The 63,236-nt window shown below is 49.1% G+C and overlaps 1 protein-coding gene across 1 annotated transcript; it reads left to right on the top strand.

Annotated features, from left to right (window-relative positions):
* Positions 1–2,517: 2,517 nt before the first annotated feature.
* NTN4 (netrin 4) lies at positions 2,518–46,427 on the top strand. Its single transcript, XM_010561982.1, has 10 exons — positions 2,518–2,579; positions 2,799–3,423; positions 20,694–20,981; positions 31,383–31,509; positions 32,437–32,625; positions 38,822–39,038; positions 39,731–39,843; positions 41,035–41,103; positions 42,479–42,649; positions 46,291–46,427. The coding sequence occupies exons 1-10, from the start codon at positions 2,518–2,520 to the stop codon at positions 46,425–46,427; spliced, it is 1,998 nt and encodes a 665-aa protein (XP_010560284.1).
* Positions 46,428–63,236: the final 16,809 nt, after the last annotated feature.

Raw genomic sequence — 63,236 nt, 5'->3', positions numbered from 1 at the left:
GTAAGCCGAGTGCCGGTTTTCTTCTTTAAAAAGACGAAAAAAAACCCCAAACCAACCCCAAACCCCAACCCACCCAGATGGGGGGACAAACATTTAATCGGGCACCAGATGTAAACGAAACATCACGAGGCAAGGGTCGCTAAAATGCTGGAGCGGGAAGCATATGATTTTCCGTGGATGTTTTACAGGTGAGTCATGGTATTCGCTGCATGCTCTTACTCATTGCTGAAGATCCCAGTCCGGTGGCATGTACAGTATAGAGCATGGGAGCATTTACTCGGGCAGATTCGTGAAGTGCAAGTAAGGAAAAGCGCCTTTTGCGGGGCTGCGGCACAGCAGTCGCGAGCTTGTGGCTGACGGCATGGAAATCTTTACGCTCTCATTTGTCCTTTTTCTGAATTCCTGTGACAGCCAGCGGTACGCTAGAAAGCTGTCACTTTTCATAACGTTGCGGTGCTCTGCATCCGTCATGCAACTCTTTCCAACCCAAGTGAAAACAAACACCCTTTCAAAGGGGGTTTCCTCTCCCCCCCCTTCCCACTGGGACGGGAAGTGGGGTCTGCGTGCCAGCAGCGTTTCTCAAATCCCACTGAAGCCAAGGTCCCTGGCCCCAAATCTGGCCCCAGGTGAGGAAGGGACAGACCCTCCATGCCTGGCCCGAAGACAGCTCCACTCAGTGACTGGGACTGGAGCACACCAGGAGCTGGGAGCAGTCGAAAACTCTCAGCTCCGGGGGTCTCATGTGGGAATTTGGTAGCCAACCCCTCGTGGCCAGGCTCAGGCAGAACCTTGCCCCTGCCGAGCCCTGCCACCACCACCACCACGGTCGTCACCAGTCACCGGGAAGCCTCCCACCGACCGGGTCCTCCTCCGCTGCCTCCCCAGGGACAGGAATCGGTGGTGCGCAAAAAAACCAAAAAGACTTGATGAACACAAACAATCATCTCGACCTGTCCCAGGGTGCTGGCTGAGCCCTGCTCCTCTTACCTCTTCCCAAATCTGCTTTGTGATCCCGCAGCTGAGGGAACCGCGGTAAACGTTCATCTGTTTGTTTAGCGGCGAGCTGCGTTGTGTTACACGTAGCCAAAGAATCCAGGAAAGCAGCCAAAGACATAAATTAGGCCAACTTGTGGCAAGCCTAACTGATAATATGATAATAGCACTTACTTACCTGCCCCTCAGGAGAGCTGCGTAGGTTAGTTAATGTTTATACAGGGCTTTGAAAAGGATGTTCAGGAGATGTAAGTGATATTACATTAATCTTACAGTTATATTTGTTTACTTTTCTAGAGTAAACGTATTCTGCACAGTTAATAATAGATCATCTCAGACACAGTTTTACCAGATCCCTGTAGGAAGCTAACTTGGCTGAGCCTTTCTTGTTCACTAAAAATTTCCCAAGAGTGCTTAGCCAGTGAAATCCAGAGACTGGATTCAGAAGTGGTTTGTAATGGGTGCATAACAAGCGGCGGTCCACATCTGTTCTGAATCACCGGTATAGAAAACCTGTATAGACCTTTGGTGGTAGAAATGTTTTCTTTCCAGGATGTTTCTTGAGGAGCAGAAGGAGTGGGGAATGCTGTCAAGCTCTGAAGGCTTAGCCTCTGCTAGTGCGTAATATAGCTTAATTGCAACTATGACACTGTAGACAAAAGCTGAATAAACCCCAAATAAAGGATTTATTGGATGCTAAACTGAAACGACCTTTGGACATAACAAAAATGTCAGGAAGAAGCCATAGTAATTGGTGCACAAAGCTGACTATGTATGAGTGGCCCGGTGATAAAGAAGACATTATGCACCTCAGATGGTTTGGGCTGCCCACATCCAAGTCATCAGAGCTTACTTTTTTTTTTTTTTTTAATTATGTTAAACAGTTATGGTTCATCAAATAACAGCCTTGACCCACTGTTACATTTATTAATAAAGAGGTGGAGAGAGACCCTAATCAAACATTCCTGCAGCAGGAGGATTACATTGCAGATGGTTTCACACCAAACCCCATGGTGATTTTATTTTTCTTTGACACTTTAACTGTGGATTACTAAATCAACAAGGCTTCCAGAGAAACTTGGAACACAAACCACAAAGCCTCAGCTGTGAAGCAGCTTGCCAGTATCATTTCAACCAAGTATTATTTTTTTTTTTTTTCCCCCTTTACACACAGCAGTGACAGCCTTCCCAAACTTCAGAGGTGCTTCAATTCAGCCCTGACCTTGGCAGCAGTTTCGGACTGTGGGGAGACTTGGGATAGGGATGGAGGGGTGGGAAAAGGGTTAAAGATTTGAGGTCGTTGGTGGCAGGAGATATTCCTGCCAGCTCTCGCACCCCCGACACCCGGTCTGCCACACGGTGAGCCGGGGCGCAGCGATGCTGTCCCCCGCGGCTGTCTCCTGGCCGCCCACCGGCATGCCACCTTGGCTGCCCTGGTGTTGCCAGCAGCCTGACTTTCTTGTGTTTTTCTCCTCTTCCCCAGGACCAGCTGGATCCCCTCGGAGGCCTCAGGGCAGGGGCAGCATGGCCACGGTCACTGCCCCCGAAGCTTCAGCCCTGCTCCGGGTTCCTTTTGGGGTGGGAGGGTGAGGTGGTGGCATCTCTCCTCCCCTGCTGCCTGCTCTTCTCTGCAACTCTTGGTCGGGATTTTCCCAAAGTGCGGGGAAGCCCTGGGGCTTTTTTTGGTTTGTTTTGCTCTTATAGACGTGCTGAGCTCCACGGAGTGGAGAGCTGAGCAGCAGTGCCGCGCTCTCCCTCGACCCCTCTGGGGCTCAGCGGGTTCCGCTGGCACACGGTCTCGGCAGGGGCAGCATCCCCGAAAAGCGTGTCGACAGGGTGGAGTGTGCCCACCTCGGGAGCCGGCTTCAGCCCCCCCCCACCCCTGCTTTCTACCTTGCAGGTCTGGGCAGCGCGGTGGGAGCGGGCAGCCCCTGCGAAAAAGCCTGCAACCCTCGGATGGGCAACCTGGCCCACGGGCGGGCGCTGCGGACGGAGACGGCCTGCGGGCGCCATGCCGCCGAACTCTTCTGCGCCTACACCGAGGACGCCCAACGCCGCTGCAAGCTCCCCACCTGCAGCCGGTGCAGCGGGGCCCACGCAGGGCTGGCTCACCCCCCGGCAGCCATGGCCGATTCCCCTTTCCGCCTGCCCCGCACCTGGTGGCAGTCGGCGCGGGATGCTTCTCGCGAAACCATCCGGCTGGACCTGGAAGCCGCCTTCTACTTCACTCACTTGATTTTGGTCTTCAAGTCGCCCAGGCCGGCCGCCATGGTGCTGGAGCGCTCCCAGGACTTCGGCGAGACGTGGATGCCTTACAAATACTTTGCTGCTAACTGCTCGGCCACCTTCGGGCTGGAGGATGACGTGAGTCAGAGAGGAGCCATTTGCACTTCCAGATATTCCAGTCCCTTCCCCTGCACCGGAGGAGAGGTAGGTCTGCCGGGGTCAGGAAGAGAAAGCCCTCGCTCCGGCCCCTCTTTCCTCCTGCAATCTCCGCTCCGGCCTTTACGCTTCCTACTTTACTTTGTCATCCTTTGTCATCAAATTTGTTTCACAGGGTTAATTAATGCAGTTCATTCCTAGGTGATGTAGGCACTGCTCTGCCCCTCACTTTGCTGAGCTCGTAATCCCCCTCTTTTCCAAAAAGCCCTCTCCCCTCACCCCGTGAAACCCCACACACACCTGCAAACAAGGCAGATGCTGCTCGTTCCTCAGGAACGTCGCTCTTTGACAGTCTTCTCCAGTCCTTGCGGTCGTGTGATTTAGGGTTGATGCAAATTGGTTCAACTTTGACCAAAATGCAACTGTGTTAAAATTAGTGGTCACCAGATTCACTTTAAATAGCGACTGCCTTCACTGAGAAGTAAGTGTGTAACCGTTCAAAAGAGCCACTGACCACACTAAGTACTGTCCCCATAAGCCACGTTAGCCAGGTAATTAAGAAACTTATACCTCATCTTTTTTTTCTCTGTGCACACTCATTCTGATGTGAAATGAGTGTGAAAAAAAAAAAAAAGAAGAAAAACATCGTGTTTGCTAAGAGGAAAAATACAAGTGGGAAAGATAGTTTTCAATATCAGAAAGCAGATAATAAAGCATGCATTTGGGGGTGCTACCAATAATACTCTTCCCTTTGGTGCCTTAAGCCTGTCCCACGGCCCTGGAGACCCTGTCCTGGGAGCATCGGCTGCAGGGCTGCCCTCTGGGGTCCCCACTCCTGGCAAGGTGTCCCCAGTGACCACCTCTGGACTTTAAAGGCTGCTCCCTCTAGTGGCATCATTTAATGAGTTTATCTGAAAATTTAATCAAAATTCCCCTCCGACCTAACGTAGAGAAAGGAGCAAATCAGATTCGTGAATTGGGGGGGGGTCAGTTATATCATTTTAGTTTCTGCTGAGAATGGGTTTTGAGGTGACAGCCTGGTCCTTGGAGACCAGCAGTCATGGCTGAGAAAAATCCTCTGTTCGGACCCCTTTGCTCCTCTAGCCATGCTCCGGCTAGGAAGCCACTCTCTGCAGAAATACCAAGAGCTGTTTTTTCACCAAAGTGCATCTCTTAGCTGCGCCTCAGGAGGCAGCCCATGTCCTGCTCTAGGAGAAACTGCTCCGTGCTCTCGTCAGCTCAGAAACAAGGATCTCCAGACCTGCCAGACAGACCAAGGATGGTTATTGCATTAGCCCAGCAAAGGGTTTAAATCAGATGGCTGGCAAAAGAAAGTGCTATCTTCCTCTCATCTCCTGGCTCCCTTTGCTTGTGCTGCCAAAAAGCTGCCTGAACTTCCTTTCACAGTGAAATATATAAAAGGGCTTGCAGGAAAGATGGAGAAAGACTTTTCACCAGGGCCTATTCTGACAGGACAAGGGGTAACAGCTTTAAACTGAAATTGAGTTAGACTGGATATAAGGAAGACGTTCTTCACTATGAGGGTGGCGAGGCACTGGAACAGGTTGCCTAGAGAAACGGTGGATGCCCTGTGTTTGGAAGTGTTCAAGGCCAGGTTGGCTGGGGCTCTGAGCCACCTGGTCTAGTGGGAGATGTCCCTGCCCATGGCAGGGGGGTTGGACTAGGTGATCTTTGAAGGACTCTTCCAACCCAAACCATTCTGTGGTTCTGAATCGGGGCTAAATGCAAAGTGAGACCTACAAAAGAAAGGATGGACATACTCCACCGGGAATTTCCCAGGCCCTCAGCACTTTGGCCAGCCCCTGTGTCCCACCACCTGAAGCATAAGGCTATGCCAGCCTGTGATACAGGGCAGGGACCAAAATCTATAGCTCTCGGGCCAGCCAGCAGGACACATCTGAGGTACTCGGACTTGCACTCTCCTTTTCCAGCTTTCCCAGGGATTGTTCACAGGGATGAGAAACCCAGGGCATCATTCGGGGCAGTATTTGCCTCGTTTATGCTGGGTCCCGCGTAGCGAGCACGAGTTTTCACTGCGGTCATCCCAGTGATGTACCTGCGCACCAGGATGGGGGCTGTGCCTGGCGAGGACCTGTGCGAATCCCGACCGCGGGCTGGCTCCTTTATAGGTTGGTGCAATGCATAGGGACAGTAGGATCGAGGTCTCGTGTGTAGAAACCAATGCCCATCTCAAGAAGAAAAGGAATTTGGTGGTGTTTGATGCATCTGCAGTAGCATGCTGCAAAAACAGGCTGCTTACCGAGCTTGCTCCTGCGGGATCTCTTAGCCTCTGTTATTGCAGAGAAGCTATAAAAGTCAAGATCATCTAATTATTCCAGGTTTTAAACAAATGGTGAGTCCAAGGGGCTGGAGCTTATAAGATGTTATTTATATGGCACACTTCAGTTCCCTGCACTTAACCGCTTTTTTACCTGCAAAGCAATAACAGCAGCTCTCTGGTGACCAGATGGCAAGCCTGCATGCTTAGCAAATATCACATTTAATTTATTACAGTGTGCTACATTCCAGCAATTACTTGTAACTGCCAATAGCAACATGTATCTCACCTAAAGAAACATCACAGTTTTGTGTTCTGTTTGGAGTTATGTCCTGCTTTACTCCCACTTCTGGTGGCACCTAATTTCAGACATATGGAAACAGTAATTTCACTTGAAACTGCTTTCAAATCCAGAGTCATCTGAAATGTCCGAGTCTGAAGGGTATTATTTTAATGGCAGCTCAGCTGCTGCAGCTTTCTTTAAAGCACAAACATAAATTCCACGAGCGCTACTGGATTTCTTTTTTAAGAGAAAACTTTTTGAAGAGTTTTTTTAACTGCGATGTAACAACTGTAACCTGTGATCCAAACCGTGTATCGCTCCCTCTGTATACCACTTACTCCCACTTCAAACATTTCCACGCCACACGCGCGTTTCCAGGCACAGAGTCAGGGCTTGCGGGATTTTGCGGGACGGCGGGGTCTCTGCACGCTGCCGGCAGCTCGGTCACTGCCGCCCGTCCCCTCGGATGACCAGTTTGCCTCTGGGGAGGCTTCAGGAGATGCCGGCTCACCCCAAACGGCACCGGAGCTTGGCACAGACCTGTGGCTGGTTGGGCTGGTGGTTTCTGGCTTTAGCCCTCTGCAAAGAGCCGGCGGTGCTGATCCGCCTGCATTTCGGCCGATCGTTACGGTGCCTGCGAGCCCCGTTTCAAGGCAGCAGCATGCAGAAGCTCGTAGTACTCAGGGGCTTAGGGCCTCTTTTTAATAAATTGCCTGTGTTAATTTGGAGCAAAGGTGTATCTGCTTCAGCTTTTATTGAAAAGAAAGATCAGGCTTTTTGCATTTCTTCTGCCCTCGTCCCCATGAGTCATTCCTTAGATGCCTAGCTCAACTCTTACGACAAAAATCCTCCCTCAGCACAACTTGGCATGGTGTTGATCTTGAGGAGATTTACGATAGCGCAGAAAGCAAGCTGCCAAGCCTCTGGGTTCATTTCAAAGATCCAGAGCTCAGAGCTGGTAGAGAAATGAGAGATGCTGAAATGGCTCTGGGAGACGCCTTTCATCTTTCTTCTGTAGTAGAGCAGCTCTGGGCTTCCCTTTGCCGTGGTGGGACTGGAGTGGTGGAGAGAATTGGGAGAGCGATCTGTACTTGGAGGGTGTCACCGTTCTGTGGTCACCTATGCTGGGTGCCACCATGGTGGTGGGAGCCAGAAGAGGTAACATCATACGCCACATGTGGCACTTGGCAGGTCTACTGATGGGTAAAGTCACCTCAGCAGGGATTTGGCAGGTCTCTGCTCTTCTTTGCTACCTGTCCTTGATACTGCAAAACCACCGGGCATGGTTATTCTCTGCTTTGAATGCGTCTGAGTCCTCCACCCTGAAGCAGGCATGAGCTGGAGGATCGACAGCCCAACGGTGGGATTAGGAAGGAAAGGGCAGATCTGGACAGAACTGGAGAGGAAAGAGGTCGAAGGCTGCATGGCACAGTACTGTTCTCAGGAACGCTGCACTGATGCCCCGGGTTTGGTCTTAAAAGCTTTCTCGGTGGAAGTAATCATGAGTTCACAGGTCAGCACACGCTCACAGACTTGGCCGAGCTGAGCCCCATGCCAGAGCAGCCCGGCTGTGGTCTGGCCTCACGCAAAGAAGAATCACCCTTTCAGCAGGCAGGAAAGCAATGACTTCTCTGCAAGGATCCAGGAGCCAAACAAAAAAACTGAGCTCCTCCTCGGTAGGGAACAGAAGAAAAGATGCAGATGGTGGGTGCCAACCTCCTGCCCCAGCATCCCCAGGCACTCGCTCCATCCTATTCAGAAATCCACCCGCAGGCTGGAACTGCTCTCAGGAGCTCTCACCGTTCAAGACCCAGGGCCAGGCTGTCCCCCACCATCCAGTATGGGCGAAGGAGAAGCGGGAAGGAGGAGGAAACCCCAGTACAACCAACCCAGGTTTCCAGCAAGCTTCAAGCATCTGCCGCTTGGAGGGGTCGGATTTGCAACACCGTGAAGGGGACAAGAAACTCCTTCCCTGTCAGGGAATAGTTTCAGATCAGCTGCACGCAGGGGGGTCACTAAAGACTTTCCCCATGCTTCATTTAGTGAATTAATTGTTTCACAGCAGCAGTTTGTTTAGCAGAGGCAGAAACCTCTAAATGGTGGCCTTATATCATCAGTGTTTTAAGAGAAAGGCTAAGGCCAAGTTTTAGCCTGGATCATCCAAATGTGCTACAAATCCAGAATATTTCCACTGTTTTCCAGGGTGTAACCCTTCAGCCACATTATTGCAAGGGAAATCAGAACTGGATTCACCAGCCAAACATAATCTGATCTCAGTAAACAAGATGCAGAAATAAACTCTTTCAGCTTCATGCTCGGACAGGAATGCTGATTTTATTAGTATGCATAAAAGGCTATCTTCCCTCCCATAGTTCAAATCATATTAATATTTCTCTTTTACACTCTAATCTTAAAATTGTCCTCGTCTAGAGATCACTGTTAAGGGCTCATCGACAAGGGGCCCTTAGCAGATGTTAATACTTAAACTGTGAGCGAGAGTGACTGTCCACTCTGCAATGCAATTATCTCATTCACTTTACATTCCCATCTGTGGTCAATTCAGATTAGCTCGCCTGAGTGTCCCCATTTAGACAAGCTCCAGGATAAAAGGACTTACTGAAGCAGAGTCTCCTTGACAAGATTTTAGTAAATTAGTAACTTATTTGAGTGTTCATCTATTCAGAATACTGCTAATAAATCACTTGGAGACCTCGGCTATTGTTGCTGTTTGCTATTAATAGGAGAGGCATATCTGCAGCTTGACTATATTCCAGCAACAAATTCTAACGTGCTTTTAACTTTCGAAACATCACATACCACTGTTTTACTGTGGGGTGTGTGTGGCTTACTGAGCATTTCATTGATCTCATGGGCCTTCTGTAGCTGAAAGACCTTCAAATGTTTTGCCTTGCACTGTTACTGCATGCAGCCTGCCTCTGGTCCTTAAGGATTTGGACACCAGTCCTACTGGTTCTACCTGAAATTAGCTCTGTAGAGGAGAAGGAAATTGTGTCCTGCTACTCACAAGTTTGGCCCTGATAGACAGTGAGGAATTGTAACACTCGCTGACACAAACAGGAGTTAAAGATGCTCCGTGATTTTTATTTTGGAGCCCTAATTTTGGGTTGTGGAAACACTCTGTTGCAGCCTGGAAGCTTTTGCCCATTTTTTTGCCTTTTAGGCCTGAGTAAGGTTGGGGTTTAAGCTTATTATTGCTATCCTTAACTGAAGCTACATCTTCATTGCTTTGAGATCCTCCAAGGAACTCGTGGGTCACGGGAGTTCAGTCACTTGCAAGACTTGGCACTCCACGAAGAACCTGGGCAAATATGCGAGAATAACCTCAGAACAGCCTGGGATGTCAGCCCATTAGAGGGCTGCAAATGCCTTTTTTAATCGTCCTGTTCCACTGATGTCTGCACAGAGAGAAAGCAAAGGTCAAACCAACGAGAAGGAAAGAGGGATCCTGGCTGGTGTTCAGCAGCGCTCAGGACACGTGGGGACGTGGCTAGGGAAGTATGTTTTCAAGTCCCATCTCTACACTTTGTAAAAGTGCATTTTGTAGGAAAAAAAAACTCTTTAGCGGCACCTTCCTGATCATTCTGTCTCTGGCAAAATGCGAATTGTCGGGCTTTGTACAGAAATGCCACGTGTAAAGGAGAATCTGTTCAGCTAGGGGCCAGGGATGATGGGGGTGATGGCCAGACCCAGCCCAGCTCTTTGCACTGTATCAGTGAATTTAGCAAGACATGGGGACCGTTATTTCATAAGCACGAGAATAGTGATTTCTAGGGGAATAGCTAATGAGACGAAGTAAACGAAGACAGGCCAGAGTCAATGAAATGACGTAGAAATCCCAGGCTGTGGCAGCTGGCCGTTCAGCGCGGGGTGCCTGAGGAGGGCTGGTGAGAGCCGAGCGGGATGCGTGCCCTTCTCGAGGTAGCGACGACAGCAGCGGCACACCAGCGAGATGCCGACTCCTCACCAGCTACCTTGCTGATGGCTGTGGCGAGGTGCATCTCTTGGCTTGGCCCTCGAGCTTTCCCTCCTGGCAGGGAAGCCCGTCTTCCCAAGCCCTGTGCGGGGCTTCCACTGGCTTTAACATAGTGGGGTCGGGGGAAGCTTCTCCCTTTAAATAATGGGGCAGCAAAAAGAGGATTCAGGGAAAAAGGGGAAACCTGAGCTTAGTTTTTACCTGTGCCTGGGAGGACAGGAGAGGAAGGCAGTTCTGGGAACATGTCAAGATGAACCTTTGGTCTCCAGGGAATTTTACCATGAAAGACACTTCCGTCTAGAGTTTGGTCACCATTGGGGCTGAGCAACACAACCGCTGTTTTCTGAGCACCAGCACCTGCTTTTGAATTTTTCCATACGTGGAGCACCAGGGATGATACCGCCAGATCTCTGGGTCAGGTTGTGCCAAATCCATCCTGCTCTCTTGCGGGTAGTCGCGGAGGAGCGACGTGTCCCTTTGCCGGACCTCCCGGGTGCTCAGCATCTCTGGAGGAGCAGGGCATGCGAGGAGCAAGATGCTTCTCCAACTTGCCCAATGATCCTCCACATGGTTCCCCCTGTCACAGTTAGCCCACAGGAAGGTCTCGTCTCCTTCTTTTCCTGGCTTTCCCAGTGCTTTTGGCACTTGGAGGTTGGTCCTCGGCTTGGCCAGCTCTTGAAATGCAGCCGCCTCTGGGATGGAGCATAGCCAGTGTTTAACAGCGCGTATCGGCAGTCCCCCGTTTAGAACAGCAAGTTTCTAACGACTGCGGATCAGGGCTTCTGGATCGGCCTCCAATTACGGCTAAAACAAATTATTCCTCAGCGGGAGCTTGACCAGTCTGTGAAAGGGGGTATATTGTAGGCTGCCAACAGCAGGAGGGAATGGGTCCCAGGGCTCCAGGAGATCCTTTCCAAACCTCTTATGTAGGAAGTGAAGAGCACTGTACCCCTATGAAACAAGGAATTCGGGTAGGCAGAATTTAATTCTCTAAATTGGCATCCAGCCTTGTTAGTGGGACTATTGCTTCCCTTGAGAAAAGTGCCACAGGATTTTAGCGGTGCAGCCAGAGCCTCTCTTCAGGCACTGCACCCCACTGCTTCATTTCACAGTTCATTTTTGGCATGAAGGGAGGACTGGCTCACTTATTCAGCTTCCACTCTGCTGGCTGAAAAGTAGGGCTGCCATGTTTCTCTTTGGGATTCCTGGAAACAACCGGTTACACGGGAAGTGCGTAACCTAAAGCAGTGAATTGACACATCTCAGAAGTTTTGGATCAAAAGCTCATGGGGACTTAATCTGAGATTAATCGCCAGGCACAATGGGTGTCGGCATGAGGTATCCGGTATACCAACATTCAAAATCCTACACAAACGGTGAAGTCCTCAAACTCTCCCTGGGCAACATTTCCAGGAAGAAAAGAAGTTAATGTCCAAAAACAAACTTACTGGACACATATGCCCTGACTCTCTATCATCAGTCTCTCTGCAGCATCCCTCATCGCTGTGGTTAAAAACTATAACCATGGGTTAAAAGGAGGTGCTGTTTCTCATGACCTTTTTGACAGTGCATATTTGCATATAATTGACAGGTGTTCTTTTTCCTAAAATGAAGTGTAGCTCATGGTAACTGGATGGTTTAAGCAGCCAGTTCTATAGACACAAAGCCTTTTCATTATAGACAAGGCCACTTGAGAAATATTCATGAAATCGGGTTACTCTTAGGCTGAAAGAAATCCTCTTGATCCTTAGTACTGTTGCAGTTACTGAAATGCTAACCTGCTGCCTTGCAGGCTTTTGCAGTGGTACGTCGTGCTCAGAAGCTTTTAAAGGGGTTATTCTGCAGCCCTGGGGAGAGAGCCAGCTCTTTTTGCAGCCCTGCCTACGAACAAGCAAGTCCAGTTCTGTCTGGCTCTTTGGAGGTAGCTCCGGGTTTTCTTGGTCTTCCATACGCGCAACAGGTACTGCCGGCAGGCCAAGGCTGAGAACATAAATCTTTGTGGGGATAGGGAAAGGAGGGGAACTGCTGGAGGGAAGAGCATTTAAATACCATCTTTCTTGCTGATGGGTCAAAGGACTTCTTCATAACACCAGCTGAAATACACTGGTTCATTTTCCTATGTGGGATAGTGCAGCCTTGGAAGCGGTGATTCTGAAGATGAGAAAAAAGCAATAATTATTTTCCTTGATAGTGCATAGCTGATGATATCATGCATCTGGAGGGGTTTGTGAGCCAAAAAAATGAGCATTTCTAGCTGTTTGATGAGTGAAAGTAGTGACTAGGCAAAATAAAGCTATTGTGGAATAAACTATCAATTCTTGGAGAAGTGCTGTTAACTGGAGGTGAAGAAATGCAAATGTTTTGAGCTGTTGTGAGCTGGAGAGAGATTTTTCTGGTAAGCATATTACTTCTGCGATCATTGTCTGCATGAAGGCAGGCATGACCTAACAGTTTTTCATTTTCATCTAATGAAATTGTGTGGCAGGATGTTGAAGGGAAGCTGAGAAGATGGCTTTTGTCTGATTGATTATTGCCAGAGATGTCAAGGATCCCGGAGAAATCCCGAGGCTCCTGCCTAGCTCTCCTTGTGCCTTTTCCAACCCCCCACCGTCCTGCTGCTGCGTGTGGGTAGGAGCTCTTCCCGTACAGCTTCTCGCTTTTGAGAATGGCAGAAGAATGCCTTGAGTTTCCCAAAAGATAAAAGTTGCCCTGGTATAAATTAATTTGCTAAGGCCCCTGCAAGGGCTGGTTATTTGAAATACCTGCGTTTTCCTCCTGAAGTCTTTGCAAGATTGCCTAACTTTTGGATGGTGAGACAAGGGGTTATTTGTCTTGTTTTATGTGCTGCAAAAGATTGCAGAAGGGCTGTAGGCATGGGCCAAATGTCATCCTTTGTCAAAATATATGAAGCAGCCTTAGCAGCTGCAGGAGTGCCATTTCTCCAGCGTCTCAAGGAACTCAGGGGCTGCTGTTGGTGGTACACAGTGGGTTTCTGTCACCATTGCTTGGGGATGTGGACAGAGTGCTTCACACTGTGGCCCAAAAGACAGGCTCCACTGCTCACTGTGATCTTGGTGTCTCTGATGGTCACCTCTCTGCAGTGGCAAGGCAGGTTTCCCAATTTCTGTTGCTGTTTCATCTCACCCCAGGTGATGCTGAAGTGTGCACCGTGAATGTGCACATGCAGGGAGTGATCAGAGCTCTCCGTGAGAAAAAGAGAGGCTCTTCTTCCCTGCAGTCCACTTGGCTGGACAGGCAGAAAACCAAAGAAGCCTATTAGAGGAGCTGGTGGGTGATACCTGCCCGGTTTAGGCTGATGAACTCCCCACACCATGTGAATTATTTACAGCATCTGCCAAAAAGTCTTTTTTTTAGCTTAGGATCATTGCAATGAACATAGCACAGAGATGCGCATGGGTTCCTCTCTTAAAACCTCTTTTGCTTGGTGGTGTAATACATCAAATAAGTCTGTTTTGTCAATAGAAGGTACCAGCATTGGGGCTCTGGCAGCCTTCTTCACAGGGCGAGGAGTCCACCGGGTTTGAATTTGTGAAGGAACAAGATTGTTTTCATAAAACTTTTAGGAGCTTAACACCTTTAACTTATATCTCCCAAATGCGGTTGAAGTTAGCCAGTGGTTTCAAAAGTTTTTGGGGTGGACTGGTAGACAGACGCATAGATACACATGCAGTGCAATGGCACAAGGGCTGTTTCAGTAGGGAACTCACCTAAAATAATATGGGAAGGCTTCACAAGTGAAACACTCCCCTGCAGGCACAGTTCTCCCCTCCTTGAAGAGAAGCAGGAGAGAGCCTAGCAGAAGACCACACTGATGCAGAAAATGCCTGGAAACTAAAATACTGACCGGGAAGGTAAATGCTAGCATGGGATTGAGCTCTCAATACTGAAACTAGGAGACAAGAAAAACCCATCTGCAGCGTATGTGTCTCACCTCCATCTTTCTTTCACATGTTGTTGCATGATAAGCTTAATTATTCTTTTCTGGGAAGGCACAGGGGGATGAGCACAGAGCAGTCTCAGCCCCAAGGTTCCTCTGCACCCCATAAGGGTGACCGAGGTGGGGTGGGCGAAGGAGGTGGGAGGACACCTCCTTGAACTGGGAGCACCTGGCTGGCTCTGGATTTCTGCAGCTAAATTAACATCCAACTCCATCTGCAAGTGAAAACCAGAAAAGTCTAATCAGGCTTTGGTGGTGATGATGAGTTTATTGCTCCTAATGCAGTTTCTTGGGTGGAAGTTGAAAGCAGGCACCATGGCAGGTTGACATTATAGACGGCCCCAGTGGGCACACACATGTTGCATCATTATTATTATTTTTTCAATTACTTATTTCTACAAATCAGCCTTATTGCCTGCTGTGAGCTTTCCGTAATGTTTACTGAGAGAAACTATTACTTTTAACTTTTACATCTATTAAGAAGGAAACCTTAATTGGCCCAGTAAAATTTCCCAGCTAAGCTTCTCTGAACAAGACCAGCCAAGGCTGAAAGCAGTTGCCATTTTTGGGTAGTCCTTGTGGGAGAGGGCCTGGACCGTTGGATGGGCTGGGCTGTCTGTCGAGGGGGGGACGGGGGGACAGGGCCCAGAACGCAGTGACTGGGGGTGACACGGCCGTACTGGGCAGCACGGAGCATCTCAGCTCGCGCTGCGGCTGCGAGCAACAGCTGGCTCCTGCGGGCACAAGCAGATGTGAGGCGATGTTGGGCACACAGCTGGAAATCCCGGAGCTGGGAGGTGGGAGACGAGGGCTCCCCTTCGCCTTAGCCCCAGCGCCAGGCAGGCAGTGCCTAAGCTCGGCTGCTTGCCAGGCTCCGGGGAAATTTTTCAGGAGGTAAAGGGATGAGATCCTGGACTCGCTGGCAGAGCTCCACCACCGCCTTTACTGCCTACATTTTCCGAGCGTTGTCCAGGCACTAAATAAACCAGAGAGCTTCCAGTGACGTGGAGATTCAACAGGGCCCCATAATGCAGGCTGATTAGCCACATTTATTTAGTGCCTGCATACCAAGAGACACTGCAGACTCCTAATGCAAACCTTAACTTTTCTGTTAAACACTTACCTAGACATCACACGCCCTTTTGTAAGGTGGTGCATGTTCCCCATTGCTTTTGCTGCCTTTCTATTTGGAGAAGACAGCAAACCTTACATTCTTTCTATTTTTATTATTTTTTTCTTGTGTTCCTGTAAAATACACTGAAAGGAATAAAACCACCAGAAAAATTAAATGAAGCAGTACTGAATTTATCAAATGCCCACAAGCCGAATAGGTGAATCACTAATACGGATAGGTCATTATTATAGAGTGCTTATAGATGCATTTTCAGCAATCCAGGTCAGATGATACAGAGCAGAGTCGATCAATCTCTTTTGGAAAGAAACCACAGACCACTTCACGCAGCGTTACCACCTTCGTTTTCATTTACAACCAAATAAAACTCTGGTGAGGTTTTTAATATTTGTTTATTGCTTTTATTTCTGCCATATTCCCGTTTGTTGGCTTGTTCCCATGTGTGCACGCTTCTTGAGTCACCCATCCATTTATTCCATCTGTTTGTAATTTACTGGTGGTGTCATTTTGTGAACCATCTCCTGATGCCTTCCAGGCCTGGGGGGAGAAACTCTGGCCACAGCCAGGCTCCCGGTTGAAGCGTTGAACCTCCAGCCAGGCAGAGGGACCCGGGGAAGGGGCACACACGTGGGTGCTGGGGGTCCCTGTCCACGGCCCCTGCGGCTGTGCCTATTTCTGAAGGTCTGTGGGGAAGAAGCTTTTTGTGGATCACACGTATCTCTTCAATATCCTGGGCATTTGTGTCCTAAAGGGCCCCATTTTATCACTGTGGACACTTGTATTTTGACAAAGGTCCAGGCCATTGCATCTGCAGGGGTCCAAGATGCACCCGTGACTCATTGAGAAGGCTTTGCTGGTGGCAAATCTTTCATTGGTTTTGTTGACTTCCTCAGGCAACTTTGACTTCAGAGACTATTTTGTTGCTCTCAGCATCATTCATTAGCATTTTCCTTCCCACTGCGGAGATATATATAAAGATGTCCTTTCATTGCCTCTTGTGTGTAAACATACTCGGGTACTTCTTGCAAAGGGACTTTTATGTATTTATAAATCGAGGTCATTGTGGTGCAGGCGGTTACTTGAGTGCACCATGTTCATGTCTGCTGCTTTATTTATATACAGGGCTACATTATCGCATCTGTGGAATGGCAAGTAGCTGAAGCCTCTTGTGCCACTAAGACAAAAAAACACGTGAAGTAATCTACAGAGGAAGAATTGCTCATGACAGGCCATAAGGCAATTCAAATGCTGTGGAAATTTGTTAGAGGGTGTCTATGTAATGATGTGCCCAAACTGCAGACAACCAGAGCAGTCTGGCTGAAGAGCAGGATATTTTTACTCCATGGCATGCACAAGGCGATGGAAGCTGAGATAAAGGTTCAGTTCCTGGGATTGTGTTTAAGAAGAATCCCAAATATCATAAGATTTATGGTGAGCTAGCAACACTGGGAATGAAGATATCTTTCCAGTAGGATATATTATGGCATGTCTAGCAAAGAAGTGCTGTGGGTTTTCAATTTATTACTTCCTACTTGTTCTACAAAATAGAAAATTTGGATTAGCGCATGCACTAAAGAGCTGCTGATGTAAAGATCCAAGCCTCCCATCCTTTGCTGTCATACGTGGTGCTGACTACTGGGAGAAGTCGTGTTGTCCACCCAACATTGTAATGCTGGGGTTCGACATATTGTCAGTAAGACACCTGCTTGCAAACAAACTTGAGTGGGAAAGCTGGAGGTCTGGTCACCATGGTGTGCTTTCTGGTGAGGCTTGCTGCAGGCGAATGGCCAGATTTTGGGGCCGTTGCTCCTTTACCAAAGGGGTGGATGCGTTCCCCTTCATGTGGTGGAGTTTTCTACTGGCAGAGGCCTTGCTCTGTGAAAACAAACAGGAATGGCATCATCTATCAAAAAGGATGTTCTCCCATACCTCATCTAGCTATTTATCTCCCTTGTGTAATCGCAACACGGCTCTCTTTGGCAGGACCCTCGGGCACGATTTCTTTGGGATAGGAAAAGTAATGGACTTGATGGCTCTGCAGGCAGCGACTTCTCCGGCGGGTGGGAGGGATCTGCCATCCCCCTGTCACGTCTGGCAGAGGGGCTGCCCCAACAGCTAAAAAAGTTGACATGACGTGCCCGTGTCAGCCGAGACCACGGCCTTGGTGGTGGAGATGCTGGGGAGAGTTCCCATCCCTGCGATTTGAGCCGGGCGTGTGTGTTTTTTATGCTGCTTTAGCAGGATAAACCTGGCGGGCTTCGGGGAGCTGTTGGGAAGAGAAAATGATGGCTGTGGGTTGGGCACGTCACCATGAGCGTCCCAGGGTGGCTGGGGAGCGCTGGCCCAACAGAGTCCATCAGAGGAGCTGGGGGTCCCCGGCTGGGCAGCAGGACTGAAGTCCTGCCCGGTGGCACCAGGGAGATGATGGGCTTGCAAAACCCCATCGTCAGATACACATGCGTGTTGGCAGGGCTTTCTTCTCAAATCCTGCCTACGTGCTTCCCCTGCGCCATTAAAACTAAACACTATTTTGGCTGAGGAAGCCTCTGACTGCAGTGGCCGGGGGCTACCAGCTGAACTGCAGGTGTGAAAACGCGGTCAGGTTTGCTGTGCAAAGCATGGCTCGTTCATAGACGGGATGCTGCAGACCAGGGCCAGTCCTATCAGTGGGTCAGTTGCGCCGAAAAGTCCAAGGAAAGGTAAAAACAGGAAAGCTGGCCCCCACACGCGTGTGTGTACGTGGGGCTGGGGTGCTAGGCAGCACAGGGGTGCAGACCCATAAGAGCTGTATGAGGGCAGTGATGTGCTGACTCCTGATGAGATGGGCTGGGATAAATCAGCGAGGTTAACGACTGAACAGGGAAATCCTGCTGGGAAACACATCCTTGACCTTATTACGCAGCCGCTGGGGGCTCCAGCTCAATCTGCTTGGGCAGAGCGGAGAATTTCTATTTGTATGGCGTCCTACATGTTATAATGACGGGTTTGTATTTTATTAAAGCAGAGCTACTAGCGTCTGGGACAGAGGGACGAGGGTGTTTACTGTCTTGGTGGTGCTGAGACCAGGCTCAGCGCAGATCTGGAGCCGGGGCCAGGGTGCTGGGCACAGCCGGAGCAATACGGGACAGGCGGGGGCTGAGAGCCCGCAGCCCCTGGGAATTACAGAGAGGGCTCATGTTTAGCATCACTGTTTTCAAGTAGCCATAAAAAGAAATGTTTGTAACATTTCAGGGCCTGAGCGGGAATACTGGCTCCATTGAAATCAGCAGCATAACTCCCCCTGAATTCCACACGGGCAAGGTTTAGTTCTCTTGGCATGAAGGCTCTCAGGGTTTTTGATTTCCTTGCTGCGACTGTCTTTACTAGAGCTACAAGCATCAGTCATGTGCATTAAATGGGGATAGATAAACAAGAAAAACTAAAAATTATAAGAAGAAAGTCTGCAGCTGCATCTAGCATAGATTGTTCTCATTTATGTATTTCCTTTGCTGCTCTCATCCAAATCAGGATGAACAAAGAATTCTCTGAGATGCGATTTATGTAATCACAAGGAACCCAAAATGCTGGTTTTTACTGAAAATTCTCAGCCTGGCATTTTCCATCATCTCTGCTAAAAGGAAATCAATGTCTCCAGTTTGGATGTTTCCCAGGGAATTTTGTTTCCATATCTGAAAGCATCTCGTGTTCACAAAGCCACTAACGAGTAAATGTGATCAGAATGGCATTGATTTAAATTTGGGTAAATAGCAAGCCTTGGGGAGGGGTGCAGGGCCTGATAGTTGGGTTCACTTGGGTTTCTGTTCATATCTGCTTGATATTTTTACTTTAGGAAAGCAGAAAAAGACTGTATGTTCCTGAAAGAGAGGTGAAAAAAAAAACCCAAACCTTTTGAAATGTGTTACTATTTATTAATATCCCTCAGCAGACTCAGCACTTCCGCACAAGGGGCGTACTGCTCACCAGCCTTGCCCTCTGACCACCTCTCCCAGTTAACCTTCTCCCTTATCAATGTCTTTCCAGCAGAAGATGCTGGAATACCTTTGGATGGGAGCATCTGCAGGATGACGGCACGGTGGCACGGGGCCGCAGCCGCGACGAGCTCACCGGTCCGCGGCACCCGGCACCGGCACGCCCGAGCCCGGCTGTCACCGGCACGCTGGTCACGACCGTGCTTGGCAGGAACACGGGCCACGTCAAAGCACGCTGCTGCCATTCAGCTCCAAAACGAGCTCTAAATCTCCTTCTAGGCTGGGACAAAGCTTTCTCCGGCTGGATGCTGGCAGCTCTGGAGAAAAGCCAGGTCCTGGCCAGGAACGGAGGCGGCAGCCGGCAGGCAAAGCCCGCAGGCAGGGAGCTGGCAGCAGCAGGGTCGTTATTTCCAGGATGCGTGAATCCTGGCGAAATCAAAGGGAAGCCTTCATCAGCTGAAGCGTGTCAGCCGCATCCTTCAGGAGGAGCGGATTGAGGCAGAAGGAGGCTGTGATCACCGTAAGCGGCGCTGGCAGGCTCGCACACTGTCGCCAGGCACCCCGCAGCACGTCCTGGCAAGAAACGATGGTCGCCTTTTGCAAGAAACGATGGTCGCCTTTTGCAAGAAACGATGGTCACCCTTCGCTGCCGCACACCTCCTTGCTGTCTGTAGGAGTCTGGCCAGCGTTTCGGGTGGTGTGGGTGGTCATCAGTGGGGCAGCAGGGTGGTTTGAGGAGGTTTTAAGCCGCTGCTGGGAGCAGCGCATCGAGCCATTAGGCTGCATGACGCCCTCAAACACTCGGCGAGTGACTGATTAAATACGGCTTAGAAATACCGTAGTTCATCAAGCCTTCAGTGGCTACGCAGTGAAGAGCTATTTAACTATTTAGAAAGCGTCACTGTAAGTTGAATGTACTGGTAACTAATACGTGTGTCATAAATGTGTCATTTTATGCCGGTGGGAGTTACATGAAGTATATGCTGTTTCTGATGTCTCACTGTAGGCAGCTAGACCAACAACTTTAAAATAAACCTCTTCAAGAAAATTGGTTATTTGTATCGAGTGCCCTCAATTTTCAGCTTGAGCCAATATTTACCTATTCAATCAGACCGGAGTTAAAATAAAGACTGACTGATAAGTATTTGTTTAAAATCCAGAAGCCCTCCACTTTTCTTTCTTTCTTATCTCAGTTTTCTCGACTATCAGCTTGCTGTCACTAATTGCCACACCTCATCACTTTTCCACTAGAAAGCAGCCTGGGACTGATAAGAACCAAATATTTGGAAATCTGAGCTTTATTTGTTAAAAAATACACCTATTCTGGGGGAGACGTGAAGAGTCCCCCCCCCGAGCATCCCCTGCAGGACTGCCGGTCCCTGTGCCGGGCCACGCCACGTACCAGCGGCACCGACCTCTGCTTTAAGTTAATGGTGAAATGTCACTTGACACCCGTAGGGTCCAGACTTCGCGTGGAAAGGGATGTAGGGGATCACGGGGGGGGGGTCACTTTGTGCACACCGGGGTGGAGGTGGATTTACTGCTCCTGCCGCTTGCGGAGGGGGAAGAGCATCACGAGAACCTGGTGCGTGCTCCCAGGGGATGCTCCCATCGCCATCCCACCCCCCCCAACCCGCCACGGGGCTGGCTGACATCCTTCTTTCTGCTACGTTTCTCTGCCCAGGTGATATACCGAGCCCTGTCACCGCCTTTCGCCGCAGAAGACCCGTACAGCGCGGAAGCCCAGGCGCAGCTGAAGATCACCAACCTGCGGGTACGGTTGCTGGAGCGGCAGGGTTGCCCATGCCTCCCGGCCATCCCGACCCCCCGGTCCCCACAGCCCCCGCCGCCCCTGCACTACGCTATCTACGACTTCATCGTGAAGGGCAGCTGCTTCTGCAACGGCCACGCTGACCACTGCGTCCCCGTCGCCGGATTCAAGCCCGTCAAGGCGGCTGGTGTTTTCCATGTGGTATGTACACACGCGCTCAAAAACGGCTGCACTGCAGGGAAGCGGAGTTTTTAAAAACAGTAGGGGTGGTATCGAGTATGGTATACGTCCAAGTATGCGGTATTTGACGTGTGATGCCCTGAATTCCAAGCACAGTGAGCAAAAGCGGTCTTTACAAAGGAGGTGGTCTCCATGTTGGGCTGAAGTGCTGGGCTTCCCTTGTGCCTTGGTGTGCCTTGGTCCACCAGGACTCTCATCCTTCAGGGGTGCTCCACAGTCGTTTATTTATTTATTTCAGTTGGATCCTTAAAAAAAAATTAAAATTGCTGAGTCCCTTCTTCCCCCAAATGCTAACTTGCAATAACACAATATCTAAAAGATAATAAATGCAGTGCATCTTGATGACAAAGACGGAGGAGAGCTTCTCCGGAGGTACTAGGCATCTTGTGATTGCCATTGCTTCTGGATATTGGGTTGGGTCCTGAACTGAGGGCCCAGAGAGCTGGGTCTTGGCTCTCACTTCCAGGCTTTCTATTGCACTTTGCAATACCTTCCTTCTCCAGATGAAAACCCTGTGCTCCAGTTTTGAGCAGCTGATACATTGGGTGCCTGTGGCATGGCATGCCTGCACCTTGCTGCTTTGGGGACACTCGCCGCCCCTAACACATCTTGTCCTTTCTACCCATCTTGGCTGGCTCTGAAAATCCTGGCTTTGCTGGCAGAGGAGCAGTAGGGAAAGCCAGGGCAGTCAAACATATTGTGCTGAATAATGTTAGAAAGGGAAAGATCATAAAAAACCCATAAGGCAGTTACTCGAGGTAAGGAGGTCTGGCATCTGTCCAGCTCTTCGGGGAACTCTCATTTCACTTAAATTATGGTCTCAGACATGAAGCAGACAGCACGTTTCCCTTCTAATACAGCTAGTCTTGCAACATCTTGAAAATATACCAATTTGAAAGCGTGCAGCGCTATGATTGATAAGGCTTTTTCAAGTAGCACTGCTCTGCTTTCCACAGATGTTCCCTGAGCGAAAGTCTTTGCAATGAGCTGTTTGCTCAGGATTGTTTCGGTGGGATACAATTGCACAGGAGCGTGCCCTGAGAGTTGTAACAGGGCCTGCAGCCAAATATGCCTCCAGTATAGCCTATGGAAACCATGGTGCGCAGGTAACAGGTGGTGCTGTGGGAAGGAATCAAGTGCCAAAATCGCACTGAAAACCAAAGCAAGAAATAGCAACAAGCCCCCACGCCAGCCCCGAGGGGATGGGAAATTCAACTCCGGTTCTAAAAGTGTATGTGGCAGGAGTCCCAAAGGTGACTTTTCTGCAGTCAGGCTGACTCATTTTACTGTGCCTTACAGCTTTTTCTGCATGTCCCATAAGGGACGTGCCCGTGTAGGGGTGACATAGCCCCATGGTTTGCAGGGAGGGTCAGGGAATGGTAAGATGTTTCCTCTCCCAATACCACTTTTTCCATCATAGGACCAGGGCAGCTGGGGCTGAGCCCAGTCCATGCCAGGCTCCTGCCTGGCACGAGGCTGCTGCAATTTGGGGACTGCGGTGGCACCCCACTTGTGCATACCAGGCTGGGGTTTGCCGGTGCGTTGCTTCAAGGTGGGAAAAGAGGATTATTTGCAAGATGATAGCAAGACGTGTGTGTGTGAATGAACAGAAAAGGGATGAAGGATTGCGGGGTCTGTGGCTGCTTAGCTGGGAGAAGGCAGAGAAACTTCCAAAAAGGGAGTGGGATTTCAGAGAGGGAGGATTTTTGTACATTAATCTGAAAAAATCACATTAAAGCTAATTCTGAAGAATTATGGTCAGTCATTCAAGTGTGAGATGGGGACTTCAGTCTTGTCTTTATGTAACTGTACCTACATTGGGTTTTAGCAGAACCTTCAGTGTAAAACCAAGGACAGCAAAAGCTGGGAAACACATTACCATTTCACAATATGATTATAAAGTCTGGCTCTGTTTTTATGCTTGTTTAGACCCGACCACTCCTGAAGAATATCCCCTAAGTTAGAGAGTTAACATCAAAATTTAAACAAGTTTAAGATCCTTAGAAAAAAACAAACAAAACTTTTCCCAAAAAAGTATGTGCAAGTTTTTTTAACTTGGTCTTAGCCCACAGGCAAAATCCTAACTGCAGGCTTAGTTTCAGTCCCTGCTTGGCCAGCGGAATACCCGGACATGATATATTTGTTTTTCTCTTGGGCTGCTCTGGGCAGTAAGCCAGGGTGTCCTGGCAGCACTGGGCATAGCTACCAGGTCTCGGGCAGATCTCTCAAAGCGTCCAGAAGCATTTCAGCCACCTCACCCAGAGATCTGACAAAGCCTCGTAGGGATGTGGGGATGCTGGTGGCTGCTGCTCGGGGAGGTTTGGTGCAGGGACCTGACCCGAGGGGGCCAGGATGCTCCACTCAGCCTGGGACATCGTCCCAGCTCACTGCCGCAGGATTCCTCCCATCGGATGCAATTTTCTTCTCGAGGGCTGGGCCATCATGTGCTGAGAAGGCTAGGGTTTTGAAGGTAAATATTCTGAGTGGCTGAAGGGAGGCTAAGTCCAGCTTGGCCATGAGATAATACTGACCTGGGACATCCTCGGGGTGTCGGGGTGGGATGCCAACAGGGTGGCTCCGTGGACAAACTGGAGCTCCTTCTACCCCAGCAGAAGCAGCTCGAGCTCCGTTCACTGGGGTGGGATAACCTCCTTTGTGATCCCTCTAAGTTGAGTCAAAGCAAAGGTGGACTTCACAGAGTCCAAACATTCACTGTGAGAAAAAAATACTTCACATTAGCCCCAACAGCAAAAAGCAATAGCCAGGGCCTGATAAGAGAGGAGGTTCGTTTCTGTGTGCTCACCACCATCCAGCTGCAAAACTCTCCGTGATGCTCCGCTCTGTGGTGGTCGCTGTGTGGGTACCACAGAGCAAAGCTTGCCAGCAATTCCTAATGGAGAAATGAATTGATGTAGGAATGCTCTGGGTTCGTTTGAGCATCAGAAATGCCGTGTCAGCCTTTAGGTGAATTCTGAATATACAGGTAGGCTCCTGATCTAGGGGAGGGTATCTCTCCATGAGCTGCAGGGGAAGACTGCAGGGAAGACCTGGCTGCCTTCCAGTGATGGCAAGGGCTGCTCCTCATGGGTAGTGTGATCCTGACGGTCCCTTGTTATACACTTGTGTGCAACAGACAGCTGTCAGGGTGACACAGATACACTTCCTTCTCTTCCCTGCTCCTCCCAAATTTATTCAAAGGGTTCCTACCCAAAGCTCATCAACAACAGCCCAGGAAAAAATGTGCGTGGACAAACGCACCTCACACCACACCATGCAAAGCAGTTGGGTCGGTTTGTGAGCTGCATTACATAGTGAACCACCAATGCGAGTAGAGAAATGGATTTATATACACAGGAGATCCCTCCTCATCTTCAGTGGCCGTGAGAAGACTGTTTCTTCCACTGATCTGTAGCTTAGGAGCTTCTCACCCCTTGCCAGTACCTCTGCACATGGAGCCATTGCCAAGCTTGCTCGGCCCCTTACCAGCTAAAGCATCCCCATGGCCTGCTTGCAACTATGGCAAGGTCGTGGAAGAGGAGATCAGCCTGGAGATAAGTAGGATCTTGCAATTTAGGACTCCGAAATGGGGAAAGCAAACCCAGAGGTACCTCACCTGGCCTGTGCAGTTCTGTCTCAAGGTGAGGGCAGGAGTTCATCCATCTTAGAGACTCCTTGGCCCTCCCTGACTGCAGAACCCTGCAACAGCTAAGTGGTCTTCATGGTTGGCCTGCCTTACCAGTCTCTTACAGGGCCGTGTCCTTGCTGGGGCTTCCTGCTCTTACCCCTGTCAGATGAGATCCCACTATCAACTGATGACTTCATTATCTCATTGACAATCCAATATTATCAACTATCTAACGGTGCCAGCTCTGCCCTTCCTTTCCCCTCCTGCACTCCCGCTAGTGCAGCCCTGTCTGCACGTCTTTCACCTGCATTGAACAGAGTAAGAACAAATTAAGTGATCTGGTTTTGTTCATCCTCTTGGTCTCTTTTTCCCCTAATGACAATTTTAATAACACGATACAGCAGCTATCTTTGCTCTGAAGAAAGGAAGTGGGAAACTAGAACTTAGGGATGAAGAATCTTCAGTGGACTTAAAATATGTGCCCAAAGTGGTTTGGTGTGGTGCTGCTGCCATACCAAAATGGTACTGCTGCAGTTACACTTATACACTTCTTCAGTAGTCCAAGGTTCTGTGTCAGTGTAAGTCAAGGACTTTTCCAGGAACTGTGCTTTATTTTCCAGGCTGAACAGACAAACCAGCTCCAGAACCTGATCAGTGAATGCAGCTGAACTTGATTTCTGGCAGCTGCCTGACAATTACACACCAAACCCCAGCTATACCTCCCCTAATTTTAGGCATGCATTTGATGTACCCAAGTGAGCCAGCTGATCTCCCCAGGTTCCTTCCAGAGTTACGAAGGGATGGGGGGATACAGTATGGTTGGGATCCTGGGTAAACTGAGCTACCGTGCTAAAGCACTTTGGTATAGTCAGGCAGGGTGAATATTCCTCCCCCTTCCCATGTGGCCAACCCAGCGGCTGTTATAAATTGCTATCGTGCTACTGACATCAAAAGATGCTGAAGGTCTTCTCCAGCAGCACTGACAGAAGCCTATTGTACAAGGAATTAAAAAAACCCACCAGACAGCCCCCACACCCTGGACAACAAGCTTTGTATTCTTTCACAAGAACAAGATAGGATATGAGAATTTTCTCATGCATAAATTTGGTTGTCTGGTGCTTTGGGAAAGAATACCTCCCTGCGTGCTGACAGCAGCCAGTAGGCATTGTTTCTAAAATTGGCACAGGGGCTCGAACGCAACACAGTTTAAAAGCTATCGTTAAAGACCCAGCATGAGTGTCGTGATTTTCCTTTAGGCTGATATCAAGCCCATTTTCCATGAAAGTAAAAAAAAAAGAAGAAAAAATAGAGAAAATACAATTTTAGCAGTTCCAAGAAAGAAACTCTATTAAAAGCAGTTGCTCCTCCCAACTATTTAGCCTATTTACGCTATCAGGTCTTTGGGACATTGATTTTCTTTTAGTGTGTGTTTGTGTTGGACTCTATATAGTGGGTGAGTTCTTGCAATATAAATCAATTCATAACAGGTGACTGAAAGCATTTTTCCCTCGACGCAGCATTTCTTTCTCACTGCGGAACATGATAAATAGGGGGAAAAGTATTTTATAGGATTCGACTGAAGAAAAAACCCTATGTATTTGCAATCTGAAAGGAAGCACTGGAAGGTTATAATTCAGTAACAAAAGGCCCTGGAAGGAAGCATGCCCTAGCAACTGTCTTTGTATAGAGAAATCAGTCGCTCATTTATCTTACAGAAGTCAACTTTTGTAACACTGTTTGCATTGTGCCCTCTAATGACTGACGTTGCGACGGGGCTGTCGAGCTAAGAAGGGAAACAGTGTGAAAGTGAACTGGGATGTAAAGACCCCGTGACAAAATGAAAAATGGTATGAGAGGGCTTTGCCGCTTAAATGAGTCAAGAGCCGTGTGAATGCTTAAAGGGGTGAGACGTACTGGGAATTGTGTTTGTGTACTTAGTGATGCTCCAGAATGACCCAAGTGGGTACGCCTTACAGTTAAATGTAAGTCGAGGTGAATGAAAAGGGAGGAAAAAATGTCCTCTTTCCCTTGTCGATGCATGGGGGTCACATTCTGCCTTCAGAAAGGTGCTGAGATGCCAGAGAAATCCCCGAGGCTGGGTATATCATTTCCCCACTCTGCCCGGGGTCCCAGCAGAGCTGCTGGGCTGGTTTCTCGGCCCCAGTGCCCAGCTGCTCTGTGGCACCACGGGGAATTTACAGGGCACCGCAGCCTTGCATCTGGCCGTCCTACAGCTCTTACAAGCATTCATTTTGCCCGGTGTGGACAGTCTGTTGGCTGTTTTTCACCTGCTGCCACTTCTGGTTTACTTCTATTACCCCTTCTTCTTGTCCTGTCTTTCTCCTATTTTCAGCTGTCATGGTATTTCTTCATAACTAAAAAAAAAAAAAAAAATACCTGTCTGCCTATGGGCTGCAAGAAAGGGCTTGCTAATATTCACCTTCTTTTGGTGTTTGCAACGCATAAAAATCTTTTCTGTCATGCTGGAATTACGTAGAAGAAAAAAGAGATTTTCTTCAATGGGATAAAGCTAGGATGGAGAGATTTTCTTAAAGCAGAGCTGTTTTGGGGGGTAATCATTATAATGCTGTTGAAAGAGAATAAATACATCAGCCCAAGGCAAGGTTTTTGAAGCACTTAGGTCCAACTTTCATTACATTTTGGGGAAAGAAGGTATTAACTAAACAGTTACACTGAGAAACAAGTTATTGAAGACCCCGTTTCCCTCCTCTCGCTCGGTTAAGACTGGCCATTTAGCAGTTTAGCTTGTTTGTTAGTGGGTCTGTGCCCCGCTCTGCCTGGCTGAGAGGGGTCAGGGCCACCGTGGGACCTGGGGCGACCTCAGAAAGGCAGAGTTTTCTCGGGGTCCAGCCCATTTGAGTAGCACCGCTGTAAAGGCTTGGCACTGCCAGAATTGAGAACCCTGCTGCCTTTTCCAAAGCTTGCTCCGAAAGACAGGAGCTTGTTGCATCCCGTACCTCTGTGGGTGCTCACCCAGATGTGAATCCTGCTGGGATTACGAGTCCCAAGCCCCACAGCGAGCGAGGACACACAGGTTTGGGAAGCGTGGGGGACAGCCTGGGCTACAGAACAGTCATCCCAGCCCACGCCAAGGTGAGCAGAGGTGGGGTGCAGGATCCAAACTGGGATCTGGGCTTGGGAGAGAGCATCTGGTGAAGACACTACTGCATCTGGTTGGGATAAACCCTGGAGAAAAGGAGACTGCAAAGGAGGACCCTTATGATAAGGGCTGGGAAGACGGGGTTCCTTCTGACCCAGGCTGCGACAGCACCCACCGAGTCAGCTGGGGAGCCCAAACCTACGGACCTCCGTGCTGGTCCTGCGCTCGCCTTTACGCAGAAGTCAGAATCGCACTGTTCTGTTATTTTTTAAGCTTTTCAGCCAGACCATTCATTTCCTTCTCCCCGGGGTCATCGTACTTTCACAAGCAATCAATACCAGGAGCATCGTGTCCCGCTGTGCCTCAGGGTCTATCTAACACCAGCTGGCTCAATTTGCACCATCTCCGAATTTGGCTCTTTTGCAGCACTCCTTGCCACAGCGTCTGAGAGCCCTCAAGCCTGCCGTTGCTGCAGCAGTTTTTCAAGTTTATAAAACCTCTTTCTTTAGGATTCACATGCAGATTAACATTAATAAGTTGGCGCACAGCTATTTAGGGGTTTGCTTACTAGCTCTGCATGCCAAATTAATGGCTACACGTCAGGTTCTTGGGTACCCATCCTCTTCTGTTGTATTTTCACCCACCTCCCCCTATTCTGGCAACACTCTATTATACAGTACTTGGGCTTTCAGAAAATGCAAGCTCTTACGCCTTGGGACCGTGAATGCTCCTCAGCAGGGAGTTTTGCCTCACTCGCTGTTGGTGTCTTGGGATGCTTAATCCTTTGAGAGTTTCTTAGGTGCTGCTGAGTTTCAGAGTCGTACATTATTAATGCTGAGCAGCTGCTGGCTGATTGATTGAGTCCCCACTGATGCTTTGTGCGGCTTTGGCAAGGGGGACGCTGAATTTGAGGGGAGAGGCTGTAGGCTGCGGGCACAGGCAGGGGGAGCACGCGTCCCCGCAGTAATCCCAAGAGTCCCCGTGTCTGAGACATACCCCTGTTTGCAAGTCTTCTCCCGTGTCCTTCTGACTTTGGCATCACGATTACCAAAGCACCAAGGGACCACCCGGGTTTTGACCATGGCACCCTCTGGCTCCCTCAGGTCACCTTCCCCTCCTGATCACGGACATCCCAGGTCTGGTGGGTCCCTCTACCCTAAAAGCTGGGACAGGCCTGTGAGGAACAAGCTGAAGGATTTCTCTGGCCACAGATGTGGTTCAGGCTACTACAACCTGTTTAGTTTAGCCCTAACCACTCAATCACCAAAGGGCTTGCAAGAAAGCCCTACGAAAAATGACATCAAAGAGTTAGGGCTCCATCAAAACCACCAGAAGATGACCACGCGACCAATACAGGTTTAACCAATTTCTGTTTTCATGCAGCTGGATGCTTTTAAATGTGTGTGAAGTAGCTCTGTAACATTGGTTTGTGCACAGACTTTGCCTAAAAAATATATGAGAGAGACAAATTTTATTGAAGAGTGATCATTTAGGAAAGCAAGGCATCTGAGAGTTTGAAGAATGTTTTGTAGGTGGTAGCAAAAATGAAAATATGAAAACACAAGACGCCCTTTGAGAACTAAATATTCCCTCTGCAAATTTGTTTTGTTTCTTTTCTGTATTTGCTTCTCATTCTTTTCAAACATTAGCCCATATTTAAGCATATATCAATCTGATAAGCCAGACAGACCAACTAGTATCTGTGGTGAGACCAAGTGATATCTGTGATGAGGCCAAATAGCACAGAAAGCGATATTATCTTAGTATTTGTGCTTTAGCTTAGATGCTTGCGCATTCCGTCTGATTCCATCCGTATCTGTCCATTGCTTACGCAGTCCAGTTGCTGCACTGAATTTTGCTTATTCCTGCTTTGATGAGTCAGACATTTTAATAAGGCAGGAAAGTATCCTTTGAAAAGTTTTTGGAAGATTTTGCTATTTGCATTGCTGCTGAAAAGTCTTTTAAGGCCTTTCAAGGTCAGTTTTGAAGTTTCTGTACCTGTTACATCTGACCCCTCTGAGATAGCAGCTGAAATCTATTCATTAAAAATAAATAAATCAGGAAGTCATCATCAGCCAGGCGTGTATGTGGGGGGGGAGCGTGTGTGTGTGTGTGGACCTACGTAACAAGCAGGAACTGTTTACAACATGGTCAAGTTCCTCTTCTGTTTTGTTTAATGTTCAGGTTTTTCACAGGAACCTTTTTCGTGGCAGGTCTCGGCAGCAAGTCATACAGTTAGGAACAGCACACTTGTAAAACCACAAGTTAAACAGAGTGGAAGGCAGCATTTTTCCAGCAGCAGTTAAAGCCATGCCCCAGCTCCGTTGCCGGATCACCAGGCATCCCGACCGCCCTGCGTCTCTCCCGATGCCGAAAGCAGCCGGTGGCTGGTGCAGCTCCCCAGCTCCGTCGGTTTTATGGCAACCCGCGGCACGAGCGCTGGGCCTCGCTGGCAGGGCGAGCTGAGGTCTCTGGCTCGTTACTGAGCAGCAGGAGAAGCCGAGCCGTGCTCAGTTTATTGCTTTTCTTTCTCCATCACTTTCCCTGTGACTGGTGAAGGAAGGGGCACCAGCGTGGCGAGGCACCGCTCAGCTCGTTTTCCAGCAAATGCAGGATGCCGGTCATGCCTCAAGGCTGGCCATGCATCAGGTAGCTGGAGAGTCTTGCAGCTGAAATGCTTTTAATAAAACTGTATTTAAAAGCAAAACATCGAGCAGAGTAAAGCCGCAAGCACAGGCAGCCACCAAAATAGCTACGGTAGGTAGATGCCCACCATGGTCCATGGGAAAAGGCAGGGCCTTCAGCCTTGCCACAGAACCATGCTGCTTCAGAGCTTGATTTCATCGCATCTAAGGGCTGCCGGGCTGCTCTTGCCCTCTGGCTACGTTCTGTTTTCTTTGCATTTGCCAACAGCGTGAGTAATGCCAGCGGCTGAGAGGGCAGCTGGCACAAAGCGTGCTACGCTGGCTTTTCATCTCTAATTACCCCCTTACACCAGGCTGTCTAGCTGTTAAATTATCTGTCACGAACATATCCGAGTATAGTCATTCCTGGTCCTTGTGCTATCCTTGGTTCTTCCTTTGCGGGGCAAAAAATCCGCCTAGGATGAGTAGATATCTGTGTTTCAGGGGCTTGAATTTCTTTTTTCTTCTTCTTAGTTATGTTGGTGATGGCTGGGCACACAGAGCTGGGTGCTCAGGTTGTGGGTGCTATTCCTGCAGTACTGCAAAGGTGTATTCATGTTTAGGAGGGAGAAAAATAGAAAGGTTTTACAGTGCTTCCCAAGGATGCTTTGAATATTGGCTTTTTTAAATCTCTCCTGGAAATTCATGCTGCAGCTGGAAACTCTGCTAAAGATCCTTTTAGATCTCAAAAAAATTAAAAAAGGTATGATTATACAATACCATGACATGCAGATCCACAAATACTAATCTAATTGAAAGCGTAACCGCAGAATATTTCCCTGGACATCAAAGCAGACGTCACACGAGCCCTCTTTCTAGTCTATGTAATAGCATGTAGCTGGTGCGGTATCTCCTGTACATGGGTATTGCTCGTGCCCTGGAGACTCTTTGGGCTTTGCTGTGGGTGATCCTTGCTCTCTTCCCCCTCCTAGGTCCATGGGAAATGCATGTGCAAGCACAACACGGCCGGGTCCCACTGCCAGCACTGCGCCCCGCTCTACAATGACCAGCCTTGGCAGGCTGCCGACGGCAAAACCGGAGAACCCAAAGAGTGTCAATGTAAGTAGCCAGCCAGGAAAAGTGTTTTGCAGAGCCTGTGCCGGAGTGGAACGGTTCCTCCTTGGGTGCCTTTCTCGGGTGTTTTCAAGAGGCAGCAGATACTGGGGTGGTGGGTAGGTGCTTGCGAAGCGGTTCAGAGAGCGGAGACCCAATGCCACGCTCCTGCCCAGCGCCCACCGGGCATTCGTACGGCAGGGACGGTCCTGTTTGTGCAGCCCCTCACTTGGAAATCCTCACGAGATCGTGTTGTCCGGTTTGGCCTTTCTCTGGGACCCAAGCGCATCTCCTTGAGAGATGGTCTTCTGCTGCGGGCAGGCTGCGGCCGGCCAAGCTGCCTTGGAGGTGACGGTGGGCCGGAGTTGTCCCCTCCACGGGCACCGCTGACAAACTCGTTTGCGGGAGGAATGGCCTTCTGCTGCTGGACGTGGGCTCTGCTCGGCCGCGGGCTGTGGGGAGGTTTGAGGATTACTTCTGCGGTGCCGGGGAGGGATGCTCGGGGGGAGCGCGGGCTGCAGGGGATCACAGGGATCACAGGGCGACCTGCTTCAGTAACTAGGAGTCTAGCCAGAAGGGTGCTGAGGATTAACCACAGCATCCCAGGAAGGTTTGCAGGCATGCCGAGTGCTGTCCTGCCGTGGGTGCGAAGCTATCGACACTTAAGCTAGCACCAGCCTGCCTATGCGGGCTGCGGTCACCTGTACTGGAAATAAAAGCGTTAAATAAATTATTTTTTCTTAAATGTCACCTCTAGAGGTTGGGAAGCATGGGTGAAAACGTGATGATACTTGATGCATTTGAATGAATAACAGGTTCATAGGCCAGGTCTCCCACTCCAAAGCGTGGTTTGGGTTTTTGTGTCTCTTTTCTATAAATCAACATCTTTCACTGCCTTAACGAGTCTTGCTGTTCCCTTTCGCTTTGTCTCAGCGTGCAAGTGTAACGGGCATGCCGATACTTGTCATTTTGACATGGATGCGTGGCTGGCATCGGGCAATCGCAGCGGTGGCATCTGTGACAACTGTCAGCACAACACGGAGGGGCAGCACTGCCAGCGCTGCAAGCCGGGCTTCTACCGCGACCTCAGGAAGCCTTTCTCTGCCCCAGATGCCTGCAAACGTAAGTCAGCCACCTTTTACCAGTAAGATGCTTCTCAGCTGGGAGGGTGTCAAAGGAAAGGTGAGATCTTGAGGCTCCTCCTTGGAGCAACCTTCTTGCTTCAGCCAAGGATGGGGAGATCTCAATTCCCTTTTTGATGCTGTTTGCAAAAAGCAATGGTGCGGTTTGCAGGGCGAAAGCCTGCAGATGCTGTTGACAAATCTGTCCCAAGGATCCCCGTAGCCTGGGGGCAGGGGAAGAGAGATGATTCATTGACTTCTCCTACTATTTTTGGAGAGTAAAAGCTGCATCATGTCTGCCAGTTCTCCTTCTTTGGCGATTGCCGCAACCTCAGAAGCGGGGTGCCCCAGCCAACTGCAGGGTGCAGCTGGTACATAGCATCGCCCACCGGCGCGTGTTCGCAGCAGCAGCAGGTGGGCATGGAGGGAGAGACGGGAACACGAGCTGAGTGATATTCCAGAAGATGTGACACTAAGGAGGCCAGGCCAAAGGCAATGACTCGGCCACATGTGAAATTAAATATTTCCCAAGCAAAAGCAGCGATCCAAAAGCCACGCTCCCCAGGGACCACTGTGAGGATGGTGACTCACCGTGGGGGACTCCGGATCCCCAAACCACGCTGAGCACTTTGCACTGGTCAGCTAAATATAGAGTGCAGGCATGCTTTCTGCTCTGAACCTCCAGCCACCCACCGGCTTCACCAGCTTTCTCCTCACTGACCCCAATCTGGAGGAGAACCTTCATGGGTGGAAGAAAAAAATCCAACAGACACCCTACTTGTGTCATTTGAGGGGACACTGAGCACATCTCTCTCCTCCAAAGGAGAATTATCTGCGTTTAAAGGAAGAGAAACTCTTCTGGGGTGGGGAGCTGCACCCGGGAGGGTGCGTGCGGTCTCATTTTTGTCTGCCGCTTTTGTCCCATGCTTTTGCTGCACATCACCCTCGTGAGACTGCCGGCGTCCCTGCCAGCCTGTCACTGAAGTTCTCCTCCTCTCCACCTTTAACTCGTTGCAAGGAGGAGCAGCAACAGCTGAACTGCCTGTTTTACAGCCCTAATTCTCTTTATGAAAATAGAATTGACCACAATTCTCCGTTACTTGTGTAAATAATTATTTCACTGCTGTAGTATGTACACAAATTTGTTTTTTTAACCAGTGAATTTAATGACTTTTTAAAGTTCCTTTAGCTACTTGTGTACATGGAAGTTCCAAGTCTCCTTCTCTGAAACATCAGATACTTTCCCTCCATAATTATTGTCAGAACTTAGGCAACGAACTTTTGGTTTGGAGTCTCATTAGTAAAAAGACAGGTTTAAATCTTGCACTTAGACCCAAAGCAGGGGCTTGAGAGTTTTTTTCTAACTAACTCATGGATTCAGCCTTGCTGATTTAAAAAAAACAATTGGATTAATTGACTCCTGCTAGATAACACAGGATGAATGACTGAAATAAATTCTGTACGGGACTCTCAAGCCCTGCAACATGCTTTTACTGGGGTTGCGCTAGGATTTCAATTCCTGATGCTCTTTACGTGCCAGCTCCCATCAGGGAAGAGCGTGCATTTTTCCAAGGCCATTGAAGCCAAGTCAAGCTTTGGCACTGATTTGAGTGCAGTCTTCTGGAAACCTAAAAATAACACCCTTCACCTTGGAAGTGGTAGGAGTGGCCGCCATCTCCTGTGACATCTCATGCAGCCCATCGAGGAGATGGAGTTTCACAAGGGACCCGTCGTAGGATTCTCCTGATGCCAAAACGCCCGGTGCAAATCCTGTGGCCATTTGGAGGGTCAGAGACAAAGTCAAATGGGACGTCCTGGGCTGGCCAGCATGGAACCTCCTTCCTTGCAAAACCAGATGGAAACAGAGGTCTCGGGACTTATTGCTGCAAAACAGCCACAACTCGAAGGGAAGGCTGCCAACAGCGTGTGTGTGCCTGTGTGCAAGTTAGACCGGCGCTAATGAAGTCAGGCGTTACGCCACGTCATTAGCTATATGTTAGCCAAATCCCAGGACACTCCACTGAACAGTTTCTCCCAGCCTTTCTGGGCAGGAGGAAGCTGTGGCGATGAGATGATTAATGGGTATTTTTGTTGACATATGCCGGTGCTCAGTCCTCTCGGCTTTCTGCATTCATCTCTAAATCACTGGCCCGTGGCATTCCACTTTCCACATTTTTCCCCCCTAAAAAGTGTGCCTGACATAAAGACTATAAATTTGTTTCCGTTACTCTCTAATGCAACAGTCCAGCCTCTTTATGGACCGCTCTGTACTCATGAACTCTGGTATTTAAAGGCCAAAGGTAGCATATATTTGAGAAGAACTGTAAGATAGCCTTGAGTACAGTGAGGAATGTGTACATTTATTTACCTTCTGCATTAAGTACATCTACTTCGTTGCTCTTTTTTTTTTTGGTATTTATGATTTACAGAACACGAAGTACTCAAGGATCTCAGGGAGACAACTTTCCCCAGCATAAACTGGGTTCCGTAAAAATATCAGGGTTATCTGGATGCTTTCCTTTCAGAGATCCTATTGCCACAAACACGGATCATTTCTTTCTGGGCTTTGCAAACCCTCACAAACGCTCTCCTCCCTAAGACCCCTTCACCGTTTTCCTTCTGGTCTCCTGCTGCCGGGGCTGCTCCCCGCACCCAGGGACCCGGCATCTCACAGCAGCTTACAGGGCCGTAGCAAATGACTAATGACTGTTAAATTAAATTATATAAGACCGATTACAGCCTATGCCTGGCACATTTCCAAGGACCGTGCCACGGTCTGCAATAACGAGGAACGTGCGTGGTGCCCTGTTATTCTTTCCGGGAAAGCCATAGCGTTGCCTGCTTGCTTCTGGCTCAAGGCACGGTTATTGCTCAACCGCAGAGTAGCACTGAAAATTTGAAAATACCAAGGTCAAAGTAAATAAAGGAGTTGTTAAGCCATAATCTTTAAGGACACTTTAAAGGTTCTTGTAGGCAAAGAGTGTATATAATATTTGCTCAGGAGTAGGTGTGTACCCGATAAATGAGACGTTCTGCCGTTTAAAACAGCAATCTGATAACTCCTTCCCCCCCACCCTACCTATCGGTCCTTTTCATTATATCCTTCATGAATTTTTAAGCCTCAGCTACAGTATAATTGCAGACAATAAATCGGGTTTTATAATTGCCAAGTTTATTTTTGCTTTTCAACTGTAGGTTTTTGAGGGTAAATATTTGTCATTTCCAAAGGTTAGCTGGCAGCTGAAGAAACCACAACAGTATCACCAGTCCAGGGCGGGGAAATCCAGCTCCGCTGGAGTCCCCTCGCTGGGTTTCGATCCCAGTCAGCACATGGGACACCGGGACAGGCGGCTGTTAATTCCTACGTGCGTGGAAGTCACGTGCAAAATATTGCTATGTAGTGCAGGGTGGTAAATCAGCGTTTTAATGATGCTGCTTACAAATGGAAAAGAAAGCAAAAAGATCAAGCTTGTGGAAGGTTTCTCTTGGTCCCAGGCTCGCGGTGCCCAGGCAGCCCTTCTCCCACTGGAGCTCCCTTGGCTGTGGAAGCCCCAGGTGGGGTGGCCGCGGCACACGAGACGGGGACTGTCCCCAAACCTCGCACTGAGGGTCTCGCCCGTGTATCCACCGCGAAGTGCCATCCAACGCTGTCTGTAGCTGCTTTCTCTGCTGCTTGGCTGCTCCTCTCACCTTCCTGGAGGTGGATCTCCTACTACCTGTGCTACAACGAGGTGCAGACTGGGGTGGAAGGAGGAAAATGGGGTCTAAAACCAACGCTCAGCGCAGCAGCCCAGGAGGGAGCAGTAGCTGCAGCTGCTGCGTGTCGTATAATTAGTCCTGCAGCCCTTTTCTTCCTGCCGTTGCCATAGTATGGAAGCACTTGGTCCTGTTTTCATGCATTTCTTTCAAAATCGGTCCAACGCGCTCCCATCTGAGCTCTGGAGTCTCATTTCTGTGCTCGGTGCATAGTGATGTGGCTGCACTTTATGGCTCAGCACATTCCTGCTGCAGCACGTCACAAATATTTATCCTGTTGTAAATTTGCCACAAAAATCATCCAGATTAACACCACTTAGTGTCACCTTGGGCCTGCACCCGAGGTGCAAGCCCAAAAACCTTCAAATCGCCGGCCGCCGATGCAAGGCAGGTCGACACCTTGGTAGCTCATATGGGAGCAGCCAGGAGGGACGGAATCCGTGGAGATGGGCGGGCAGCCCTTATAAAAATGACCAACCTTTACAAGACATCTCTTTGCTGCTTTTATTAAAAAGTATAGCCAGCTACATTCTCATTTTTAATTGCCTATGAGCTTGCTGCTGTATTTTGCATAACAGCCTTTGTAAATTTAATATGCTTGCCTCACCACGGTGTTGCCACTGCCATTAAATTTTCCATTAGGAAAAAAATTGTGTGAAAGCATTGTCTAAAACATAAAAAGCTCCAGCCCCAGTAGGGTTGGGTGTAAAACTCAGCTGAAACGTGACCGAAACAGGACCAAATCTCTCTCTGAGCAGTGGGTTTAGCTCACTGACCGCAGGAGAATAGAAGAGCTTTAAGTGCTTAATATTTCCCCTGAAGGGGCTGAGGAATGCCAGAAATACCCACCACATCTAGTAGGAAAAGAGAGCATTTGGCTACATGTGTCAGGTGTAAAACACTTCACAGACTTCAGGAGAAAGGTATGCGAGTCTCAGTGAGCGCTGTTGAAAACTATGCTATTAAAGGTACCAGAGTTCACTGCCTGCAGCTAGTTATGCAGTTTGTGGAGAGGCTTTCTAATCTTTTAATTTTATATAATTATATTTACTTGGGAATGGAAGGGGTGGGGAAAATTTGGGGATTACTTTGGCAAAGATTTTGGAATCGTAGTCGCCTCTAAGTTAACTGCCAATATTAATCTATCCTTTAATATTTTGAAACAACACTCCAGGTATGTCAAATCCCTGAAACCACAAAAATGTTGTCAGAGCAAAATTAAATATATGTGCACAGCAATAAGTATTTTAAGAGAGAGAAAGGCTGTGTTGCCTGCAGTGGCTTTGCTGCTTTATTGCCTTCACAGTTGCAAAATAAAAATACTCGTATTAGAATTTGGTGAAAATTTTCCCTCCAAATGAAATTTTCTCAGGAATTCTGATTTTTAGATAAATGGAGTTTTATACAAAAGTCTTTCAGCAGGGAATTTTTTCCCATAATGCACAAGGCTGACTATAACACGTCCTGGTCAGAGAACCAAATCCTCAGGGAAGGAGAGCACGAGTGACCCAGCTACTGGTCCTGCAGGGCACCACGTTGCCTGCTGGCCAGGCCAAATGGTCAGAGACTTTTGATAACTGTATTTCTGATCTTTGAAAAGATTAAAGCCTTTGGGGGAAAAAAGATTGTAGTCTTGCAATAGACACAAATTATATTTATGCAAAAGAAGTAGGCAAGGAAAACTTCATACCACCTATTTTAGGGCACCCTTTCTGATTTGTGAGAATGGCCATTTCTCCCAGTGTGTCCCAGTACACTTCCAGTCCATCATTCTGCTGCAAGGGACTGTGCGGGTGGAAAAAATTGCAGCCGGTGTTTCTGACACACACTCCGCAAACCTGTGTCCCAGGGTATATGCAAGAGCATATCTCTGAGCCGTTGCTGTCCCCATTCTTTTTTTTTAATGTTTTGAAATGAGGGCTTTAAAAGAAAATCAGACAGAGACAGAGGGCTACTTTTTGCTCAGCCTCCACTTTAATTATAATGACTGTTCTGAGGGGTTTTTTTAACCTCCTGGATGCAAGACAGTTGTTATTACTTTAGAAAGCAATTACGGTGTGATTCATTTTTGCAATGAAGCACCCACAGCTGCTTAAACATCATTGTAAGCCATGCACGTCCCCGGGTACTTGGCTGGACTGGAGTCCAGATGCTATAAGGAAAGTAATAAAGGCCTGTTTGGCAAAACATAACACGAAACCAGGCTAGGTTGACTAATTAAGAAAGCTCATAGAAGTTAAAGTCATACAGTCTCTAAAGGGAGATTCTGGTCAGATTTATATGAGCGAGAGGGGAAAAAAAATAAAGCCCAGAAACATCACTGTCCCTAGGCAGAGCGGATGTTTCACAGGCATCTCCCGCGCCTTCATCCCGCAGAGTTTTTCAGAGTTTTTGCACTCACAGGTGCTCTCCCTGCCCCCGTCCCGCCATGTCCCCCACAGCTTGCTCCTGCCACCCCCTGGGATCGGCCGCGCTCCCCTTGGGTCCCCGCACCTTCTGCGACCCCAGCACCGGTGACTGTCCCTGCAAACCCGGTGTGGCCGGACCCCGCTGCGACCGCTGCCTCCCCGGCTACTGGGGCTTCGGTACCTACGGCTGCCGACCCTGCGACTGCGCCCGTACCTGCGACCCCCGCACCGGCGACTGCCGCAGCAGTGGGTGAGTTGGGGGGGGTCCTGGCCACCCCCTTTCCCAGCCTCGCCATACCCCGGGATCCCAGGGAAGGTGCTGTGCTGAGCCTATTTGTGCTGGAAAATAGCTGTCGTATGAAATATTTGGGGTTTGGTAGGGTCAGCAACTGGGGATAGAGCAGCGGGTGAGGCTGCGGTTTGCCTGGGTGCCTGGCACACCGCGGCAGGGCATTGGTGATGTTGGATTATTGGCTCTGGGTGCTGGTGTTAATGTATCGGGTGTTCGCCATAAACTTCACAGTTCCTTTCTCTCCACGAGCAAAATATGGGCCTCAGGGACATCTGAACGAGAGGAGACCAAAGGCTTGGTATCGTGGCTGTTGCAACTCAGCTTGCATTGCATGTGTGGGACTTAGAGTCAAGCTCTGACTTCTAGAAGACAGCACACTTTAATAATACCCCACTGTCCTGATCTTATATGTTGCTTTTTTTTACCACACTGGGGATATTTAGAGCATATATATCCCTATAATGTATTTTAAACCCCAAATGGATTCACGACCCATTCTGACAACCCTCAGCCTGTTCACTTTCCAAAACCGCCCCTTGCATTCGACGTCACTTGCAGCCACGTCGTGCCCAGAGGACAGGTTGATATTAGCCCTGCTTTCCACCAGCTCCAGGAGGAGGGCTGACCATCTCCCTTTCCCCCCCTGACAGCTCGGACATGACCTGGCACAACGAAGCACCTCCTTTCCAGGCGATCCTCAACGAAAGCGAGCCCGCCTGGGGCTGGGAGGACGAGCAGGGCTTCTCGGCGCTCCGGCACTCTGGTAGGACGGCGGTTTCACCCGTGTTTCCCTGCCCCATCCCTCCCTCCAGCAGCCAGTGCATATACCATCTTCTCCACCGGCTTGTAATTAGTGCCCTGGCAATTGCAGGAGGGGGTGGATATTCCCCCATTAACATCCCGTGTGACCACCTCCTTCTCCTCCACCAGCCGGAGGAGCCTTACGGCTTGTCCCATCAACGCGAGGACACGCAAACCCTTTAGGCAGATGCTCCATCCTAAAAGCCTGCGCCCAGTGTTCAGCTGTCAGTAAGGCAGGAGTTGTCTGCCTGAATTTGCAGTCCCAGCTGTGTATTTCAAGGCTGAATACTGTCCTGTTTTACTTGGCCATCATGTTTTAAACATGTCTTTGTATTCACTAGAACTACTACATGGTGGACAAACCAGCAACGTTATTTAGAGGGTGGGGTGTGCCACTTCACTGGCAGGTATTTTGGAAATATAGAATTTATTTCCCCGATACCCACAACAATTTTGGCATCAATCGCAGCTCACGATTCAATCTGAGATGGCCTAGCATTTCAGCTACGGCTTCAGCTGGGGAAATTATTTCCTTCCAGTTCCCCCAGTCTGGAGGAGGCGGGTACTGCGTGAGGGTGCTGCGAGGCAGGTCGGCCCCACGGCACAGCCTCGAGCGATAAGGCGATAATAATTGCCTTGCAATCCCTGCATGCAAGCAGGCAAGCGTTATTTCCTCCATTTTTCAGAAAGCAGCATGATAAAAATCTCGAAGATACAATAATTGAGTTAATTGAGGGGAAAGCTCCATCATTTGTCTGGGCAACTTCATTTTAAACGTAAATAAGTATATCGTGTTATTCTTTGTTCTAAGATCACGGAAGTCATTAATCTGCCTTAACCTCTGCAACATTTCCTTTTAAAATTTTGTCTGGTACATTACGGTGTGGAAAATACCATGGGGAACAACATCAGTGTTATTTGCATCCCAAGGCAAAATAATACGGCCTTTGTTTCCCTTCTCTTCAAATTGTAAACAAGGAATAATTGCCCTTGGACTAAGATTGTATATTCAGCCTGGATCTGAAAATAGGGCTTTTTTTGCACGGGGCTTGGTGACCATGTGAAAACCTCTGGCAGGTCTCAGGCTCTGCCCGCGAATGCTCCTGTCTTTTAAGTCCAATCCACAGCCGTTTGCGTCCTTCTCTTTCCCCAGGTAAATGCGAATGTAAAGAGCAAGTTTTAGGAAATCGCAAGGTCTTCTGTGGGATGAAGTACACCTACGGTGAGTTGTGGGGTAAGATGTCAGGGGTGTAAAGGGAGGTGCTGCGAGGCCATGCAAGCGTGTAACCATGGGCTACATAGTCTAAGGGCAGATCTTTGACCTTTCCAAAATGTATACATATCATGGTGCCAAGTCAAGGTGGATGAAGCCTCTTGCTCTGTTACCCACCTCTCTTGCTACCAAAATACCCTTGTGCCAAAATCACGGGAGGACGAGAGCTGGAAGTGTCCCTGAGAGGTTATTTAGGTCCAAGACAGGCTGTAAAGCACTGTTACCAAACACCGAAACTCTGTCTGTAGACCAGGTGCCCCAAGCACAGTCTAGAAATCACTAAATCTGAATTACACTGAATTCCGCTGGGAACTTCCCCCTGTCAACAAAGTTCAGCTGTTGCAATGGGGTGATGTATGTTGTCTACGTGTCTACTGGATTTAAATGAACGAGAGGAGGCACTTTGTTTCCCACACAAGACCTCTCTGGTGTGTGCCAGTGAACCTCCTCCTTCATACCGCAGCAGAGCAAGGAATGCTCTGCGTAGCACTCCCTTCCTTCACGGTCTTCCAGGGGTTTCTTGCACCTGTTTCATCTCACACTGAAGTTGAAAATGCACAGGGAGATAACCCATACCTCTGCAGGCTGCAGAGCAACCCACAAAGGGAAGTTCAAGTGGCCGCCAGCTGTTGAAGTACAGCCCTGGCTTAGCGATATTAGGAAAAAATCTGATTCTGCTTTGCTTTGCTCCCTGGCCGCAATAGTGAATGTGTTTAATGTTGCAAAAGATAAGAAATAAATTTAAAAAAACATCACAAAAAAAACTGAGTTCATAAATCTTATCTAGAGTGCACTCAGGCTTCCCACCATTTCATCACTCAACATGCAAAGGTGTCAGCTAAGCTGGAGAGAGATGAATTATGGAGCTCATCACGAGCTTCAGGAGGCCGTGCTGTAGGAGGAGAGGTTCTCCTGAGCCTTCTGGTGTGCAGTGCTGAATAAAGCACCACGATCCGGTGATACCTACCAGTGTAGGCATCGGCACGGTCATGGGGAGGCTCCCGCGTGGGACCCGAGCCCTGAGCCTCCACCATCCATGGGCTCAGCAGGTGGGATACCAGGCAGCGGCAGTGTGCCTGCAGGTATCTGTGAGCTCAAAATTCTCCGTGTTTTGCCTCAGTCCCCACCAACGTCTCGGCCTCCACCGCTGCATTTGGATTTGGCCCTTCTGCAAAGCGGGAATGCTCACCAGGGTGGGATGAGGGCTAACTCCACTGTAACGAAGTAATTGCCCTCACTGCTTCACCCAGACGCCTGCACTAGACAAAAAAAGAGCGCTGTAAATAGTTTATATATTCCTGGTTTTGAATTCGTGTCTTCCCAGTGATCAAGGCGAAGATCCTGTCAGCTCATGACAAAGGCTCCCACGCAGAAGTCAATGTGAAGATCAAGAAAGTCTTGAAATCTACAAAGCTGAAGATCCTCCGGGGCAAGAGGACCCTCTACCCCGAATCCTGGACTAACAGAGGCTGCACTTGTCCCATCCTCAATCCCGGTAGGTTTGACTCCCTGAGCAGTACATCCCCACCACGTGTACACAGGTTTCATTCCCACCCCTCTGTCCCCTCATGCCAAGGAGCTGAGATTGCAGCCCGGTGTTGATCAAAAATTACTGGCTGTTACATCATTTGGATTCCAACAGCAATCTCCATCAAATTTGAGTTTTGTAGAGAAAAACTTGGTTCATTCTACAGACTTTCAAACATCTGATTCTCTTTATGAAGCATAATAACATTCTTACAGCTTTACCAGTCTCAGTGTGTTCCCAGAGGGAGGGAGGTACACATCACGCCACGACTACATGACATATCTTTTCAAAACTAATGCTAATTTGAATCCATAAAAGCACATTTAAGTCTAATTTGAGTCATGATATTGTATTGAAGTTCTAATCTAAACTCAAGGGAAGATGTCCCTTTGAAAGTAACACTAATTTGCATCTGCAAGATTTGGAAAAGTTTCTCTTATGCAGTGAGAGGAGAGCTTTGGCTTCACAGTTTTTTCTCATCTTCTTGTACTGAAATGGAGTATAACCAGTGGTGGCTAAACAGTGCATGCACTCTCCAGTATGGTTGAGGAGATGCAGACACAAGGTTTTCTTCAACAGAGCAAAACTAAGCTCCAGCTGACACACCTTTCTTTACAACTCCGAGATAAACCAACAGTTACCAACCAATTCAGATAAAGGAGGGTTTTTTCCATAAGGCGCACACATCACTTGGAAATCACCAATCGAAACATCAACTTCAGTGCTGAGATGTCCCTTACGTGTGCAGCACTGTGAACTTCTTTTGGGGGGAAAGGGCTGTCTGCGAGGCTGGATCACACAGACAGGTTATTCATTGATGAGGTGTTTGCAGTCTTCTTTCACCTCCACCGGAGGGACTGGCTTTGGCTTTGAAGGCACGCTGCCGAAATTGCACAGCCGTGGTCAGGAAGACTTGTCAGGTGCAAGGGTCGGATGAATCAGCAGCGTTAGGCAGGACTTTACTGTTTAAGTGCAGTAAGACTTTGCATGTTGGTAAAACACCATAAAGCTGTAATTAAACAGATACAGCTGTTTTCTTTTTCTGCGGAAAAAACAATGCAAACGCAAGCAACAAAAGCCCAGATGCCGCTGCCCGAATATGAACCTGGAGGAATGCCATGGAAGCTGTCGGACACCCACACTTGACACCCAGCTTTGTGACCCCACTAACTTCAGAGGAGCTTCACTGCTTTTCCCCAGCGGAGGAAAAGACAGCCGGAATCACCGAATCAATGAAGATCGCTTGAACACCAGCAGAAGGGTGGAGGTGCAATTGTCTTTAAGGACAATCCAGGCGTCTGACACATCAGGTGTTACTCCCTTGCCAGCTCTCATGATTTACACTGCAAAGCTTGGTGTTGTCTTGAAATGCAGCTGCTGGAGTCTAAGGCGTATAAATTATACTCAGCTTTCATGTTGGAAAGAAATTGTGAAGTTTGGTCCTAATGGGGAACTTGAAAACATCGAGTGCATCTTTAAGATCTAATCATTTCACAGGGGAAGAAAAAGGATCCCAGGTATTTTTTGAAATCTCATTATTTTCTTCAGCTACCACATTCATTTCTGAATGGTTGGCAATACTATATTAGCAGATTTAACCCTCTCTCAGAGTAAGAGCTTCTGACCTCCAGATGAATAAACCGACAACAGCCGGATAAAAAGTCAAGCTGACAGAAAACAATTTCCTGACATATAGCTATAAGGGAAATCACATCTCCCAAAAACATAGAGGAGATCAAATATAAAAATAAAAGAAAAAAAGACATGGTTTTATTCTGTTTCACCGTGCTAAAGGGATACCAAAAGGAGGTTAGGCTTTTAAAGGCTCTGGCAAGAAATAAAAGCTCCAAGCATTTATCAAATCTCTACGGGCTGTTTTCGGATTATAAATGTGCTTAAGTTCCTATGAGGGGATATTCTCTACCCTTGCACACCTTCCCCTCCACACACACCCACAGGGGCAGGTTGGGCTTCTTGGGGGGGACACTGAGCGGAAAGATTTAAAAGTTTCTGCTGTTTGCAAGGGAGCAGGAGCCCCTTCCCCTCCTCGGCTCTGCCCAGCCCAGACACAAAGAAGCAGAGAGCTGCCTGCCGGCAACGCAGGGCAAAACGCACAGTCTGAAGTCCTGGCTTGTGTCATCTCAGTCGTTTGAGTCATTTTAATTTTAAAATTCTTTAACATCAGGTTGAAAATCTAGAATATCTAGAAAGCCCTATGGAATCAGCAACCGCAGCAATATTTGCTTGCTCTCTGAGGGTGCATGCCACATTTCTCTCTTCTCAAGGGAGATAGATTTAGGAGCCCTTGAAAAGTCGTGCTTGTAGCAGCAGGATTGATGTGGCCAAAATGAATGTCTTGCAAAGGGCGATACTGCCACACACATATCCTGTGTGTACTTGGCAGAAGAGAGGATGTGTGTGCCCAAAAACTCAGGTGAAGTAGACAACAAATTGTACTGAATTAAAGAAAAACAAGCTTGACCTTTAACTAGGGGACACTCTCCCTTTATTCTGAACTACAAAATGAAAACGCGAGCAGATTCCCCGCTGCAGCCAGGATGGAGTGGGACGACTGAGAGCGCTGGAGAAGACCCATCTCCCCCAGGCTAGTTCGTTCCACCACGTGGTGCTCCCCAGACCCGTGCAAGGAGAAGGGGGTACGGGGGGGGTCTCGTGCTTGCTGTATCCCAAGCATTCTCCAGCGGAATGCTGGCCCTGGCAGGGAGCTCCTCCTGCCGTGGGAGGGCTTATCCTCCTTGTTATCCCCATTTCTGTCATGTTCGTGGCCCGTTTAGGCTGTTGGGATCTGTGGCAGTGTTTCTTTAGCTAATTCAAGCCAAAGGCTTCCCTCCGTCCCCCCAATTAGCAGTTATTGCCTGGCTCCAAGCGCAGACCTGGATGGCTGGGGCGAGCCCTGCGGCAGGGGACGGTGTTCCAGCCCTTTCTGGCAGCTCCTGGACACCAGTCGAGGCTTTGCCAGATGCTGCTGTCGTGTCCCTAAAACATCTGGTGGAGGCAGAACTTAATGCAGCTCTTCTCAGTGTGACTGCCACCCCCCCAGGCTCTTCTGGGGTGCTCGCACCGGCAAATCTAGTATTGCCTCTTGTCAGGGTCCCGTGTGCCTTTGCCTGCAAGGGGCCACTGGATATTTTGAGCAAGACACCGGCACTAGGTCATCCTGCACTGTCATTACTGGAATGTGTTGAACTGACCGATTTCCAGGCCCAGGTGTATTCAGGGAGGGCTGAGGCAGGTGCCTGCCAAATGAAGGTAATAGCAGTTCCCAAACGAGGTATAAAAACTTGTGGTGCAGCCCCCAGAGTTCAGCTTCCATTTATATTTATATACATTTATATATTTAGAAGCTAATAAAATCAAAGTTTGTATACTGCATCTCACTGACAGATGCGCCATGGGTCTTTTTTCCAGAGATATAGATAGAGATATAGATATACAGATATATGAGAGAGTCAATATGTATCAATATTTTTTTGTATAAGTGCTTTTTGACATGGGGCTAGATATCCAGGCTGATGCTGACTTTGCAGTGTCAGTAGGCTTCTTAAGCATGGTGCTGTGCAGTCCCTGACCACTTTGCTGGTTTGCAGGCTTGGAGTACCTCGTGGCAGGACATGAGGACATCCGAACGGGCAGACTCATCGTCAACATGAAAAGTTTTGTCCATCAGTGGAAGTCGGCTCTTGGAAGAAAGGTCCTGGAGATTTTGAAAAGAGACTGCAACTAGAGGCGCGCGACTGCCTAGGGCACTTCTTTATGCACAAAATGCAACAGCCTTCACAGAGAGAAGACCTCTAGGATGAAAACTGGAATGTAAGAAAATAGTGCCAAAACGTGTAGCGAGGCATTCAGAGTTGTAGGCGCTGTCTAATTTAACCCTTCCTGGCCAATGTTCATTCACTCGCCTGTAGCTTCCTTGCCGGGGGCTCGCCTGAGCCCACCTCATCATTATGTTGTGGGAAACAAGAGGAAGGGCCATGTTGGAGCAACTCCTATGAAGCCACCGATCGCCCCAGACTAAATTGCCACTCTAGAGAAGGAAAGAATGCCCATGAGCTACAGCTGAGAAGCAAACCACTGCTGCCAGTGCCACCAGCGCAGATCCTGGGCTACTACCAGAGGCTCCCAGTGGATACTGTGGGGAAGGCGGTGGGAAGATGCTGGCAGCAGCGTGGCAGTGACGACCGCTCTTTAGAAACACCCCGTCGTGTTAGGACACAGCAAAGAGAACCCAACGCCACTTGCTTTTAACCTGGTCACCCCGCTGAGGGTTTCAGGGGCTAAATTCTCTGCTGGTGCTGGCGAGGACGGAGCTGCTGGAGCGAATGGAATCCCTCTGCCTTGGCACAAGCGCGACGCAGGGCAGAGGCCGGCTGTCCACCCACTTCATGCCGCAGAGAAGAGCCAGGTCCGGAGGGTGCAGCATCCCTGAGCTTTTGTCCTTGAAGTGTTAAAAAATGAACCTAGCCCTAGTGTAAATATTTCAATGTATAAAGCACTTTACTGCCTGCCACTTCACGGTGCAGGAAGTCTAATTGTGTTGGGGAAAGAAGAGGTTGAAGGTGGCACATGAAAAAACTCCCTGAAACAGAAGCACTCCTGAAGACCCCCCCAGTTGGACGGCGTTAATGGTATAAAGGGAACGGCCAGCCTGGCACTGGCCACTCAGAGTATCTGAGGATGCAATCTGAAAGATAAAAGTATTTGCACTGAAGTCCCAGCTTCAGACCAGCACTTGGACCCCGTGGGCAGGACTCCAGCGAGATGTCGCAAACAGTGTGAGAAGAAGAAGAGACTTTGAGGTAAAAAATGCAACTGCCAGAGGAGAAAAACTCTGCCTGCAGGAAAAGGAGTGGGTGCGGAGAATGGAAAGGACTCGCGTTCGCGTATCACAACCCAGCGATTCATGGTGGGCCTGGAGTTTATTTTATTTTTATGTTAGTATTTAAAACTGAACATTTTATTTGTTTTCCTCTGTGTTATTGTTTGCAGTATATACACATTATACTTCCTCATTAACACCAGTATGGAATATAGAAGTTTACTGCAGTTTTCAGCACTAAAATATATCTTTTCTGTAAAGCATCTTTAAATCACATTGCAAAGAGTGTATTCTGTTCATGAGTGTGAGGGGAAAGAAAAGGAAGACATACAACACCAGAAAAGTCACAAGTCTACCAATCCACTTTACGTATGTGTTTTTTCTTGCAAGGTCCTGTGGACTCACAAAAAAAAAGTTACTATTTTGGTAATTTGTTTTTATATCTCATGTATGTAATAAATATAATATGATTTCAACATCTTCATCTCCTGTTACTGCTTACACCACTGGCAATGCAGACTTCATGCCTTCACTAAAGAGTGCAGCGAAGATGGTGCTGGGTGAGGAGAAGCTGCCGCGGGAGATATTTTCTTCTCTGGGAGGGTAACATTCACCATGTGGTGAAAAAGCCAAGTAGCATGGACGGCTCAGAGAAATCCCATTTCACCTCTGGTTTGGGAGGCTTCTAAGCTCTTCTTATAAAAAGGGGAATTGTACCTAAATATTTTCAGGGCTGGCCAGATCCTTGTATCCACACAGGCCTGATGGCTGAGCTGCAGAGCAGTTACCCATAAGAGCAAGCTGGGGACGGTGGAAATCAGGCTCACTCCTTACATTTGAAACTGTAAAGGCAAAGTGGTTAATTAGTGATTGCCGGGGCACCGCGCTGCAGCAGCACCCATCTCCCGGCGGAGGAGAGGGCAGGGAAAGGCTCCTGGTGTGGAGACACTTGGAGACTAAAAGCCTCCAATATCTCCATTTTGATTTAAAACTTGAGAGTTTTACCTGCTGGAGGTATTTTTAGCTTAATCTTATTTTAATGCCATTAAAACAACATTTGCAATGGCTCATGGATTAACGTGGCATCGTGAAAGCTGGAGGGCATGAGGGGAGAGGTCCGCAGTCCCGGCTGGCTTGAGCACCACAGGGAACCGGGATGGCTCCGGCGGCAGACGCTGCTTATGGCACCTTGTCTGAGCCCTCTCGTAGCCTTGGGTCTGGGCACTGATGGTTTTACAAAGGAAAGGGTTTAACTACCCTAGGGCAAATCTGCCCATGAGAGATTTCTGTGAGGGGATTTTGGCTGGAAGGAGAAATGTCCCTCTACAGAGAGGGCAAGCTGGATATCCCTCCATCCATATGAGATCACCTCACAGTGACAAGATGGCCAGCCAAGCCCTTCCCAGTGAGAAAAGCTTGTTTGGACAGTAAATCTTTGCAACTGAGCGAGTTTATGGAAGCAGCCTGCTTGGTTTATCTGTTTAATCCCATCTGTTACATGTATGAGAATAGGATGTCTGTCCCTACCCACCCGAGGAGGAGATTTATCACCTGACAACTCCAGGAGTACCAATGCCTTGACCAGTCCAGCTGTGTGACAAAAATTGCTGGCAGGAAAACCAACCTGGTCATCATCAGAGTTGGCAGCAGCATCCACAAAAGGGTCTTTTCTTCCAGACGTACCCCCCCGGCCTTACAGACAAGAGTCGCTGATGCTGGCAGCTGCCCAGAGACCCAGCAGCCCCTCTCTGGACTGTGCTGGTCCTGGCAAGAGGAGAGCAGAGGTGAGTGCCGCTGGGGTTTCAGGGACCAAATTGGTGATGGTGGCACCGGGAGCTGCAGCAGCTCTCCCCAGAGCATCCCTCATGCTTCACCTGCACATAAAGACCTGAAGAAAGCACGGTAGGTAGAGTCTTCAACCATCCCGGCTTCCAACGCAGGAGGCTAGGTGTAAGCAGTGGCTGGGGGTCAGTGATAGGGGCTGGGGCTGGCTGGCAGAGCCCCCACGCTCCTGGTTGTGCGTCAGCATTGCAGGAGTGACTCTCGGCTGGTGACGTGCTCTTGGTTTGGGGGAAGTAAAGCCGGTGTCTTGGAGCCAGCTACCACCACAACACAGACCCTAAGTATACGTGGCAGAGTCCTTCCAGTGTATCGACATAGGATCCAAATCTGTATTCCCCCGAGGCACTCGCAGAAGTCCTCTTTCGCTCTTTCTGGTGGGTTCGCACATGAGCTCTCAGCAGGGGCTTTGGAGCAGAGCGGGGAACACCCAGCCCCAACAACAAGTTTTCAGTCCCTCTTTGCACCCCCCGAGCCCAAATCCTGTGCCGTGAGGGTGGTCAGGACCAGGCACTGAGCCAAATACAGAACACTGCTGCGCCAGCGAGGGTTTCTCCACTGTCCTCTGCCACCACTGCTGCTTGTGGAAGAAAGCAAGATGAGCCACCCAGATCTGCCCCTTAGTTTTCGCTAACCTGAAGCCGGGTGCTTGGAGGAGGCTGTACTCAGAGATGTCCCACATCGTCCCTCAGAGAGGTCACCTTACGCACCCGACTGCTCGCTAGTAAACATCTCCAAACGGGGGGAGTGCCAGCTGTGGGATGGGTACCATTGCCCAGCCTGTGGAATGGGTACCATTGCCCAGCCCATTCATCAGGAAGCAGGAGGTGACCTGACAGAGGCATTTTGATGAAACATCTGGTTTTATTCTGCTAAAGAGCATTTTTTTCTCTTCGGACCACCTCAACAGACACCAGCCATGCCTACAGGCTGCCAGGAGGGATGGGGGAGAAGTTGCCTGCAGCCCCGGCCGCATCCTTCCCTGCAGCCCTGTAGGGCAACTGGGCAGCACATGGAACCCAGCAACATGTCCCCCACCTCCCAGGAGCTGCTACTGGTGGAGACCTCCTCTGTCCTCGACACCTCCCAGACCAAAAGCCACGGCAAAAGCTGGGAGAGGGCTCAGGACTGTGCCGGCTGCTCGTGCATGGGGCCCATTTGTCCAGCCTTTGCTCGCCCCAGAGGAATGTGATCTTGCAGTCGCAGTGGAAAATTACAGGCGTGTTTAATATAGTTGCTCCGGCAGGCTAAATCTTCTGGGATATGACCATGTTGCTGAGAATGACTGAACATCTGGTACTACCGGCCTGCCTAAATGGAAAGCCGGGCTGGTATGGGTAAACATAACAACTCGGGAACAAATAGCTGCAGTGTTTTGGGGGTTTTTTTAATCTTTATTTTTAGTTATCGTATTGACTTCAGTATCAAGACTGGATAGAATAAACATCTCAAAAATGTCCGGTGGCTGCTGCCCCAGCATCCAGAGGAGACATCTCTCTGATAAGGCAGGAGGAGATCGGCTGTCTGTGGGTCTTCTGGGCTGATGTGTTGATTTTTCGATGACGGTGTTTTCAAAGCATGCCCTTGCCCAGAGGTCACAGCTTCTTGCAGCTCTTTTCCCACAGTTCAGCACAGAAACATCATGAATGCCTTTTATTGCTTCAAGGGAAGGCAGTGAGGCCTCGGCAAGCCTCACAGGCTGGGAAATACACTATATATGGGAAATTTGTTGGCATATTGAAAATGTTAGTGTGGCCGAGAGGCCAACGTGCCACTGCAGGCATCAGGAGAGCTGTTCTCTGTGCCCAGCCCAGCTCCAGGTTGTGCCCTTCTCCTCACTTCTCCATCACTCTGGTGGGTCCTTTGGAGCAAAAATAATGCTAGGCTGCTTGCAGGTGTGATGTGCTCACGGGTGTGATGTGCTCACGGGTGTGATGCGCTCATGGGTATGCTTAAGCCCAACTGATGCACGTGGCCCAGGGAAAATTTTGTCATGCCCAAGCCTTGTTCCCTGCAATGCAATCTGCAGTTCAAGGCATCTCCAAGCTTTACCTGGACGCTTTCTTAGTGGTAGAAGATGTGTAAAAGAAGTTTATTGGGGTGCTGAGAGGTCTAAGGAGGGTATAGGTGTGGGTGCAGGTGTAAGTGCGTTCCCATGGGACAGCTCGCTGCTTCATTTCCCAGATTGTGTTTTCTCACATCTCTGAGCTCCCCCTGACCAGGCAGGTTGCCCACACTGCCCGCATTTCTTTCTTTGGCCTCTTCTCTCAGTCTTAGACATAGAATATGTATACACTTATTGAGCAGAAGACATGGATTTTAAGTCACCTGGAAATCAGGGCTGGCAAAAGGCCTCAGATCTGTGTGAAAATTGCTGAGAAGAATAAATTGCTTCCTAAAACCATTAGCGAAGTTTCCCTGAGCTGACTTGCTGTGGACGTGGATATGCACCCTTTTAGCAGGTGCAAAACGCGGTCCAGCCCCAGGTGCAGGACACACGCTGAGGTACTGAAACACAGGAAAACCAGTTCAAAACCAAGCAACCGTCCATTAGGCTGGTGTTTACCTGGAGTAAAGAACATTCCTCACTGTATTTCCCATGACTGATTCACACGTCATCCCCATCTGGTTCAGTAGGTGATATTTCTAAGATTATAACCTTAAAATATATACCTGTAAAAACCATAGTTGCTCTCTGTGCCTGCTCTTCATCGGAGCTCTCCTTTGTTTGCATCAGGTGCAACTCGCGTCTGGACCTTGAGCGTTTGTGCAACCTCCATGTGGTCAAACCTGCCGCATAATCTCTACTTGGGCTTTATCTGAGTAACACCTGTAGGAGAGAAGGAAACGTTATTTCAGGTACACAAAGAAGGACTTGAGATTCGCCCTACCTAACGTGAGGTGTCGGTGGTCGTGCAAGGATCCCCTGATCCCATCAGGGTTGCAGAAGAGACCCAGGACCACCCCGAGGGGTTGTTACAATGGCCCGACTGCCCCGCAGGGGCAGGTCAGGGGGCAAGAAGATGCACAGGTCCTTTTGTAGCTCAGAGAGCATCACCAAGATGTGGGCAAATGCAGGGACAAGGGACCCCGGCGGTGGGAGATGAGGAAGGCTCAGCCATCGCTGCCATCGCCCCTTGCTCGGCATGGCCACCCAGACCCGATCAGCCCCTTCGCCCAGAGAGCTGCAGTGAGGGGGGGTCATTTCTTGATCTGTCCTCAAAAAGGGCCCCAGTGCCGCTGGGGTGACTGGAAGAGGGAGGTTGATTCGAGGGAGCCCGAGCCTGGTGACTGCAACGCATGCAGGTAGCAGCCGCCCAAGGAGTTTGAAAACTCTCACGCGGAGCTGTGTGTGCAAACTAGAGGTGCCCAGAGCCGCTCTGCAGTGCGAACAACCCCCATCTGTGCCGTCAAACGCCTCCGAAACAGACATTTCGGTAGGGATGCCGGCCCTCGGCAGAACCAGAGCTGGGGGGTCAGGAGGGGACGAAGTGGCACGGGCCAGAGCTGTGTCAGGAGCCATGCTAACAACTTGGCAGTGCAGATGATCACCTTCCAGTGCCTGGAAAAGTTCTTGAAAACTATGTCATTTATTCGCATGTCCGTACCTCCAGAGAAGCAGCACATCCTGCCCCGTGACTTGGCCCCGGCCGCAGCCAACAGCTACAAAGGCAGGAGGAAAAAAACAACAACAAGAAAACAGAAGCCAAGTTATGCAGCAGAGCGGGGGGGGGCGGGGGTGGAAAATATTTCCCTGGTCACGGCGGGTGACTGGCAGAAACCCCGAAATGCACTGTAAATACAATGCGACACAGCACGGACAAACAGCCGGTCCTCGGCGTGACACCCCACGGCAGCACGCCGGGAACTGGGGACGGTGGTGGTGCCGGTGGGACGGACCAGCACTCCCAGTCCTGCTCTGGGACGTAAACAGGACACCCCACCCCAGGGCTGATGATAGCCATCAGCTGGACAGGGCAGAAGAGGAAAGAGGCCGGGTCCCCGCTGCGTCCCGCTCACCTCTGAAATGACAGAGCAATATTCCAAATGACAAAAATACAAGCAATATTGCAAAGAGCTTGAAGACCGAAGGCTGAGAGGAGGAGAAAACCCCGGGGGACTTCTGCCGCAGACTGCAGTGGGGTCTGCTCCCTCACCGGTGCTTCGTGCTGGTGACTATTTAACTTAGACACATTAAAAGCAGTAACGACCGAATTCTTCTGAGAAAAAAAGGACTTATAATTGGATAATGGCCACTGAGCATCAGTAGCTGGGTTGCCTAATGCCTGAAGGAAAGCATGAGAATTTTTCTTCCACCCACAGACCTATTTGAAGCTGACAAGGTCCTGCTCTCTGCAATTCCCATTAATTTTACTGCCAGGCTTCAAGATTTATGACAGCTTTGTCTGACATTCATGTAGCAGACAGGTATTGTTACATGCCGACATAACCCAGGTAGCAGCCACGGGTTGTTCTCTACAAATGACTGCACTCCAGTCAGCTTTGGAAAACTCCCAGCTTTTGTACAGGGAAATATTAAATAAATGAGAATCACTTTAAATTCCAGTCTGCCTTTCCACCCTCAGGGAAGCCCTACACATGCCAGACAACAGGGATTGCTGCTCATCCTGTATTCAAACAGCAGGCAAGCTTAAATCCTTAGAAATCCTTGAATACCCGGCAGATGATGACATAAACCGAGGACATACCATACCTGTCATTTAAACCCTCCATGATTTGGAAAAAATCAAACACGCAGCAGTTATATTAGCCAGGAGCAAAGGAGTAACTGGCGGGCATCCTCATTCTTCTCCTTCCAGGACTCCGTTTTCTCTAGCTGTGCAGAGTCTTTTTTTTTTTCTCTAGATAATGTCCAGAATAGAGAAAACAAATAGAACTAAAATAGGAACAGTACAAGAGAAAATACCATCAGGAGTTCCTGTTCACAAGGCTATCCTGGCATTTATCTGGGGCTGTTGACATATTTAACAGCCATCCGGTCTCCGCCAGCTGGATGCCAGCTTCGAGCTCAAATCCACAACCGAGATAACTTCTTGCTTCATGCTACAATTTCTGCACTGTTCTTTTTCCTCTAGCTGAGTTAGCAGCGTAGGGTATCCTGAGGGACAGCTTATCCAAAGGCACCCTGAAAAATAAACCTATATGGCTAATCCCTGAGTTTCCCTCACGTGGGGAAGCAAGGATTTTGCTTCCATGTTATGTTAAGGATGTTTTTTTCCCAGTGAATTGCAATGAAGAAAGCCTGTTGCTTTGCTGGTGAAGGACTGTGAGTGTTACCATGATTTTAGTATAGTTTCTGAAATCTTCTGAATGTTTCTTCATTATACTGAGGAAACATTTTCATTTTAATTATCTGTAGTCCATGGAGATACATCCATGGAAAAAGGCTGGGGAGTAATAGGACCATAGTCTTCCCAATTCCTCCTCCCCAGTAGGTGCAGCAATGGCACCCAGCTTGTTGGTGGAGGCTGGTACTGGGTTATACTAGATGCTGCCCAAAGAGGTTTTCCCCCAAAGACTGCAGGGTCTGAGGGCTCCAGGGAGACCAGAGCTTGTGGGAGAAGCATTGTCCCCCTTGTCCTGCTTGGAGGATTTTATTTTCCTTCCCTGGCGTTACTCAGCAGCAGAGCAGGGCTGGGCTTTCATGACCAGCAGCGCTCTCGTGGTGGGACCACCACAATTCTCACTTGCCGCGGTCCTGACACAGATTTTGCGGAGGGTCGACAGCCCGTCCCCCCCACCAGCAGACCACCATCGAGCAGCAAACGCCCCGGGGCAGGGACAGAGCCCCCCGGGTGGCTGAAGGAACCCAAGTCCCGGGGAGCATGTGTGCTAGCACCCAGCCTACTCCCCTTGCTGCTCCTTGAATAAACGCTATTTTAATAATGAGCCAGAAAGGTTATCGACTCATCCTTTCTCTTCCAGTTAAGGAAATGAATTGGTCAATTATCTTAAGCATCACATAACTCAAAAAAACCACAAAGATTCCTGTCAAGGGATCCACTGTGCTGCCCGTTAAAAACTGAGAAACAACCTTCAGGTATCAGTTCCCAGCCAACATAGCATTTGTATTTGTTATAATTAGATACTGGTTTTGTTGCTGCACAGTCCTGCAGTTACGGTACTTTCCACTGTAAACCCACTCGAACTGTGTGACTTGGCCAATGACTCTGACCTTTTCTCATCAATGAAATACAAGTTATTTTTGAGAGCGCTGGTGCCTCTGCGTGCTTTGTTTCCCTTGATGCTGTCATGCAACCATGATTACTTTATTAAGCAGAGGGGGAAATAACAACAGTGGCCTATTGTAGTATATACTGGGAAAGAATTATTTTTTTTTAATGCACGTGGTACACAAAAAAATCCATTCTGACTCTGTATCATGTTATGTGACAACAAGAGAAGGAAGAACCAGAGACAGCTACCCTTCCCGTGCAAACAGACAAAACATAACACAGTGAATAAAATTTCTCCTTGACCATGCCTCCCTCTCATTCACAGCCTTGGAGCCCTCCGGTAACTTCAGCTGCCGATAACAGTGACAGCTCTGCCTGGGATGATGGTGAATTCCAGGTCCCCGTGCCGTGCCCATCCCTTCAACACTCGCTGCCTTGGGAAGGTCCCTCCTGGCACTGGCTGCTGTCACATCCTTCGCGCAGGAACGCCACGGCGGGTACTTAGAGCTGGTCATCTGCCGCAGTCGCAGCGGCTCGACACACGTTTCAAGGCAGCCTCGCACATGCAGAATTCCTGCTGGGGGACATCCCTGCAGGCAGCAGGGGCTGCTGGCAGCCCCCACCCATGGGTGCAAGGGCAGCGCTGGTGCTGAGGGTGAGCACGGGATGCTCTGCTTTTGCTGGGTGGTGGGGTGGCGGGGCCCTTCTCCAAACCTGTGACTGCGAAAACACAGAGACAGAGAAGGAGATGAAGTGATAATAAGGTCCAAATGGGACAGAGCGGATTGCTGTAGGCAGAAATGCCCCCGTTATGCGTGAGTACCATGCATGGGAATTGTGAGCTTCTCGGAAGAGAGTGTCTAAAAATATCCTTTTAAAAGGAGAAGAAAAATGGCAGGCATTGGTTGGTGGCAAGGAGAACTTATAGGAAGACATCGAGTATGGCAAACAACCTGGAAGTGGGCAAAAAAGACAACTGCTCAAAAAACCACCTCTAATAACCTAGCAGGAGCTGGTACCCAAGGGCTCGAACACTTCAAATTGCTGAATATCCGTAAGTCTTGTTTTGCTTTCCATTACAAAACATTCAGTCACGTTACAAAACGCTGAAAGCTTGCAGTTCATGTTTAGTAAGCACTTTCCTTGGCGGTTATGAAAGGTGAACACGCACAGGGGAAACTGAGCAGCAGTCTCAGCACAGGTGCCCAAAGACTTGTCTTTTTTTTCAACTGTCCCTCTCGATTTAGTAAAAAGTGTCACTCCTTGACGTGTACCTTCTTTCACCTCTTCCCTTAGCCCATCACAGACACAAGGCTGATACGATAACCCTCCAAACCACAGCTCCCCAAAGGCAGAAATGGTTTCGCCCCCACCACGATCTGACCCCGCTTGGGTCAGGGGCCGGCTCCTGCCTGCAGCCAGCTGGGCGCCAGCTGGGAACGATGCCCACAATGGGAACACTGGGCTGACTGGCATCTCGCCGGCCTTGCTCCCGGGCAGCCGAGGGCAGAGCTCAGCTCCTGGGGTTGAGCGCCGTGCCGAAGGTCCGCAGGGCGAATTGCACCGCGCTACCTGGCGCTCCGCGGGAGGCACGGATGTGCGGCCGTGGGGCCACAATTTACATTTAAAGAATTAATAAAAATTCCAGGCCAGAGTGCTGCTGTGGGGTTTATAACCTTGACATTTTTTTATCACCCCCTGGCTTGTTCCTTTTTCCCTTTATAACCAAACAAACCCATACAAATTAGTATTTGAAAGTATGCAATTAGCAAGCTGCTCCTGCAGCTATGCAGTTCTCCTGCCACCCAGTTTCCCAATGGGAGGAAATCAACAAAAAAGAACAAAGAAAAGAATTTGCTGCCTCATATTAATGACTGCTGTTTGAGGACAGCATTTGTATTTTAAATGAATAGCTTGCTGAGGACAAAAAGGTCACAACTGCATTTTATGGTGGCAATAGAATAGCAAGAGGACAGAAGAAAGGCGAAAGCTGCGAGCAGACAGGCGGAACAACACGCTCTGCTTGCTCGAGAGGCTGGGACCAGCGCCCGGCCACGCTGAGGCCACGCGTTCAGGAGTCAAAATACGGGCACGGTCCTGCAAGGTGGTGAGGACGGCGGTGGGAGGGAGAACGCTCACCTCCCAGCCAAGTCAATGAGCTCTGCGGCACACAGCGTGGTTCCAGAACGATCGGCTCAGCCCCGTGATCCCCGCCAAAATCCCTCCTTTCTGCGAAGCCGTATGGATCTATCTCCTTGCACATGGAATTTTTTGCATCAGCTCTGACATCCTGAATGCACTTTGTCCCCCAAGATGCTGCCTGTGAATATGCAACAAGACCCTGCCAACATCCAGCAAGAAAGCTGTGTCGAGTGCAGCTACCTGGGAATGTGCCCTTTGCTACCCTAATGCCTTCAAATTGCTCAAAGTTAAATCTAAATTGAGAAACCCAAATGAAACCTGATGCTGGTTCAAGTTATACTGCAAAACTCCAGCCCTTATCCATGGGTATTGATCAATACTTTCAGGAGAACTCAGCCTGCCGGCTCTCTGAGGCTTCAAGATAAAGATGAGCCAGTATGGGACTATTTTAACCAATAATATGGAATGAGCATGAAAGAGCCGCACCACGACTGATGATAAAGCTAGCCAGAAAGGAAAGCCAAAGTGTCCAAAAGGGCCCTGGGATCCCTGAGGTGGACATCCCATCGGGGTGTTACCTGAGCAGAGCAGAACAGCCAGCTTATAGCCAACTTCTGCAAAGCTGTCGAGAGGAGTAAGAGGCTTCTCCAAGCACAAGGGCTTGTGCCACTACCCTTTCCCGGTGTGAAGCAGACCCACAACCCCCCTGGGCCACAGGGACCGACTGGATCCCCCCCAGGGCTCTCCCTGTGAGGTATACAGCTCACTGCCGGGGTGCCAGGTCCCTGGGCGAGAATTGCCACGCGGGGCCCTGGCACCCACAGTCTGTCTGCCCTCCCCTGCGTGTTTTGCTACCGGGCTTCACCTGACCTCCCAGGGAACCTCCTTGCTGCTTTGGACTGCGGCACTGGGGCTGTGCAGCTTTGGCGAGGGTCAGGCCATCAGCGAAATCACGCTGGTATGCCGCCAGAGAGGAGGCAAAATCCAGCACCTTTCCTCCACCATCCCTTTCTATTTCCAGAGGTTTTATTCCCGGCGCTCTTTGGTGCCCTCTCCTCCTCCTTCTTGGGTTCCTTCCTGTTGCTGCTGTCACCTCCCGCTCGCTGCACATCTCCTGGCTGCTTTCCCCGGTGCCCACAGCAGCCACGGGGGTCCTGGCGCGTTTGCATCCATTCAGGGTCTTCCTTGGAGGACAGATGTCCTTCTTGCCCCAGCCTCGCTGCAGCTCTGACTCCAGGGCAAAGCTTTTGAGGAAAAAGTAGGATAAGTTAAAGCTGAGTGACTGCTGAGCTCTCTTATTGACTATAATAAGACGGAGAATAACGTTTCATTAAGTGCATGTTTCTGCCAGTGTAACAAGCCCTTACCTGCAATCGTGTGTGAAGCACAAACGGCCTACAGGCATCGCACCTGAAGGAAAAATTCCAGTCCCTTCAATAACGTATTAACATTTTTAGCATACATTCAAAACGTTTAATGCAGTACGAAAAAACACATGTTCTGGTCTCAGCGGTGTTCACAATCTGTAAGAGACAAGAAGGAAGGCTGCAGCTTTCCAGCGGTGACTTCCTGGTGTGCATTCTTCTTTGAAATGTTCAAGCCAGGACAAACATCAGAAAATCAGCTGGAAAACAAGGACAGCCGAGCAAAAAAATGCACCTTTTGAGCCAGAGTAGTTCTGAACATATTCCTGGAAAGAGTGACTGTAAAGCTGTGAGCCAGATAAAACTGGTCCTCTGCCACCCTGACCCCCACACCCCAGTGCTTCTGCTACCACCATATTACCCAGCGGCTCAGAGATGCCTGAGAATCACTCTTGGCTTCTCTCCAGGCACTTTGGCTATGGAAAGGAGTAGCTAAAAACATATCTCTTTAAATAGGTATTCCCATGGTACAGGTTAGTCCTTGTGTTGAGTAGAGCTGGCAAATAACCCTGCTCCGGGCAGGGAGGGGTGGGAAAAGGTGTTATTTCAGGAATCTTCATCTTGTAGGACCAGCAGGCTGTTAATAGTGTATATTTGGCTGTGACAGAGCTGAAGGGAAAGGGGTGCTGGTGTTGGACAGGGTGCAGGAGCGGGAAAGGTGATGGTCCTTTACCGCTTTGTCCTCCCACGGCAGCATCCGACGTGCCGTGCAGAGTCCTGGCTCCAGTGTCCCCAGCGCCGGCGGCCAAGTACGACCGGGATGCTTTGCTCTGAGCCTCCGCACAGACCCTCGCTGGCTGCGTGGAGCACCAAATGCATCTGCAAGAGCAGTTGAATGGTTGTCACAGCTTCAGCAGCAGTTGCTGGGTGTCCCCAGGGGCTGGGGGGGACCGGTGACAGTCGGGCATGACCTGCGGGCTGGGTCCCTGTGTCCCTTCTGGCTGATGGAGTCTCCTGGAAAATAGGTGGCATCCTGTCACATAGCATTCCTCTCCTCCCCGAGCCCTGCCACAGGCTTCTGGAAGCAAAACAGCTATTTTGGCCTTGATTTTTCAATTCTTCTTACCTTAAACCTCTACCCTTAAAGTCCCAGGTCATTGCTGACTTACAGGTATCGATAGGAGAAAGGTGCATGGGTACAGTTAAACCACTTCAGGGATGCAACTTGCAAAGACGACTTAGGTTTTTGCCTTTTTTCTGTGCTTGTACCAAGGTTTCACCAACCCACAGCCCAAAGGTCTGCCTGTGACATCTTGAAATATTCTGCATTAACTGTGCCAAAGTTCAGCAAGACCAAATTGCCTGGCACAAGCAAGACTGGAAGCGGGAATTCTTGAAAAATGCTAATAATGTCTCATAATTGAACTATTTTTCCCTTAGCTGGGAAATCATTCTGCTTAAAATAGAACAGGCAGAGAGATACAGAGAAACTTTTTAGCAGTCCCCGAGCCACAGGACACGAGCAAATTTTGTTCTGTTTTGGGGCGTTTTAGAAAATCCTTTCAGCCTTTGTGCCTAGGTGAGCTCTCCATTTTGCAGAACGGAAAATACAAAGATTGCTGGCCTCTGGTTGCACTTTCAGCCTCTGTACTGCCGTGGAGATGGAGACGTGCAATTTGCATCTATTTTCCTCCACACTGCATTAATGTGAATGAAATACATTCGCGGTGTATAAATAGTGGACTTAGCACAGCAGCCCTGCTTGCCTGAATAAGTCTTTTAAGCTCCTCTGCCCTTTCTGCCCCACGGCTGCATAGATAAATAAAGAAAAGGCCTTATTATATTTGCAGTGGCTAAAAGTAAAGGTCTTTGCTAAATCAAGTAAACTAAGCCTTCAGACTTGTCCCCTATCACTTGCTGCTTCTTAAATCCCTTGCCTTAGGCTCTATAACCTGATGGGAGAACACTATTCTGGGAGAGCGTTAAAGCTGGAGACGCGGTTACTTACTGACAACGGTGGGGTCTTTGCCAGATACGAAGCCCAAAGTCTCACAGTTGATGTGCTGCAGCCTCCTCGATCGCATAAATAGACAGACAGTGCTTTATTCAGGGCTTTTTTTATAGTTGCCGAGATGTTGTTAAAAGGGAGAGAGAATCTGTGACAAATTTTCACAGGAAAACACTTGGAAGCCTGTTGGGTTTGAACATGGTCGGTTGGGATATAATTGTTTGGGGGGTAATCCTGGAAGAGGACAAACCAGTCACCCCTTGCTAATTATCCATCCATCCATCCATCCATCCAGGTGAGGGCTGCCATGTTTTTGGAAATTAAAAAAGAAAGGAAAGGGGGAGGAAAGACTACTCCACCCCAGCAATGCTTTCTTCCTCCTGAATCCCACGTCCTTCTTGCCCCAAAGCCCCCGGTTCCCATCCCACGTGCTGCAGAGCTCAGGCTTGCCCCTCACATCCATCTCCATTCCCCCCAGGGATGTCGAAAGTCCCAAATCGCTAACGAGACCTTGCCTCTCCCTTGTCCCCTGCCACTATCTGGAGTCCCTTGAGCTACACTGGTCCTCTCCGCAGGAGAAGTTTCCTTTCCTTTAAGGAATGAGGGGAACAGCGAGGGGGGACCTGGACCCCCAGTCCTGTGCCCTCAGCCGCTCGCGAAGTGTTCGGGAGTCAGAAGACCATGGCAGAGGAGGGGATGGGTGGGATGAACACCCGCAGCATCCCTCGGGAACTCTCTGGGAAACATGCAGCTTCCCCAGGATGCTTCAAACGCCACTCTTCAGATTTAGATACCTAATGGCTAAATGGAGCTCTTGGTGGTTTTGACAGAAGGTGGGTGCCTGGTGCCACCCCCAGGTAGCAACCAGCATCTTTCTCTCCTCACTCCTGGTGCCTTTCAGCTTAGCGCTGCTCCCAGCAAATCCTGGCAAACCTTTGGGTTTGCAGACTCAGAGCAACCAAAATTTACTGTTCACACCTGGCTCGTATCACGCTCCTCTCCTCGCAGAAATAACCCTGTGGCCATAAGCCTTCAAGGTGCTCAGCTCCCCATCAGACCAGAGCGTGCAGCGCAAAATAAATTCAGTCCATTTTTTAATATCATTCCAGTAATTCCTTAGGGGATGAGCCCGTCTCGGTGTGCGGGCAGACAAAGAGCCAGCACTAATGCAGGGCTTCATCCTTTCCACGCTCGCTGTCCTTACAGCAGAAATATTCCTGCTGTGCTAATGGGATTAAAAAGATGGGTATCCAGGCACTAAGAATTAAGAGAATTTGGGTTCAAAACATTGTTGAGTTTTCTTTTGAAATGGCTGCATAAATGCATGAATTATTAGCAGATAGAGATTGAAAATTCCACATTAATAAACACAAAAATGGACTTGGCACTTTTTCTTAAACTAAAATGTTATGAATGTAGCGGAGTTTATTTGTAGGCCAAGGCATTATCATAACAGAACATAAACTTTTAGGGCAGCTAGTTATCTGGCATAATAATTCTGTCTTTACTCATTAACAAACATCAGCAAATCCGTGCTGTAGCACCAATATTGGGAAGTGTCGGGTACAGTGGCTTCTTTGTGAATGGACAGTCTTTCTCTGAGAACTGGACCACTGGTAATTAATTATCTCAGCGTCTTTGATCTATTTACTTTGTGCATATTTCATCTGTTTTGGTTTGTTACTTGCATTTCAATGATCTCTCACATTACGGAGCAATTCCTTCAGTTGGGAAAATTGCCTTCCCCTTTCCCATGGGAGCATAGCAGTGGACTAGCCATTCCTCAGAGAGGACAGGTCCATTTTTTACTTCTGTGAGCATGACTGCACTGATTTAAGGAATCTGCCCGTATACAGCTGAGGAATTCAGTTTGCTCTTATGAAGCCTCTGTGTGCATTTATAGCAAACTGCAAACTCTCTTTGGGCTGCAAAGCTATTTGCCTGCTCTCTCGGTTTTAAAGGTAAAATGGTAGGCAGAGATGGCAAAGGATCACTGTCACTGAAGATCTGTTTCTTACTCATCAAAAGCAAGATCATCTCTATTTCTAACTACTGATTAAACACTTAATTGCATTTAACACAATAATTACAGCAAGACTGAGTGTGTATTTGATTGACCTCAGATTTTCCCAAGAACAATTTTATTCACTATTACATGTTGTGA

The sequence above is a fragment of the Haliaeetus leucocephalus genome, unplaced genomic scaffold (assembly GCF_000737465.1).
Source record: "Haliaeetus leucocephalus isolate CR32 unplaced genomic scaffold, Haliaeetus_leucocephalus-4.0 Scaffold151, whole genome shotgun sequence".
In the NCBI taxonomy this organism is placed as follows: domain Eukaryota; kingdom Metazoa; phylum Chordata; class Aves; order Accipitriformes; family Accipitridae; genus Haliaeetus; species Haliaeetus leucocephalus.
This window is presented reverse-complemented; position numbering and strand designations above follow the sequence as displayed.

Bases quoted from the DNA above. Each gene is read 5' to 3' on its own strand.
- NTN4 (XM_010561982.1), top strand. From the start codon at position 2,518: ATGGCCACGGTCACTGCCCCCGAAGCTTCAGCCCTGCTCCGGGTTCCT. The intron at 31,510-32,436 runs GTAAGTAGCCAG...GCTTTGTCTCAG, and splicing joins AGAACCCAAAGAGTGTCAAT to CGTGCAAGTGTAACGGGCAT. The intron at 39,844-41,034 runs GTAGGACGGCGG...CTCTTTCCCCAG, and splicing joins CTCGGCGCTCCGGCACTCTG to GTAAATGCGAATGTAAAGAG.